Source organism: Neltuma alba, unplaced genomic scaffold (assembly GCF_004799145.2).
Source record: "Neltuma alba isolate B1F8T4 unplaced genomic scaffold, ASM479914v2 tig00011497_pilon, whole genome shotgun sequence".
NCBI lineage: Eukaryota > Viridiplantae > Streptophyta > Magnoliopsida > Fabales > Fabaceae > Neltuma > Neltuma alba.
Window position 1 is genome coordinate 419,516 of NW_021636165.1, and position 72,089 is coordinate 491,604.

At 33.8% G+C, this 72,089-nt stretch overlaps 6 protein-coding genes, 1 long non-coding RNA gene and 1 pseudogene across 8 annotated transcripts; all 8 read left to right on the forward strand.

Moving 5' to 3' along the window:
• Positions 1-1,397: 1,397 nt before the first annotated feature.
• Positions 1,398-2,362, forward strand: LOC114714271 (mitogen-activated protein kinase kinase kinase 3; the record flags this gene model as incomplete). The annotated part of the gene is made up of 4 exons (XM_028899000.1): positions 1,398-1,426; positions 1,566-1,641; positions 2,129-2,191; positions 2,270-2,362. Coding segments are annotated over 4 exons (261 nt in total), but the record flags the coding sequence as incomplete, so codon positions are not given.
• Positions 2,363-2,382: 20 nt separating this feature from the next.
• On the forward strand, positions 2,383-4,554 carry LOC114714291 (uncharacterized). Its single transcript, XR_003737431.1, has 4 exons — positions 2,383-2,430; positions 3,181-3,256; positions 3,588-3,707; positions 4,126-4,554. It is a non-coding gene; the product is annotated as an uncharacterized LOC114714291 (long non-coding RNA).
• A 22,783-nt stretch (positions 4,555-27,337) lies between these two features.
• On the forward strand, positions 27,338-29,292 carry LOC114714272 (mitogen-activated protein kinase kinase kinase 5-like). The gene is made up of 5 exons (XM_028899001.1): positions 27,338-27,474; positions 28,201-28,276; positions 28,477-28,536; positions 28,643-28,762; positions 29,122-29,292. The coding sequence occupies exons 1-5, from the start codon at positions 27,338-27,340 to the stop codon at positions 29,290-29,292; spliced, it is 564 nt and encodes a 187-aa protein (XP_028754834.1).
• Positions 29,293-33,853: 4,561 nt separating this feature from the next.
• On the forward strand, positions 33,854-34,597 carry LOC114714274 (probable purine permease 10; annotated as a pseudogene).
• Positions 34,598-47,999: 13,402 nt separating this feature from the next.
• LOC114714275 (purine permease 21-like) lies at positions 48,000-49,022 on the forward strand. The gene has a single exon (XM_028899003.1). The coding sequence runs from the start codon at positions 48,000-48,002 to the stop codon at positions 49,020-49,022; it is 1,023 nt and encodes a 340-aa protein (XP_028754836.1).
• A 3,418-nt stretch (positions 49,023-52,440) lies between these two features.
• Positions 52,441-53,851, forward strand: LOC114714276 (probable purine permease 10). Its single transcript, XM_028899004.1, has 2 exons — positions 52,441-52,474; positions 52,656-53,851. The coding sequence occupies exons 1-2, from the start codon at positions 52,441-52,443 to the stop codon at positions 53,849-53,851; spliced, it is 1,230 nt and encodes a 409-aa protein (XP_028754837.1).
• Positions 53,852-56,999: 3,148 nt separating this feature from the next.
• LOC114714239 (probable purine permease 10) lies at positions 57,000-59,193 on the forward strand. Of its 2 annotated transcripts, none has more exons than XM_028898969.1 (2): positions 57,000-57,167; positions 57,611-59,193. In XM_028898969.1, exons 1-2 carry the CDS (start codon positions 57,131-57,133, stop codon positions 58,816-58,818), a joined length of 1,245 nt encoding a protein of 414 aa, XP_028754802.1. In that variant the 5' UTR covers positions 57,000-57,130; the 3' UTR covers positions 58,819-59,193. The 2 variants fall into 2 exon arrangements, with proteins under 2 accessions (XP_028754802.1, XP_028754803.1); XM_028898970.1 differs by lacking the exon at positions 57,000-57,167 and adding an exon at positions 57,236-57,522.
• Positions 59,194-62,315: 3,122 nt separating this feature from the next.
• LOC114714237 (probable purine permease 10) lies at positions 62,316-64,466 on the forward strand. Its single transcript, XM_028898968.1, has 2 exons — positions 62,316-62,416; positions 62,976-64,466. Exons 1-2 carry the CDS (start codon positions 62,371-62,373, stop codon positions 64,196-64,198), a joined length of 1,269 nt encoding a protein of 422 aa, XP_028754801.1. The 5' UTR covers positions 62,316-62,370; the 3' UTR covers positions 64,199-64,466.
• The last annotated feature ends 7,623 nt before the right edge of the window (positions 64,467-72,089 follow it).

Consider the following 72,089-nt stretch of genomic DNA (forward strand, 5'->3'; position numbering starts at 1 on the left):
ACACATATCTCAGAGATGATCCAATCTCATTCATGGCTGCACAACTGGGGGACCGGCCTCTTCGTGAACGCGAGTTGAGATTATCAATGCCTGCTACTGCGAAGCTGGTTTCAAGTTTGGGCATTGTGATATCTTTTGCTCCAATGCTCCTGGTTGAAGGACCAGAGGGAATATGTAAGTCCCTGGAACTGTATCCCGAGCTCACAGGTTTTGCGGTAGTGCAACTTTCAAAATGTATGCACATAAGATGGGCGAAAGACACGAGACCTCACGGCTATTGCTCCAGAGAAGTTGAAGGACTTTATGGCATGACATACACTGTTGTTATTGTTTTGTCCATCGCCTTACGTTTGCATTCGAAATCCTTATTCGTTGCATACGGTCTGGTTTTGCATCTTCTGAATCTCATCGTTAACTCTCTCTACTTATATGTGTTCCCAAGAGAGGCAGTCCACGAAATCCAGGTGGGTCATTCCTTCCCTTTTCTTAACAAGTATCGTAGAGCCATGTCAATTATATGCGTTAGCTGCCTATATATTTCTTAATTATAACCAAAACATGAAATGTGTAAAGTGTAGAAACTCTGTTATTTCATCTCATTCCATCGACACAGTACATTGTAGAGTATTTACAGAACTTCTCAGGATACAGTAGCAGGACAAGCATTCTAATAACCGAATATTTTTGTCCTACATGGTTTTGCTGAGCTGTGCTTTGGTGAAGAGGAATTGTACTCTGGTTAATATATATTAATCCTTACGCTTTGACTTCATTGAGCTACACAATACTTAGAGTTGATTCATAAACATACTTTACTGACGAACATGCATGCATTTATGAACTTGTTCTGAAATATAATGGTTGCTTCAATGATCAAGCAGGCCGCGGAACTGGAACAAAATATCAGCCCTGCCCAAGCCCCTTCTTTGAACACTGGGTTGTTTGATCAACAGAATTATGATGGTGCTCGTTCAATCTCTTCGACCACCTACTTTAGCCAGTGTGAAACAGAGGATCCTGCTGGGGCTGCAGAAGTTGGATCTGTTTCTTTAACCATTGATGAGTTGGTCGATCAACACAATACGATGACCCTCAATCATTCTCTTCTCCCTCAAATTTTAGCCAAAGGCCGAAATGGGATCCTCCTACTGGGAATGGTGGATTCGTATCGGTTCATGTTGATCCTTCCAGGTATTTTTATCTTTTTTTTCTTAATCTCATCATTTCTTAGTCAATAATTAATGCATTATGTGGACAATTGCGCAGCCATCAATGTGTTTTCTTTTCCGTTCTTGACAGAGTCTCAAGTGCAGTAGAGGAAGAAGACGACGACGACGATGATGCCAATTCAACCTCTGATGCCGCCAATTTTAGTACATGGGTAAAAGGAGAAATTATATGGGACTGTTTATGTTGCCTATAACAGGTATGAGTAAACTAAAATTTGGATCTTATCGTCTTACTTTAAATTTCTTAATGAGAAATATATGTTGGAAGCCTAGTCAATCAGCAGTAAACACTTGCTCGAAGTATAAAAGCCATGTCGTCTTCTTCATTTCTGACAGGGAAATCAAAAAATTATGTGCAGTCAAGGAACTTAAAGATGTTTTCAAACTTGAAAATGGAGAATCTATAAGAAAGGTATGGCTTATACATATTACTAAAATTTCTTTGTCACACATAAGATCCTTTACAAGTGACGATTTTGTCATTGAAGAATCAGAAAGTCGAGCCAAAGCTTTAATTTCTAGTGTGTGAAAATATAATATAAAAAATTAAGAATAAATTATGGAGTAGAGTTATAAATTAAACATTTATTGTAATTAAACTCCGTATTCCTCTCATTATTTTTTCTCTTAAAAAACTTGATATCTTAAAAAGAATCCAAATTCTCTTCCTACTACTTTTTCTATTAATTAATAAACATTATAATACCAAAGGATCCGAATTATGCTATACATAATTTCTAAATTCAACCAGACTGCAGGGATTATGATGTCATTGCAAGTCAATAAACCCTTTAGCTAATTTAAAAGATGGAGAAAGAAAATTATTTGCCTATTATTGCAATAGATTTATTATACATTTCACTGCATCAAACATTGCTAAAATATATTTGTGTTTTCAGGAAATCAAAATTCTCAGCCAACTGGAACATCCCAATATTGTGAAATATTTTGGCAATGAAATAGTAAGTACTTTCCCGATTTATTAGCAGAGGAGGAAAGATATACACAATTAATTCATGACTTGGTTCATGCATAATTAGGCTGGACACCACATTTCTTTATACATGGAGTACATCAAACCAGGTTCACTAAAGAAATATATATCAGAACGAGGTATTTTATGTGAACCTTTAATTCAAAATTTCACTGCACAAATTCTCTCCGGGTTGGTTTACCTGCATAGCAAAAGAATAATTCACAGGTAATTTTTATACTTGTATGGAATATTGTGTGATTTCTGGACATTATAACACATATACCCTGTAAGATAATTAATTTTTAACTCATGTTTCAAAATCACACTAAAAATAGGGTTGTCAAAATGATAAGTATATGTTGGGATGGTCTTGAGTAATTTATTTCCCCCAGGACAAAAACACTGACACACATTTCTTCTAATACAAATAGAGGAGGAAGTTGGGCGAGGTTCATAAAAACATAAGAGGAAGAGATAGGAAAAACAGAACAGTGATGATGGGGGATAGGAGAGACTAAACTAAAGAGGGGGATTCGACAGAGAAATGAAGGGAGCTAGAGATAAGATAAGAAGGAGGAGGAATAAGAAGAACTTAAGGAGGATAGAGAATAGCTAAACTATAGCAAAATCAATTTTCATTACCATCCAAGTCTATCCTAATAGGTACACACATATTTATAGGTTGAGGTTTCCAATTCTCTTGAAGAAACCAGCCGCTTGCTCCCCCCTTCCTTTCTATGAACTAATCACCCACTTGCTCTGCCATCATTACAAAAAGAAACCTACCTGTTAGCAATTTTAATACACCTAATGATTAAACAACCCACTTACTAAAGAAAGGAAAAATGGAAAGTAATAAAATATAAAAAAAAGATAGATTTTCTTCTGCAGAACGTTTCTTCAAAATATATATCATTCTTATATTCTATAACCCTCCCTCATTCTCTCCTTGTTTTCATGTGTATTATTATATAGGGACATAAAGCCAGACAATCTGCTTGTCGATTCTAACAACATCTTAAAGCTCGTTGACTTTGGTTTGGCTAAGCATGTAAGTTCTTGGATATCATGTTCGACATGCACTCACATGACAAAATCGGGGCCACTGGTTTTTGAACATGTTTAGGATCGAGTATGTGTGACCTATAGTATTGGTGGTTATTTGTGGCCTTTCAAATACCCTTGGAATTGATATGATAGTCCCAACAGCCAACAATAACTCAATTGGCTTTTCTGTGTTGAATAGTTAGCAGAATCTGCGGGCACGCACTCCGTATTAGGAACTCCATATTATGCAGCCCCAGAGGTGTACACTTACGTACTCTACATTATGCGTCACAAAGTATTTCTTAATAGACTTGTTTAATTGTTCATGCATACAGGTTCTTAAAAAAATAGAATACAAGAGCTCGCTTGAAGCTTATGCTGCTGATATATGGAGTTTGGGCTGCGTAATGATTGAAATGTTCTCAGGGAAGCATCCTTGGTCTGGTTTTGAACCGGTAAACACTTTTGTACTTCATTATATATAGAGATAACATTGCATTAGATTATATGACTTCTTAATGTGCATATAAAAATCAAAGAATTTAAGGCTTTGTTATTTTATGCTATAAATATTTCTTAAACAAATGAAGCAATAAAATATTCTAATCAAAGAAAGTCTATCTGTTTTCGCTTTACCCAACACAAAAATAACACATCTAATCTTAGAGCAGTGTGACTATAAATAAAGCATATAATAATGTACTCAAAGAACTAGCTAATCTTTAGATCTGGCGTTAATGCAAGTGAGAAACTAGGGTATACTTTTGAAACAAAATAATTGTGGAATTATATGAGACATCGTATCACATATATGGGGCTTGCATTTATTAGTTAATTAAGTATTTCACTAAAACAAATTCATTAACTAAGCAGCAACAGGTGTTCTTTAGAGTTTGTCTTAAAGAGGAAAATCCGGACATACCAGAAGGATTATGCCAAGATGGTAAGGATTTTCTGGAACTCTGCTTCGCAAGAAATCCGGCCCAGCGGCCATCTGCTGCAGCATTACTAGAACATCCCTTTGTAAAAGCGCAAACAACCTAGCCAGCCGATGGAAGAAAGTTTCAATGATTGATGATGTCCGCTTAAGTCTCGTTTGATACGAAGTATTGAAAATATGGGATTGAAATTGAGATTGAGAAAATATATTAGAAGAATGCTTAGCATGGAAGATTGCTTGTTACTTGTAATTAGACAAATCTATATAGGTGAGATTGAGTAGATTTTCTCAATCCCAATCATAATTCTTATATTGCATTGTCAATGCTTCATACCAAATGAGATCTAAGGGTTATCTCTTCATTTGTTTTGTGCATAGGAGCATTGCTGGCAAAGAGGGATAAATGATATTGCATGTCTAACACTGTAGATATAGAAAAGAGGAATCTAGATTTTTTTTTTTTAAAAAAAAAAGAATATTGGGCATTCCATTGTTTGGAAAATAATAGTTAAGTTTCAAAATTTAAATCTGATAACGGTCCGGTCTCAAGAAATTTTGATGAAAATTAAAGTACTATTGGTTTAAATAACTACCAAGTATGAAAGTCCAATTAAGTGGTAAATCAGAAATTATTAAGTATTATAGTTTGCAAGTTCAACTCTCACATTTAGAAGTTTTTGAATTATTATTTATAACTTATTTTTGAAAAAATTGTTTGGACACCTAAACCTTTGGAGTTCTGCTACATAGTTATCATCCTTCCAAAATATTAGCCACAGGGAACAGAGACAAAAGACGGCGAGTCCAGATCGGGAGTCCAAAGAGTTGGCGATTGTGAACCTGACAATTTCAAGAAGACGATTTTGGCAATTATTAGTTTTTTGTGGTTATTATATAAAACAGATATTGCTAAAGAATTATTCTTCTCAAAATAGCTTATCATTGCTCTGTTTTTACTGAATCCCAATTTCTTATCTTTAGAAATAGATGACGTGCCTTAACTGCTAATGTGTTCAGCACAATTAGTTATATTTCACAATATTTTTATATCCTATTTAATCAAATTACTTTACTAGTTTATAATACATTTTAAACAAACCACACATCGCATAGGGCTATAAATTAGTTAATTATATAGTACTACCTCTGGTTCTTAATGTAAGAGCTAGTTAACTAATTTGATTAAATTAAGAAAGTTCGTTAAGTTAGTTATTTGTAATAAATAGATGTTATCTTTTCTAAAATATCATTGCTAATCAAGTGTATTGACTAGAACTACCATTATTATAAAGACTGCCTTAGAAAAAAATAGATAAATATGAGAAACAAAGCTGATTGAGGTCTTATATTTATGATCAAAATAAAAGTCAAACGAGTTTTTATATTGAGGACTAGAGGTAGTAAGAAGTTAAGAACAACATGCACACACTATCGACTCTCCTAATACTTTGAGGGCATACTAATATTTATATATTTTTTTATTTATTAATCTTAAAAAAATTTCTCGTTGTGAAAATGATTTTTTCATTATATGTTGTCTGCGTGCCAAATAAGGCCACAGTTTAGTAACATATATAGTACTCTACGTCCAAATTCTCTTCATTTAGCTTTATTGGTGGTTCAATTAGATTTTTTATGTAAAAAGAGTTACATGTAATTATAATTTGATATAGTATGATATGAGATGACAATAATATTAAATAATCATCTTGATAACAAAATAAATTAGAAAAAAATTAATCTTTTGGTCCTTAGAGTTTTAAGTCATTTGTAGCTCAATCCTTAGACTTTAACTCGATACAGCTTAATCTTTATAGTTTTGACTTAGTTGTACTCAATTCCTAAAGTTTGATTCTATGCAATTCAATCCCGATAGTTTAGCCATTTATAAATTAGTCCCTACAATTTAGAACATAAAATTAGGAAAAATTAATATTTTAATCCCCAGAATATCATTCAATTTATAATCAGGTCCCATAATTTATATCCTTTCAATTAACTGCCTGCCTTTCAATCTGAGAATGGTGTTCCTTCTCACTATTTATAACTCTTTAAAATCCGTTAATTTTTTATGAGATGGCAAGTCAAAATCTGATTTGGCAAGACCCGCCACCCCTTCATCACTCTTAAACGAGGTGGTTCGTAAGTCCAGTGCTAATAAATATGAGGATGGACTTATCGAAGAAAATTGCAGGTTAGCTTTGTGTGATTTATGTTTTACTCCAGTTGTTATGGTTTAGATGGAAGAAAATCGGTGTAATCTGTTCGATACCTTTTATTTTGGGGTAAAAATACTTCTGTTATATAAAAGGTATGAATCAAGTACGCTCATGAAATTGGCAGTACTTTTGCCAAAATAATTATTGTCACTTCCATGTTCATTGTCGTTAAACCAAATATGATTAATCAGCTTAATGTCGGTTCCATGATTTTCCTTCAGAATGATAGCTTCGCATTTCAACTATGAGCGGTGATGAAGTGTAGAGGAGAGAAGCATCAAAATATGGTCGCCTTCTATTATTAATTTTGGCATAGTGTTCTAGAGCGAATTGAAAGATTATTTAAGTGAAAGACATTTTTTTTTTTTTGGGTTACTGTGATGTGGTTTTTTTCCATTATTATTTTTTTCTGTCGAATATTTTAATGTTTTAATCAGCTGTAAACATGCACATACTGATAAGTAGACAAAAAAAGAAAAAATGATAGATATCATCATCATGTTATCTATGGAAAACAATAGTCCAAACTGGGGATTGCTATTACCATATTATTAATATTTTCATTGCCTTTGTTTTTGGGGCCGAAGGCAGAGGCGAACAGAGGATCCTTTAGCTTTTGCTTGTTTCCATCATGCATGAAAAAATATTGCCTTGTTGAAGTTGTGTTGTTAAAATACAAGCTAAATACTTTGTGAATATGATTTCAGTAAGAAAGAATAAAAAAAGACAGGGTAAAGAGAGACCATGAAGCCAGCGTAGATGACAAAAATAAAACAGAAGAGCAAGGAACTCATTATCAATGTCAAGCCTTGACGATTATCGGCCTTGAAATTTTGCTATTCAAGCCCTAGCACTTTCAATAGAGCTAACATGGCAGAAAATTAGCGATTATGGTAGACTATAGCAAGTAACGCCATTCATAAACTGAATGTGCAGGGAGTTGATGAAAAGGATATGAACTGTGGGACCTAATTATAAATTGAATGATATTATGAAGATTAAAATATTAATTTTCCATAATTTTATTTTCTAAACTATAGGGACTAATTTTAAAGTGACTAACTGAGTTGCATGGAATCAAACTTTAAGAATTGAGTTACAACCGGATCAAAACTATAGGAACTGAGTTGCACCAAGTTAAAGTTTAAGGACTGAGTTACAAATAACTTAAAACCCTTAAGGACTAAAAGATTAATTTTCCCAATAAATTAAATATACAACTGACTTCTCCTCACCTTCCATTATATATATATATATATTCAACTAATTTATTTAGTATTCTTTCTTTGACTCCAAGAAGCGGTAAACAAAGCAAAATTATTCACAAATAGGTTGGCCTTATAAAGTAAATAAACATTAAAAAATGGATGTTAATATATTCTCGCTATTTAATGACCTGTCCTTGATCCCACCAAAGAGGCAAATCAATTACGCAAAACTAGATTCAAGATGATTGTCATGAGATGTATCGCTAGCATATATATACTAATAGTGATGGCACTCAATGTATCATATAAGAACATTTTAATTTTTTAAACGATAAAATGGCTTTTTGGCTTCATCGTCAGGAACTCCTTTTCGTCTTAATTACTGGTCAAATAATATAACTTAAATGAAAACCGTTTGAACTTCTCAGGAATTTCAAGTATAAAAAATGACAAAGTGTAGTATTACCGCAAGAGCCATTAATTTCTACGCCTTCTCTCTTCTGAACCTTGTTCAAATTTGCCATGGGAGAAGCTCAAGATCAAGTGAAGCTTCCCAAAATAGGAATAGGTCTGTTAATAGTGTCCATAAATTTGCTCTCTCTTCCTATTCAGAAATAAGAATCACCCGGCAAAAAACTTGCTCCATATTCACACGTCTACTTTTCTTTTGTTTTTTGGGTCTGACACACGTCTTCTTATTCCGTTGTTTTGACACTTTCAGATGAACTTGTATTCTCATGAATTAATATTTTCATTCCTTTTCTTTTCAAGTATCAGAAGGAGCAATCGAAACAATTCCTAATTGGGGTAATGGTAATTTGTGGAGCCAATCAAACAGTAGTGATAAGCAACCTTCTGCTTTGACTTTCCTGTTTCCACATATTCTCTGATTTGCACATCAAAACTAGCCTTCAATGGCTTCTCCTTCTTCCTCGTTCTTCAGACTGATTCTTCTGCAGAATCCAACGGTGAAGTTCATCAGAAAATAAGAAGTATGTGATTGGGTTCACAGGCACAGTTGCCGCTGTGCAGCTGTGTGTGGATTGATGTTTTCTCTGACACAGCTTGCATTCAGCAAAGTCGTGAAATGCAAAAGTTTCAAGGGCCTTTTGGACATGATGGTGTATCCATCAGTTGTGGCATGTTTGGTAACAGTGATAGGGCTGCTTGGGAGTGGGGAGCTTAGAAGATTGAAAGGAGAAGGGAAGTTATGTGTTGACATACATTGAGCTTCATTGCTATAAAATGGCAAGTTCATCGAGTGGGTTGTTTGAGCTTGATTCTAGAAGTGTCTTCCTTTTCCTCTAATGCCTTAAACCTTTACATCAGTACTATTTCTTCTAGTTTTTAATATAAGAGCTAGTTGACTAATTTAAATAGATTAAAAAAGTTAGTTAAATTAGTTATTTATAATAAATGGGTGTTGTCTTTCCTAAAATGCCTTTGCTAATCATATACCATTTGATGAAATTTTTAATATGTGCAATTATTACAATGACTACTTCAGGAAAAAAAAGATAAATATGAGATACAAAATAAACTGAAATGGACCAAATTAAAAGTTAAACTAGTTCTTATATTAAGTACCAGTGGTTTTGTTTGACAAATGAATCAATACATTAAATAGAAGAAACTTGGAGTTGTGTCAATCCAAACTCCAAGGACTATGTTGTATGAAAAAAAATTAAATAAATTGATATTATTCAGATGCCAAAACGGGGTTCAAAGCTGTTCTCCAGTGGGATGCTGAGCTCCGCCGATATTCAACGTGGGGGCCAAGTCAATGGAAAATTATTTTTGAACAGTGCTGGAATAAGAATTTCCTAGAGAGTTGAGATTGATGGGTTTTTCCTTCATCACCCGCATTATTTTAAGCGTCGTGGAGCTCAAGATCTTTGAAATACTTTCTATTAAAATTAATGCCTGTTAATAATAATACGTTACTTTCTTCCTTCTAGAAAAGATTATTAACATTTTTTTTTACTTCTAGAAAAGATGATTAACATTAGTTGTCTCAATTTTATTCATATGAATTGTTCTCAACATATTATGCGCTCACACACAAAAGAAACCTCAATTTATCACCTTCAAAGCATGAAGAAGAGCAGCTCCACGCAGGATGAAAGATTCTTTAATGACAAATTTCACCAAAAATTACATTGGCTTGATTAATCCGACAGCGCATGAAATGATGAAACAGTTCACTCAAAAATGGCTTTTTAAGGGCAGTCGCACGTAGAAAATTGCTTGTAGATGTATTAAAAAAACAGAAAGAAAGAAAATTGCTGGTAGACATTTGCATTAATGAATTTGTCGTATCATTTTCTTCATTATTGGTAAATGATCTGATTCATTCCAATTAGTGTTAATATACACACTTTTTTCCCCCTTCAAAGTTTGAAGTTGTCATTGTCATTGACATTGCGCGCACACGTGTATATTTAATAGTTCGCAAAGAAAGATCAATGATATTGTGTGTTTAACACGGTTAGAGAGGAATCTAGTTTTAAAAAAAAAAAATTAAAGGGACAAATTTAGTCATTATAATATCTAAAAATAATACCATGTACTATAATAAAATATTGTGTATAAAGATACACATGAATATTTCAAAAGGGAAAAAATATGTTATCTTCGTTAATTCTCCCAGAGGTTCGTTACCTTTTCTTTATGGGTCCCATCTAGCATACGCTTGTCCAAATGCTCTTCACATATCATCTCTCTCACCCTTCTTCTCTCTCTCTCTGTTCAGCCATTTTCACATATCATTCAACTTCAATCCTCTGCTTCAATTAATCTTTAATCCTCTCCCCCCCCCCCCTCCTGAGCCATTTTCACAGCCATAATTTCATCAACCTATCCGAGTTTGCCAACTTATGTCACTCCAACTCTGTCGTCAGCATCTCCGTGGAGCTTCATGACGCCTTTGACCTCCACGATCAGGACAAGAATGGCCTCATCTCTGCTTCCGAGCTCCACCAAGTGTTGAATCGCTATTCCATGACCCTATTCTAACCATCCCCGACCTAGGTCATTTGAACTTTTCAAGATGACAGAAATTTATCCGAACCCATTTCTTGATCCCATCCAGGCTTCATTCCTGGCATTAAGGAGTTCTGATTAATGAATGATTGGGGGACCACATTGTGGCGTCTTGAAGGAGGAGAATTCCTTGATTCTGTAGTTGAGAGAAGTCTCTAAAGGAGCAAAAACTCAAGTGAAGGAGAAAAAGGAGGTATAAGCTGGGTTTGTCATAGTTTTTAGTAGAGAGATGAGGCATGAAGTGAAGCGTGAGTTGTGAATATGAATGCCCCGTTTGGTAGCAGGGAACTGGAGGGAAGGAAGTGGAACCCATTATTTTAAGCATTTGGTATGCGTGAAGTGGGTTCCTGGTGGAAGTCAGTTCCATCAAATTTGATGGAACTCGGTTCCTTAGCTAGACCGGGGAACTGAGATGGGTTCCATGGAAGTGAGATTTTCTGACCACTGTACCACCCTTCAGTTGTTTTATCAATTGACCAATTTGCCCATCCCTTTTCCGTCAAACCTGACGCCATCCTCCTCCGGCGTCCATCTCCATCATTGACGATGTCCCCCCTCCGGCATCCCCTTCGATCTCATCTTCTCCCTTCTCGCTTGCTCCTCCACCTTTGACAACGCTGACCTCGCGAGGACGATGAAGACGAGGCAAGGTTGGCGTGGCGACGATGATGATGTATGATTGCGGCGGTTTCAACCTTCGATTTTCATTTTGGCTGCTCACAATGTTTCATCCTCTTCATCTATTTCTTCCATCAACGACAACAGAGAGAGATCAACATTCGGGTCTCTCCAAAGAGTATGGTTTCTACCATCGAGAGGGAGAGATTTCTCCAGATCTGCGAGTCTTCTTCTCCAGAGACGATAGTACTTTGTATTTTTTTTTTAAGCTGAAATCTCTGTTACAATCCGCAGCCCATTTTCATTTCTAACAGAGGTGGTTCTTTGATTCGATGCTGCCACAATGGAAGTATTTTCTTGTCAGATTTTTGCTATTATTTTTTCCCTATGATTTTCGTTCTTGACTTTGATAGCTGCAACCATCTTCTTTGCAATATTTTTTTTTTTGGTTCTTATGCTAATTTTCTGGAAGATTTCTTGTTTAAATCCTGTGTTAATGGCCGCCATTGATAGCAGCGTAGCTGGATTGTAGGAAGCGGTATGTGGAGTATGAGAAGAAGCAAAGCTAACTTCTTCAAGATATGGGTGTTTTGAGTGGATTAATTGCTATAGGAAAGTGGTTTGATCAGATTTGCAATTGAAAGAATCCTATCACAACAGTTCTAATTCCTGAATAGTTTCCTCCGACGGCGTGCTTCTTTTCAAACATGGATTTCTTTTCCTTGCGAGGAAGAGAGTGATTTTTTTCAGCAAAGACATTTTAGTATTTTCATATTATTAATATTATTTTAATTAAAATTTAAATTCTACTTCTATGGTCACACCAAACACATTTTTAATCTCACTTCCACTTCTATTTTCATTTCTATTTCCATTTCCACTTCCACTTCCATAAAAAACGCTTCCATTGTACCAAACGAGGCAGAAGTGTTGAGTAAGGAGAGAGGCGAAGTGGGTGTCTACAAGTCGGGGGATAAGAGATTGACTGGGATGAGAGCATTTGACACGTGGTTGTTAGGTGGGTTTGCCAGCTCGGTTAGACCTGTTTTCAATTTGGGAGAAAAATTACAAGCCCAGCCTTGACATTTTTAGTGCCTAAATAGCTCGTCCTGGCGGGCTTGGCTGTTTTTCCAGTTCTGAAAGTATGATTTTCTATAACTGCATCAAATATCAACTTTGGTGTTTATTTACATTGAGGAGATGTGTGGAGAGAAGAGGTAAGGTTGTATCCAAAAACGTCTGAATCAATTCCTATAAAAATATTTTTAAAAAAAATGTATATGATCAGCATTTTTGTGAATGATTAAGAATTATTGTACAACTAATTTATTGGGAAAATTAGAGGGAAGCACCTAGACAAATGATACTCATTGGAGAGGATCTCAAAAAATATAATTATTTAGAAAGACCAAAATCTAAAAATATGAATATGTAAATATAAATTTGTCCCTGGTTAGATTACATCCCTTATTCTGTTTCATGATATCTCAACTATTTGACAGTTACGAGGAGAAATGATTTTTTTTTGGTAATTTTTAATGGAAAAATAAGGGGAAAAACATAAAACCACACTCTCCCCTATTCTCCTTCCATCTTCCCATCGGCGGCAATGTAAACTCTACTGACAATGATAGGAGAGATCAATATCTCACGATAAATAGCTCAGGCAGCTATGTTCTCTCTCTCACACACCATCTAGCACAACTTCCATTTCACCAATTCAACGAGCCATTTCAAATCCTCACCAAATTAGAACCGTGAAAACGGGTGAGCCGTCGGGCCGATCCTTTTAAACCTGTTTAAGTTGAGGGTCGGGTTTGTAATTTAGGATCTTTAAAGAAAATTTGGACTTAAAAGAACCAGTCCTGTAAAACTCAAAAATAAAAAGGCCAGCCCGTTTAACCCGACCAATAATAATTTTTTTCTGAATTTATATTTTTTTCTTAACTCTAACCTAAATCCCTAATACTTTACACACTCATCCTCTTTAAATTTTACTTTTAATCTTTCACTCACTCTTAGCTCATACCTCAATCTCTAATGATATTAAAATAAATAAAAATATATTCTCCATATCATAAATCAGATTTTAAATTTATATTTATTCGAACCAACAGTTATATATTAAAATAAACAAAATATATTTTCCATATTAAAACAAAAATCTTAATGATTAAACCAACAAATACGTATCAATTTGTATATATGTTATAAAATTTTAATAAATAAGTTAACATTTTTTCTATAGCGACTATATCATAATTTTTATTTTATATTTAAAAAGAGTTAGACAAGCTAGACAAAATCAAAGAAGCCTGAACAAAAGCAAAAAAAGGGATGACATAGTTAGCTCATTAAAAGCATACTACAAATCAATACAAAGTGCTAAGATATTTCAGACTTCCCATGAGACTGTGTAGTAAGTGATTTTCACAATTAAAACTTGAGAAAAAATACTACCAAATTGCCATTTTTTTTAAAGTTTGCATTGACAACTAAAACAGCAATCGTTCACAACTTAAGATATAAGGATTAACAACCATCGTGGTAGTTATTAACAACTTATGCATTACATTTTGTAATATGCTGAGAAAATGTGTTGTCCATACTTGTCACGATAGTTGTTAATCTTATACTTTAAATTGTCAACGACTACTCTTTCATTTATCAATGCAAACTATAAAAAAAAAAAATAAAGGCAATTTGATAATTAAACAAATAAAATTTATTACAATGAGGTCTCTTGAAAGTTGAGAATAATTTGATATTTTAAAGAACTTTTTTGTATTTAATTCCTTTAAGTGGAACCTTATTGTAATTTTTCCTTAATCCTAAACAATTTGATGGAAGGTGGGGTATGGTGGCGTGGGTTTTGTGACATGACAATTTTTTGGTAGAAGGGCATATGGATCATTGTGCAGATGTTACTGTTGTCTACTTTAGTAATTTCCCATTTTGATCATCCATGGGAGTCAATACCCAGTGTTTGCCGGGGGACATGGAAGGGTTTGGGTTCTCTTTTTTCCTTTTTCCAAAATCATAAGCCTTAAAAAATAAATAATTTAGATTTAATATTAATATTTTGTAGATTTCTTCTTATGCGCTATGGGTCTATCTAGCCTTCCTGTTTCTACATATTCTCTTACCTGCTCATCAAAATTAGCCTTGAATGCCTTCTTCTCCTTCTTCCTCAACTCACAGAAATTCACGCCCTATATCATAAACTCTATTTTACTCTTAACAATCTCCTCCATCCTCCTCGTTCTTCAAACTGATTCTTCTGCAAAATCCGACAGTGAAGTGTCATCAGAAAAGAAGAAATATGTGATCGGGTTCATAAGCACAGTTGCCGCTGTGCAGCTGTGTTTGGGTTGGTGCTTTCTGTGACACAGGCATTCATTAAAGTTGTCAAAAGCAAAAGTTTCGAGGGGACTTTGGACATGATGGTGCATCCATCACTTGTGGCATGTTTAGTAACAGTGATAGGGTTGTTTGGTAGTGGAGGGTATAGAGGTTTAGGCCCTGTTTGGATGACAAAGCAAACCATGGTTTGGAAGCTGAAACCATGGTTTGCACATGAAATCATCCAAACAGGCAGGCATATAATCCGAAACGTGGTCCAGGCTAAAACCATGGTTTCCATCGGTGAAACCATGGTTTCACCAGAAGCAAGAAATTTTCGCTTCTGGCTCTAATAATTGAAGGCAACGGCTGACCTAAAAATACCCTCTGCAGTGCTGGCCGACACTTTGGACTGGGGTTCTTCTCGCTTTGCTCGCGCCTTCATCAGAGGAAGCTCGCCTCTTTCTCTGCTCGCCGGTTCGCTCTTCTTGTGTAGCTGCTCTGAATTTCACCGTCGGTCTTCACTTCGCCGTTGCTGCTCGCCTCTCTTCACCCAGCTTGCCTGCTCGCCTCTTCGCTCTTGACTTCGACGTCGCTACTCTGCATTTCACCGTCGATCTTCACTCAGCTCGTCTCTTAGCTTCATCAGCTCACCTCTTCCCCCTTCTTTCGCCGTCGCTGCTCCGATATTTGTACACTTGGTTAGGTCGCTGTGTAGGGCTTGGTTGGTCAGGTTTTTGACTCAGGTAAGCTATCTCCGGTGACATAAAAATTTTTATGTTGGCTTCAGTATTTTCCCTGTGGTAAACCGAAAGATTTTGGAATGATTTGGCTGTAGTGTTCTACTATGCTCTTCGAATTGTAGCTCGGTTTCCTGGTTGTGGATCTAATTTGTTTTGCAAACTTCCTCCCACTTTTTTTTGAATTTGTTCATGACCGGCATGTTGATCGAAGGAATGAGATATTATTGCTTGCTTTCATAGTAGTCTGATTTTTTTTATGAAACGAAATGTGGTTCTGGAGGCAGGGGATATATTTGGTGATATTGTTTTGGAGACGAGAAAGCCTGCGAATTGAATTCCACTGGGTATATAAAATGCAAATTCTTTTTGCTCTGGTTGCTTGGCGTGGGATCCCTTTTTCCTGTCCAGATTCCCCCCAAGAAGAAGCCTGTGAAGTCGAACAATATATTGGGACTTTGTATTTTTTTAATAGTATTTTAGGTTTGTGATTAATTAAATTAATTAATATTATTTGTTAAGAGTTGATCTGATTTGGAATGTGTTGTCCTGTATTGTTGTATTAAGGACTTTGATAAATTTATGGCCAACTTTTGAGAGTGAGGACAAATAGAATCACAACTCAAATCCATGTATATATTGAAAGAAGTGATTTGTATTTTGGTTAGAGGTTTATATTGCTAGTGTTTTATATTTTCAGTTGACAAATCCGATAATTGCATTCATCATGAATATTTGTATTAATTACACACATGAACGAATTTTTTTGAAAATTATTCGTAATATACAGTTGTTTCAAAAGTTGAGTACAATATGATTTATGGTGCATGATGGTTCAAATATGATTTTTCTTATTATTTTGTCTTCCAATCGTCTTTGTACAATAGTTAAGAAAAGGAAAAAATATATATAATTATTTAGTTAGTTTTGACGTTTTAAAAGTTAGTATTTTCAAACAAAAATAGATAATGAAGTTTCGAATAGGAGGGGTGTATTTTTTCTGGCCATTTAAAATTAGAATTTTCTTGTGTTTGTTAATTTTCGTCGCGGTTGGTTTGGTAGGAAGGAATTGGGATTTAAAATGTGGTCAACTTTTTCACCTATTGCAGTAGACAATATGATTTTTGTTATTTCATATGATTTTGGGTTGATTAACTTATGATGACTGAAGAGCTGTAATTGTGCTATAGCATAATGGGTAAGGATACGGTGAAAGCTTCCTGGGATCTAAGAACCACTAAAGTGTTTCTTGACCTGTGCATTGAACTTGTGCAACAAGGGGAAAGAAAAGGTACTAGCTTAACAAAGAAAGCTTGGGATATTCTTGGTGATAAGTTTACTGCCAAAACTGGGAGAGTGTATGAAAAATCTCAATTTAAGAATAAATATGATTCCCTACGAAAGGAGTGGCAGACATGGGATAGGCTGCTTCGCGAGACAGGATTGGGATGGGATACTGAAAGGAATACTGTCAGTGCAACTGATGATTGGTGGGAGAGGAAAATAAGGGTAATTATTGAACCTTTTGATCTTACATTTTCTCTGCCTATTAATGTTTTGTGCATATTTACTGTTTTTTGAATATTTTATGATATTATTAGTGTCTAATGTGCAGGAAGTTCCAAACTACGAAAAATTTAGAGAAAGAGGACTTCAATTTAGGGATCAATTAACTCAACTGTTCGGGAGTGTGGCTGCAACTGGACCACAAGCATGGGCACCTTCTTCCATGACACTTCCAAGTGAAGAAACACCGAATGAAGATTTGGAAGAAGGGTCCGGAGATAGTGATGAAATTTTAGGCGCACCAACTGGTATAAGTGGGGAATTTAATACAGTGAACTTCAATGATAATAGTGGAGGTAGTGGAGGCAACACTGAATTGAGGCAGGATAACAGTGGTGGGGGTACAAGCAGAGGTAGGAGTCGACCTAGTAGCTTATTGGGGGTCAGAAAGAAGAGTGAAGTCAAGAAGAAACGCACATCTCCCTCTATGAAAATAGCGGATGCACTTAGCAAGATTGCTGAAACAAATATTTCTGAGGCCGAGCGTGGAAATGAGGTCATTTCATGAGTAGAAGCTAGAAGGTTGGAAGAAGAAGCGCGTGCTTATGAGATTTCAATTAGGAGAGTCCTGTCTCACTTGAAAATAGTTCCTGAAGTTGTCAGTGATCCTAATTTCTTTAGACAATGCACACAACTCCTTATGGAACGGCCGAAGGCACGGGAAATATATGCAGTTCTGAAGGATCAGAAGGAACAACTTCTACCTATTTTGGAGTTTTACACTAGGGATTTATGACTTGTTTATTATATTAGACAGTTCCATATGTGTATCGTTTTATGTGACTAGTGGGTTGTTATATGAATCAAACAACTCTGTAACTTTTATAAATGTTTCGTAATTTCTACGTAAGAATTCTAAACTTTATGTGTATGCACACAGGATAAAACGAATATGGATGCTGAAATTAAATGTGTGGAAGAGCATGCTAAGGGATGAAAAAAAAAGGGCTAACAAAGTTACAGCATTGGTCGGTGCATACGCTACTTTGAACTTGTGTAAAGAGCCTCGGCATACAAGTGCTTATACAAGCTGCTTACGGGTAAGGGATGTTTTAGATGGCAACTCCAGTCGTTGTTATAACATGTTTAGGATAGAACGGGGTGTGTTCTTAAGTCTGGTGGAACAATTGCAACAACATGGTCTAAAAGAAACTAAAAATATAGGGATACATGAATCAGTTGTAATGTTTTTACATACCGTTGGCCATGTACTTAGTAGCAGAATGCAACAAGAAAAATTTCAACATTCAGGGTAGACAATTAGCAGAAATTTTCATAATGTCCTAATGGCATGCTGTAGACTTGCCATGTCTAATATCAAACCAAAAGATCCAACATTCTGGCATGTTCATACAAAAATTCGATTTCGTAAATACTGGCCTTTGTTTAAACATGCTATTGGAGCAATTGATGGCACACACGTTTCCTGCGTTGTCAGTGCAACAAATCAAACTAAATTTATCTCTAGAAAAGGAACAGTGTCACAAAATGTCATGGCGGTTTGTGATTAGGACATGTGTTTTACTTTTGTCTTGCTGGATGGGAAGGTAGCGCACATGATGCTCGGATATTTGATCATGCCCTCAAAACTCCCTCAATGAACTTTCCCTATCCACCTGAAGGTATTTTTTTATTTCCTAAATTTTATTTATATTTAGCTTAACAATAGAAACATAATTTACAATAATTTTATTTTTTATATAGGAAAATATTATTTGGTGGATGCTGGATACCCAACACCAAATGGATATCTCGGCCCATACAGACGGGAGCGTTACCATCTGCCTGATTTTCGAAGGACATTTGGGTTTGAAAATGACAATGAGGTCTTTAATTATTTCCATTCAAGTTTAAAGAGTACAATTGAAAGAACTTTCAGAGTTTGAAAAAAAAAGTTCGCAATCTTACGAAACATGCCATCCTATGATTATGAAACACAAGTTAAAATCGTTTGTGCAACGATGGCTATACATAATTTTATTAGAATGACATCTATTACTGATCCTGGATTCGTTCAATTGGAAGAAGAAGGTACTTATGCAGAAGATGATGATGATAGGGTTGGATTTTCACGTATACATTCATCAATTCAATCTTCATCTTACATGGCTCAGGTTTGTGACGGCATAAGAGACGAACTTGTTAATTCAATACAAAGATAATAGTCATGTCTTATTTATTTCCTTTTATCATAGATTGTAATATGTAGTTAAAAACAAAACCTATTACAAATGCTTTGTATCGATGCATCATCTTAATTATTATGACACTTCTTTATTTATATTTCTTTTATTAATATTATACCTTATATTCTCAAGCTAATTGTTACTTACTTTAATAATTAATAATTAATAAATTGTTTTAAGATGTGTTTATTCTATTTTATCAAACAATATCATCCCATTTTATGTTTATAATCTTCATGAAAAATACATGATTTTTTGTTTGCAACAAAATAATTCATCTTCTCTAAAAATATTTTTACTCTTATATTTTTATGAATATATATATGTGGTGACAATTAATTAATTAATTGTATTAAACATCAGAGGTTATTATACATGTAGTATGTTATTACAAAAAGTAGTTGTGAAAAAATGTTATGGGATTTCACGTTTAAAATGTTTAAAGAAAATTAATATTTTTCTGTTAGCAAAAAAAATTCATTTTTCTATAAACATATTTAATATTATGTTTTATAAATATATATACACATATTAATTATGTATTAATTATATTATCTTATATATTATTAATTATGTTAGTAAAAAAATTTTCATTAACAATTTTATTTCTTCAAATCAAAATATATCATAAAATCTATCCCTTATATAATTATCATATTAACTTATACCATTTTTGGTAATTTTTACATGTAAAAAGTGCTTCTGGTAATAACTATCTAAACACTCTCACTTCTCAGAATCACTTTTTCTCAGAATCTATTCTCCAGAATCACTTTTCCAAACCACGGTTTGGTTTCATCCAAACACAACCTTGAAAGAAGAAATGGACGAGTATGAAATGGGGAAGACAAGTTATTTGTTGACATTGAGCTTCGCTGCTGTAATATGTCAAGTTCATGCAGTGAAACTATTAGCCTATACTCTTCTAATTTTATTTATAAATTATTATACTGTGAATTATTATTTTTTCAGATATCTTTTCTGCTTTATGAATAAAATCAGAATAATAATATGTATATATTAAATGGTAACGAACTGAATCATGTTGATGTTTTAATCAAAATCCATATTAAGGTGTGACATCAAAATCAAAATAAAATATAATTAATGTGGATTGGGATCTATATTATGGATTATGGATTTTAGTGAAAATTACTGGTTGACATGTGAATTTTAGTGAATTTTTCAGATCCTTTTTAATTTCTTCGAAGTTTGAAGTTGTCATTGTCAATGATACTGCGTGTTTAACGCGGTAGATCTAGAAGAAAGGAATCTAGATTTTTCTTATATTTAAAAGGGCTACTGGGGAGTTCCATAACACGTGTAAGGAATTAATTGTTGTAAAATATTAGGAAAAATAATAGTTCGAGTTTCAAAACTTAAATCTTATAACAGTGCGATCTCTAACAGATTTTGCTAGAAATTAAATTAGAATCAATTTATATAATTACAAGTATGAATGTCTAGGCAGAGGTTAATTAATACTACTCCTGAATGACTAATTTGTAAATTAATAAACTTATTAAAGTTAATTATCTATAACAAATGTATCTTGGTTTTCTTAAACCATTTAATCACGTGTAATAGAAATACTCCATGATTAGGAGCCCCCTTAATATATACAATCAATAATGATATTTTGGGCCAAAAAAATTATAAATTTAGGAAAGCAACGTGATTTGAGGTCATTTAAGTAAATTTATTTTGTCTAATTCCTATATTTAGAAGTAGGAGTTAGTAATTGTGAAGTATAATATATAGCTTGCAGCTTGAACTCTCATATTTAGAACTTTCTGAATTATTATTTATAACTTATTTTTTAACAAAACTTTTTAGTCGCCTTTGGAGTTTACATAATTATCATCTTTCAAAAAATATTAGTAAAAAAAAACAGAGAGAGAGATAAAATAGCCAATCCAAATTAAAGAGACGGCTATTGTGGACTTGACCATTTGGCTAAGACCATTTTGGCAGTATATATACGCGCTTATACTACTGCTACTAGTCTTCCACTGCTGCTACTGAAGTTTGTCTTTAACTCTTGCATCCTTAACCAAATTTCTTCAACTTAATGTCTTGGATTTAATATAGCAGAGGTTTTGATCGAAGGAGACCAGTAGAATGACGAGGGAATTATGTGCTTTTAGATGCAAAAGGAAGGTTTTTGGTGAAGAGGGCTTCAGGACTAATGTTCCCATGGTTTTGTTTCATGTGTTGGATGAAGTTGTGATCCCCTTTGATTTTGATTTACGGTTACGAAAATTTAAACAATTCATTATAATTTTTTTTATTGGATTCTCATTATAACATTCTCAATTAGAGTTATTGTTCCTATATTTATGATTTCTTAATTTGTAACAGAAATGACATTAGAAACTAATAATGCCTCTCTAATTAGCCTATATACTTGGATTATTTTTGCTACATGGATTTAAATAAAATCAAAATTATTAACTGCATTTCAGATTATATATAGACGTAAGGAGATGACCATGAGAATAATCATTTATTTTTATGTTAATAATTAGTAAATTTTATTTCATCATTCTGTTTTTAAAAAACCTAAATATTTTGTACTTTTTGATAAATTACATGTTGTTTAGTCAATCAATCCAGTTACTCCATAATTTGTGGCTTATGAGGTTAATTTGGAGAATATCTTACGAATACCTTTAGCTTCAACAGATACAATGGCCCACAGAAAATATAATTACTATTCCCAGTACATTTAAATGAGTGACAGTATATTCAGGGGAGGAAGCTTTTAAGATCTTTTACTTTAACATCAATGGAAAATTAAATTACTTAAGTAAAATTACGTGTAAGCTTGTTATTATGATACATCTAACTTAATTATATCATTTATGGAAACGATTTATCAGCTGCTTAGCCTTCTATACTTAATATGCTTTCATTTAATTAAATTAAAACATGTAAATGTTAAAGCTATCAACTGAACCTCTCTAACTTGTGAAAATTAACTAAAAGAGCTCATCATCAAAAGAATAGATTACTTTCGATTCTTAATATAAAAACCTATTGGAATTTTTTTTGAGACTAAATACGAGACTTCAATCTATTTTATCTCTCATATTTTTTTTTTCCTCAAAGTAGTTGTTATAGTGATTGTACATGTTAAAGTTTTCATGAAATTGTAGTTCCAATACACTTGGTTGAAGAGGATATTTTAGAAAGACCAATACATATTTGTGACAAATAATCAACTTAACTAATTTTTCTTTGTATATTTCCAAATTAGTTATCTAATTCTTATGTTGAAGACTAAAAGTGGTATATAAAATTTCAATTTCCTTGATTTAATTAAAAATTCAAACTAGTGATCCCGTTATTGATTGAACCTCTCTAACTTATGATTTGTGACTATCATATGGTTGTGTTGTTCTCAAATTAGAAATTTTTTTTTTTTTATTGAAGTAGAAAAATCTTTCTTTGCACTCTATCTTTTCCTTCGCTATATAGTCTAAAGTCCAAGAGTTGTTGAAGGAAACATAGAGTAAAAGCGAGAGAAGTCGTTGGTCATAAATGCAAAAATAATTGAAATTATGCGAATACGCAACTCAAAACTCAACTAACTTTAGAGGATACTAAATGCTTCTCACTTCTCTTCACGACTTTATGCGCTCTTCATATCTCTATTATTTTCGTCTATTCGTAGCCAACATAATCTGTTTTGCCTCTTTAGCCATTGATAAACAGGTGTAGAATCAGAGTCGAAGCAAAGTCAGAAGATTGGAGATGAGGTTGAAGCCGAGAGCTCCAGAAAAACAAACAGAAGATGAGACGGAAGAAAGAAAATAAGTAGGTATGATTTCATAATTTCAATTTAAGGCCTGGTCCTCCTGACAGTAATTTCTTTATTCAAGTATTTATTTCATAATTTCATCATTTTAAGGGTTTTTTTTACCATTTTCTTAAAAGAAAAAAAATTCAAAGAAAAGTTGGCCAGGGGGAGGGTAAATTTTAGCCAGCAAATTCCAAGTAAAGTGAGAATCACGAAAGTGAAATTTCCCTGTGCCGCGCTGCCCATTGTTGACTAGTAACGAAGAAGATGGTTGTTTTGGGTTTGAAAAAAGCAGAATCAGTGAATTGCTTATGAAACTTGCCCATATATCTCAGCCATCATCATATTGAACGCACATGCAATCTCATCCATGGCTACACTACTGATAGATCTGGATCCACTTGTTCGTGAACGCTGGTTGAGATTACCGCCTTCTTCTGAGACGCTGATTTTTAAACATTGCTTCATGATCTTTATTCTTTCTCAGGCATACCTATGTGTTTCTTTAGCGTCCAAGCTTGAAAGACTGGAGGCAACATATGAGCGGTTTCAGATGGTGAGAGTGCTTGCAGTAGCCTATATTTGGCGTTTGATGCAGTGTACACTATTGGGGCAAAACAAGGTCCCTCGCCTCTATTACCTACGCCGGGTTCTCCCATTCTATGACCTCCCCATGACTCTACTTATTGCTGCCTTTTACTGCGTCACTTCTGTAATTGCCAAATCCCTGACAGCTTACTTAGTTCCGGTTGCATATCTGCTTCTCTGGATCACTATGGTTGTGTACGAGGTGCGTCATCTCCTCCCTTCTCTTAACAAGCATTGCAGGGCCATGACAATCATATCCGTTAGCTGCTATTCACGCATACACTTGACTCCACAACAATGCATATGTTATACTTTACTAATAAACATGCTTTCATGAATTTGTTCTGAAATATCATGGTGGCTTCAATGATCATGCAGCTGCCGAAACTGAAACAATATAAAATGGTTCATCAACAGAATAATGATGCTGCTAATAATTCAGTTCCTTTTACCACCAACTATAGCCAATGGAAAACACTGTATCCTTTTGATATTCAAGTTACTGATCATTTCGCGGCCATCCTCCTGGCAGCGCTATGTGTTGATTTAGTTGTCCAGCTTGAAAGCCTGGTCGGAATATCAGCAGCAATGGGGTTGGGCCCGTTACTTAATGAAATAAATCCGCCCTCTATTAAGCGGTTGCATATGCGGAGGAAATCCAAGGGCTCTCCCGTCTATTGCTCGCGAAGAGTTGTCCTATGTTATAACCTCCCAATTATTGCAGCTATTACGGTCTTTTACAGCATCGTCCGTACATTCCCCAAAACCTTAGTCCTTGTACCATCTATGCAGTTAATTCATCTGGCCTCGATCCAATGCGAGACAGAAGATCCTACTGGGGCGGCAGAAGTTGGAGCTGTTTCTTCTTCAAACACTGACTTGGTTCATCAACAGAATTGTGATGCTCCTCATTCAGTCGCTTCTACCTCAAAATTCACATGTGATGACCCTATTGGGAGTAGCGGATTCGCATCTGTTTATGATGCCCGCAGCGGGTGTGTATACAATTCTTGGACTAAATTCATATTTTTCATCTTATTTTCCCAATTTCTAAGTCAATAATTAATGAACTATGTAGACACTTGTGTAGTCATAGAAAGCATGTACTGTGTTTTCCTCAGAAATTGGGTTCTGATCGTCTTCTCCAAATTCAGAGTAAAGCATCGGTTTTTTTTTTTTTTTAATTTGTAATTATCTCAGAGATGATCCAATCTCATTCGTGGCTGCACAACTGAGGGACTGGCCTCTTCGTGAACACGTGTTGAGATTATCAATGCCTTCTTTTGCGACGCTGGTTTCAAGTTTTGCTCCAGTTTTCCTGCTTCAAGGACCGAAGGGAACATACAAGTCCCTGGAACTGTGTCCCGAGCTCACAGGTTTTGCAGTGGTGCAACTTTCAAAACGTATGCACATAAGATGGGCGAAACACAAGAGACCTCACGGCTATTGCTCCGGAGAAGTTGAAGGACTTTATCGCATGACATTCACTGTAATTATTGTTTTGTCCATCGTCTTGCGTTTGCATTCCAAATCCTTGTTCGTTGCATACGGGCTGTCTTTGCATCTTCTGAATCTCATCGTTAACTCTCTCGACTTATATGTGTTCCCGAGAGAGGCAGTCCACGAAATCCAGGTGCGTCATTCCTTCTCTTCTCTTAACAAGCATCGTAGAGCCATGTCAATTGTATGCGTTAGCTGCCTATATATTTCTTAATTAACCAAAACATAAAATGCGTAAAGTGGAAAAACTCTGTTATTTCATCTCATTCCATCAGGACTGTGCATTGTATAGTATTTACAGAACTTCTCAGGGTACAGTAGCAGGACGCGCATTCTAATAACCGAATATTTTTGTCCTATATGGTTTTGCTGAGCTGTGCTTTGGTGAGCAGGAATTGTACTCTGGTTAATATATATTAATCCTTACACTTTGACTTCATTGAGCCGCACAATACTTATAGTTGATTCACAAACATACTTTACTGACGAACATGCATGCTTTGATGAACTTGTTCTGAAATATAATGGTTGCTTCAATGATCAAGCAGGGCGTGGAACCGGAACAAAATATCAGCCGTAACCAAGCCTCTTCTTTGAAAACTGTGTTGGTTGATCAACAGAATTATGATGTTGCTCATTCAATCTCTTCTACCACCAACTTTAGGCAGTGTGAAACAGTGGATCCTACCGGGGCTGCAAAAGTTGCATCTGTTTCTTCCAACATTGATGAGTTGGTTGATCAACGCAATTACGATTATCCTCAATCATTCTCTTCTCCCTTAAATTTCAGCCAAAGGCCTAAATGGGATCCTCCTCCTGGGGATGGAGGATTCGCATCCGTTCATGCTGCCTCTTCCAGGTATTTTGATCTTATTTTCTTATTCTCCTCATCTCTTAGTCAATAGTTAATGCATTACAGGGACACTTGTGTAGCCATCAATATGTTTTTCCTTCCATGCTTGACAGAGCCTTAAGTGCAGTAGAGGAAGATGATGATGATGATGTTAATTCAACCTCTGATGCCGCCAATTTTAGCAGATGGGAGAAGGGGGAAATTCTTGGGCATGGTGCATTTGGTACTGTTTGTGTTGCCTATAACAGGTATTTTTTTTTTTCCTGGACTGAGCCTATGACAGGTATGAGTAAACTGAAATTTTGATCTTATCGTCTTAATATTAATTTCTTGCTAAGAAATGTGTTGGAAGCCTTGCTAATAAGCCGTAAACACTTACTCAAAGCATATAAGCCATGTTGTGTTCTTCATTTCTGACAGGGAAATCAAAAAATTCTGTGCAGTTAAGGAACTTAAAGACATTTTCAAACTTGAACAGATAGAATCCATTAAAAAGGTACGTCTTATATACAGTATTAAAATTTCTCTGTCACACATATAATCCACCACAAGTGATGATTCTGTCATTGAAGAATCAGAAAGTCAAAGCCAGAGCCCTAATTTTTAGTGTGCGCAAATAGAATATAAGAAAGTAAGAATAAATTCTAGAGTAGAACTATAAATAAATTCTAGAGTAGAGTTATAAACTAAACACTCGTTGTAATTAAACTTGGTACTCTTCTCATCATTTTTACTCTTAAAAAACGTGATACATACTTAAAGGAATCAAATTAAATTCTCTTCCTATTACTTTTTCTATTAATTAATAAACATCATAATTCCAAAGAATCCGAATTATGCCATACATAGTTTCTAAATTCAACAGAACTGCAGTGATTATGATGTCGTTGCAAGTCAATAAATCCTTCATCTATTTTAAAAGGCTAAAGTATATATTCGGTCCGTAAACTTTATATAAGATTTCAAATTGATTTCTTAACTTTAAAAAAAGATACATTTGATCTTTTAATTCTAAAATTGTTAGACTTAAATGACGGTTTTTGTAACAATCATAGTTATTTTGAAAATTAAAATTATTATGTTGGCATATAAATATTTTATCAACATTTAATTTCTCAATATCATCGTTTTTTGTTAATAATTTTAGAGTCAAAGGATTAAATGTATACTTTTTAAAATTAAGAAACCAAATTAAAACCCTCTATAAAATTAAAGGATTAAATGTATACTTTAACAATTTTAAAAAGATGGAGAAAGAAAAATATTTGTCTATGATTGCAAATTGTATCAATCATGGCTAAACCATATTTGTGTTTTCAGGAAATCGAAATTCTCAGCCAACTGAAACATCCCAATATTGTGAAGTATTATGGCAATGAAATAGTAAGTACCCTCCTGATTTAAGCTGAGGATGAAGCTATACGCACAAATAATGACTTGGTTTCATGCATAATTAGGTTGGACACCACATTTATCTACACATGGAATACATCCCACCAGGTTCACTGAAGAAATATATATCGGAAAGGGGTGTTCTATGTGAATCTTTAATTCAAAATTTCACTGTACAAATTCTCTCTGGTTTGGTTTACCTGCATAGCAGAAGAGTTGTTCACAGGTATTTTTCAAATATGTATGAAACATTGCATGAGTTCTAGGCATTGCAACACACATATCTTGTAGGATAATTAATTTTTTTAACTCATGTTTCAAAATCACACTGAAAATAGGGTTGTCAAAATGACAAGTATATGTTGGGATTGTTGTCTTGAGTATTCATTTATTTCCCTGGGGACAAAAACGCTGACGCACATTTCTTCTAATGCAAACAGAGGAGAATTCGGGGAAGGTTCACAAAAAACATAGAGGAAGAGATAGGGAAAACAGAAGAGTGATGATGGGGAAAAGGATGGACAAAACTAAAGAGGGGGATTAGATAGAGAAATGAAGGGAGAGATAAGAACAGAAGGAGAGGAAATAAGAGGAACTTGAGGAGGATAGAGAATGGCTAAACTACAGCAAAATCTGTTTTCATTACCATCCAAGTCTATCCTAATACAGAAGGCGCACACATATTTATAGGTTGAGGTTTTCAATTCTCTTGAAGGAAACATCCGCTTGCTCTATCCTTTCCTTCCTATGAATTAATCACCCACTTGCCTTGCCATCATTACAAAAGAAACCTACTTGCAACCCAGTTACTAAATAAAGGAAAACCAGAAAGTAATAGCATACAAAAGTAAGACATATTTCCTTCTATAGGAGGTTTCTTCAAAATATGCATCATTCTTATATTCTCTAACCCTCTCTCATTCTTTCTTTATTGTCATGTATGATTATATAGGGACATAAAGCCAGACAATCTGCTTGTCGATTCTAACAACATAGTAAAGCTGGTTGACTTTGGTTTGGCTAAGCATGTAAGTTCTTGATTATCTTGTACAGCATGCATTCACATGACAAAATCGAGGCCATTGATTTTTGAACTCGAGACTTAATTTCTCAAGTGATTATTTAAGATGATGATTCATGTTTAGGATCGAGTACGTGTGTCCCATAGTATTGATATGATAGTCCCAAGAGTCAACAATAACTTAATTGGCTTTTCTGTATTGAATAGTTGGGAGAATCTGTGGGCAAGCACTCCCAGTTGGGAACTCCATATTATGCAAGCCCAGAGGTATATATTTATTTTTTTTCTTTTGGTAATAGAGGTATATATTTGCAAACTCTACCTTATGCGTCGCAAAGTATTTTTTAATTAAACCTGGTTCTCATACATACAGGTTCTTCAAAAATTAGAATATGAGAGCTCGCGTGAAGCTTCTGCTGCTGATATATGGAGTTTGGGTTGCGTAATCATTGAAATGTTCTCAGGGAAGCATCCTTGGCCTCGTTTGGAATGGGTAAACACTTTTACACTTCAGTATATGTAGAGCTAACATTGCATAGGTAATATGACTTCTTAATTTGCATATAAATATAAAAGAATTTTAAGTCTGTTATTTTCTGCTATAAGAATTTCTTTCAACAAGTGAAGCAACAAACATAACACATCTAATGCGTACTCAAAGAAATAGCTAATCTTTAGGTCTGGCGTTAAAGAAATAGTGCCTTGGTTAACTGCAAGGGCAAGTGAGAAATTATGGTGTACTTTTTGAACAAAACAATTGTGGAATTATATGAGACATTGTATCCCATATATGGAGCTTCCATTTATTAGTTAATTAAATATTTGACTAAAACCAATTCATTTACTAAGCAGCAACAGGCTTTCTATAGAGTTTGTCTTAAAGAGGAACATCCGGACATACCAAAAGAGTTATGCCAAGATGGCAAAGATTTTCTCCAACTCTGCTTCAGAAGAACTCCAGCCGAGCGGCCATCTGCTGTGGCATTACTAGACCATCCCTTTGTAAAAGCAAAAACAACTTAGAGTGCCGATGGAAGAAAGTACAATGATTAATGATGTACGTTGAGGGTATTGGGATTTTCATATGATAGATATTGCTAAGGTCTTAATTTATATAATAAGGGTCATCTTTGTTTTGTGCATAGGAGCTTTATTCGCAAAGAAAGATAAATGATATTGCGTGTTTAAAACTGTAAATATACTCCCTCGGATCTTAATATAAGACTTAATTGTTGAGTTGATATTGGTCCTAAATATAAGATCTATTTCTCATATTTATCAAATTTTTTCCAAATTATCCTTACGAATACTCTCTCAACCATAATCAAGTTAGTGAAGGAGGGAGGATATTAAGAAAGATGATTATAGTATTTTAGGAAAAACATATTTTTTATAATTAACTAACTTACCTAACTTTCTTAATCTAATCAAATTAGTTAAATGGGTTTTATGTTAAATATTGGAAGAGTAAAAGAGAGGAATCTAGATTTAAAAAAAAATATTGGGCAGTGAAAGTCTTTAAGTCGTAGATCAGAAAAGAAAATACTTACATCAAGGTCCTAATATTCATTAAGTCAAGTTCTCCAATAATACATTGCCATATGTCCTATTTTCTCATATGTGGTTTATAATTTAATAGTAATATTTTAAATACATAATCTATGTGATTGAAAAACTTGACATAATGGATATACAGAATTTGACCTAAGTATTGTCCGATCAGAAATTATTAATAGCTAAGTATTATAGTTTGCAACTTCAACTCTCATATTTACAACCTTTTGAATTACGAGTATTATTTATAACTTATTTTTTGACAAAATTTTTTAGACACCTAAACCTTTGGAGTTCTGCCACGTAATTGTCATCCTTCCAAAATATTAGTCACAAGGAACAGAGACAAAAGAAAGTGAGTCCAGATTGGGAGTCCAAAGAGTCGGCTATTGTGCACCTGGCAATTTTAAAAAGATCACAATTTTGGCATTATATTCGGTTATTATATGCTACCTCCAGTTCTTAATTTAATATAAGAGTTAGTTTGACTTTCAATTTGATTGTAAATATAAGACCCAAATCTACTTTGTCTTTCATGTTTACATATATTAAATTCCATCAAATAGTAGTTTTAGATAATACACATGATTAGTAAGGATATTTTAGAGAAGACAACATCTATTTAATACAAACAATTAACTTAATAAACTTTTTTAATCTAATCAAATTAGTTAATTAGCTTTTATATTAAGGACCGAAAGTAGTACTAAGAGCAACATACACACGCTCTTGACTCCTAATATTTTGAGGGCATACTAATATATATATTATTTTTATTTATGAATCTTTAAAAAGCTTCTCGTTTGAAAAATAATTTTTCATTATACCTCCTTCTTGTCTGCATAATGAATAAGGCCACAGTTCAGTAACATACTTCTTCGGTCCTTAATATAAGATCCATTTAACTAATTTGATTAGATTAAAGAAATTAGGTAAGTTAGTCAATTATAAGAAATATGACATATTCTTTCTAAAAACACTATAATCATCTTTCTTAATATCCCTCCTTCTTGTGATTCACTTACGGTGATCCATAGGTTGAGGTAAGTTTCAGGAATAAATTGATGATATGGGGTAATTTAGGAAAAATTGATAAATATGATAAATAGATCTTATATTTAGAACCAAAATTAACTTAACAATTGGGTCATATATTAAGAACAAGAGGAGTATATACTACTCTGCGTCCAAATTCTCTCCGTCTGGCTTGACGGATTAATGCAAAAATTTCCCAGTCAATTAATTGGCATTATTGGTGGTTCAATTAGATTTTCTATGCAGAAGAGTTCTATGTAATTCGATATAGTATGACATAAGATGACAATAAAATTAATTAAATAATCATCCTGGCAACAAAACAAATTAAATATATTAACTTATTTCCCGTCACCTTCCATTATATATACACACACATATTCAACTAATTTATTTACTTTCTTGTCTTTTAGGGTTGTGCATAGGACAGGATAGGACCTGGAAAAGTCTGTCCTGATTAGAGCCGGGAAAACGGGCCGAGCCCGTCAGGCCGGCCCTTTTAGGCCCTGAAATTATGAGGGCCGGGCTTGATATTTTTCTTTTAAAATGAAAAATAAGCCCTGGAGGGCTGGCCCTGGAGGGCCGAGGGCTTAAAAGGGCCGGCCCTGGAGGGCCGCGGGCCGGCCCTTTTAAACCCTTTATAATTTTTTTTATTTTTTAAATTTTTTTATATAATATTAATGTTATTAATTTTTTACATTGTTAATAATATTTCAAATATTTAGTTATTATTATCATTTTAAAATTAAATTTAGTTTTAGACAATAATTTATCCAATTAAATTTTTAAAAAATGGGTTAATTTGGACTTTAATAATGATTTGATTTATATTATATGTGTTGATATTTTTAAACTATATATATATATTTGATAATAGAATATTTTTATACTTATATAACTTGTGATTCTATAATTTGAATTAGAAATTCATGAGTTTCAACAACAATGTTTCTCACATTAAAGTAAAATAATAGTTAGATTGCAAAATTTAAAAATAAAATTCTTATAAAGAAGAAAAACTTGATATTTTTGTTACGAAAGAAAAGCATACTTATGAAGAAAAATAATTAATTATAGTGATGATGAAGTTTCAAAAGATTAATGATTGTTTATTTATTGCATAATTGCATTATAGATAAAACTTTTAGATGTTGTTATCTTGTTAATGAATGTTTTAGATGTTCTTAGATGTTGATGAATATTTATATATGATAATATTTTATATTTGTGACTTAATTTTATTCATATTTATGTCTTTTATTAATAATTTCATTGGTTTATTTTTATATTTTTATAAAAAATATGATAAATATAAAAAATAGTATTTTTTCTTAAACGGGCCAAAAGCCCGCGGGCCGGCCCTGGCCCTGTAGCTTAAGGGCCGGGCTTAGCAAATTGGAGTATTTTTAAAATTTCAGCCCTGGAGGGCCGGCCCTTTTAAGCCCGCCAGCCCTGAAGGGCCAGCCCTGGAGGGCCGGGCCGGCCCTGATTCCCGGCTCTAGTCCTGATCCCATCCCGGTGAATAGGGATGAGACAGGAAATCTGTATTGTGTCCTTGGGACCAGAACAAAACTGGGATGTTCCTTTTTTATAAAAATATTTTTTGCTTTATGGTTAGACCTATTGCAATAGATTTTGGTTATTTTTCTTCTTCTATATTTAGTTCTTTGGGCTGAGCACTTTTGAAAGTATCTTTTTTTTTTTTTTTTTTTTTTGAGCTTAAAAATAAATAATAATCAGTAATATAATAACTCCAAAATTCATTTTCACTATTTCAAAAATCATAAGCAACTATAAAAACTCTAAATAAATAATAACCATTCAACTACATACGTCTTGAAAGTTACAAATATAAACATTTTATATTACACATGCCTTAAACATTTTGCATTTTTAACATTTAATAATTATTATATGATAAGAAAATAAAAAATATTACTATTGGGACCCTCATCCCATGCACCGTCCTGGTCCCATTCTTTGTCCCATCCCAATATGGTCGGGACCGAGATAGGCTAAGCAGGATGGGCATATTTGAAACCCTTACTGTCTTTAACTCCATGAAGAGGTAAACAAATTAAAATTATTCACAAGCAGGTTGATCAAGTAAACTAAACAAGTTTTAAAACTGGATGTTAATGTATTCTACCTATTTAATGACCTGTCAATAATCCCAACCAAAGGGTAAATCAATTAGCAAAACTAGTTGCAAGATGATTGCCATGTGAGATGTATCGCTAGCTTATTATTTATAATAATAGTGATGGCACTGAACGTATTATGTAAGAAAACTTTTTAATTTTTCAAACGATAAAATAGCTTTTTGGCTTCATCAATAATTCCTTTTCGTTGTAGTTACTGGTCAAATAATATAACTTAAACGAAGACCGTTTAAACTTGTCAGGAACTTTAAACGTAAAAATAACGAAGTGTAGTATTACAGCAAGAGCCTTTAGTTTCTCCTTCTCCTCTCTTCTGAACTTTGTTCAAATTTGCCATGGTAGAAGCTCAAGAAGTGAAGCTTTCCAAAATAGGTATAGGTCAGTTAATACTGTCCATAAATTTGATCTCTCTTCCTCTTCAGAAATACAAATCACACAGCAAAAACTTGCTCCATATTCACACGTCTCCTTTCTTCTTTTTGGTCTGACACACGTTTCCTTATTCCTTTTTTTTTTTTTTTTTTCAAGTACCTGAAGGAGCAGTTGAAACAATTACTAATGTGGTTAATGGTAATCTGTGGAGACAATCAAGCAGTGTGATCAAAATGAAAAAGAAATATCAGCATTGGTTAAGAATAGGCTTGTTCGTTGTTCTTGTGCTGGTGGGCCAATCATGTGCGATACTTCTGGGAAGACTCTACTACCAAGAAGGTGGAAACAGAAAATGGACAGTAAAACTTGTCCAACTTGTGAGTTTCCCTATTCTCCCATTTTATGATATTCCTGCAGCCAAACGCCCCACTGAAGAAAAATACCATTCACAATAGTGATAAGCAACCTTCTGCTTTAACCTTCTTTTTTCTACATATTCTCTTATTTGCTCATCAAAATTAGCCTTCAATGCCTTCTTCTCCTCTTCCTCAACTCACAGAAATTCACACCTTACATCATAAACTTTGTTCCTGTTAACAATCTCCTCCATCCTCCTCGTTCTTCAAACTGATTCTTCTGTAGAATCCAACACTAAGTTTCGTCAGGAAAGAAGAAATATGTGATCGGGTTAATAAGCACAGTTGCTGCTGCAGCTGTGTAGGGATTGATGCCTTCTCTGACACAGCTTGCATTCAGTACAGTTGTAAAAAGCAAAAGCTTCAAGGGCATTTTCGACATGATAGTTTATCCGTCACTTGTGGCCTGTTTGGTAACAGTGATGGGGCTGTTTGGTAGTAGATAGTATAGAGGCTTGAAAAGAGAAACGGAGGAGCATGAGATGGGGAAGGGAAGTTATGTGTTGACATTGAGCTTCACTGCTATAACATGGCAACTTTATGCAGTACGGGTGTTTGAGTTTGATTCCGGAGGTGTCTTCTTTGTTCTCTGATGCCTTAAGTATTGTGCCAATGTTGGCTGTGTTGTTACGTTGTTCCATGACACAGTGAATGGGTTGAAGTGGATCTCTTTGGAGCTTTTTGTCATACGTCTATCAGCAGTATCTGGATAAAACTAATTCCAAGACTCAACAACAAACAAGGGATATTTTCAGAGATTCACAGTCTCTCCAAGTGATTAGTGAATAATTATATATATTTTTCTTTTTTCTTTTTTTTTTTGAAGGGTTGGTGAGTTATGAGTGAGGGGTAAAGAAATTAAGGCTCATATACACTATGTATGGGGTATGGATGGAAAATAATGACTATTAACATATTTGGTCCGAATAGAGTATATTGAAAGGTAGGGGAAAAAATAATGAAGAGACTTATAAGTTTCCCACAATGACAAATTCTTTATTATGTTAACTTTTAATTCATAAGTTGAATATATCATTATTGTCTAAAAATAATAAGCTATTTCAAAATAATCTGTTTTATAATTATTATTTAAAAATTCATGATATCATAATTATTATAATATTATACTTGAAATATTATAATATTATCATTTTCAAAGTATCATGTTAACTTTTTAATTCATAACCTTGGCATATTTGTAAATTATTAGGGGTATGGTTAGAATATTAAAAATTGCATGAGGACTTTCTTATCAAGAAAATTTTCTTTTTCTGAATTCTCCCTTCAGAAGCTTCATGATTGATATTCATGAAGTATAAAAGTTATAAAATTTCCAAGGGGAAGAGGGGCTTTTAATTATCTGCGCTCTCTAATAACATACGCTTTTAGTTAAAATATACTTGGCTACTAAATTTAGTAACCTAATATACACACACACAAACATACACACGCTACATGTTATGCCCTGTGCTTTATGTAATTTCTATTGAGTAGTGATATACTCATGCGCCCAATAAACCTCTAGTCTTTTTATAAGTGGGAGATCTTGTGTTTCATTTTATTTCCCAAGCCATTAGTAGTGTTGTGAATATCATGTGTGGGTGTCTTAAAGAAAGAATCTCTCATATATTAAAAAGAGTGTTTGTCAAAGAATAAAAAACCGCTCTTGAAGTCTTCAAGCGCTCTTTCCTCTTTTGACACATTCTTTCTGTTGCTGGGTTTTTCTTTCTTTCTTCCCCCCCCCCCCAACTTTTCGATGTTATGTTATCATGAAAGGGTCCATTTAACTTTTGAGGAGTTTCGCTTTTTGAAATATTAAGTGGTTACAGAATACCCTTTAAGAATATTATTCTTTGGCATGATTGGAAACATATGTGTTTGTCGATTTTATTACTGAAGTTGCCAACAATTACTACCTATTCCTCTAATGTACACCGCACATAATACAAAATGTTATCCAACTAATGGTCGTCCGAGGCCATACCAATGGGATTGGATTTAGCAGAAAGAGCTAATTCCTCACAATCTGACAAACTAAGATTCGAATCCCAGCAAAGAGAGATGCCCACATTTAGTGTCCAACAATGTCTCGAATAAGATTACCTCTAATAGGAAGATACCTATGCTTTAGCCCAAAAAAAAAAAGTCGTCTGAGGCCACCAACAGACAAACCTATTGACTAAAAAGCATACATTCAGAAATTGGATTTATTCTGATTTCCGACTTTCTCAACCTCTCCCGAAGAAAGAAACCCAACCAGAAACTACTGCATCGTCTCAAACCAAGTAACCAACTTCGCTTGCTGCTAGCACTGTGATTATGCTAATGTTTGAGGCCGAGCTCAATCAATTGACAGTAACTTTCGATAATTATTTAAGAGTCGGTTATTTATTAATCAAACAATTTGTCACTTACCATCATTCCAATCATCATCCTACTTTTATTCTTTTTAATGCTATCTCTGATACTTAATACTACCTCCAGTTCTATTTATAAGACTTTATTTATAAACTACAAACGAAATCTTATAATTAGGACCGAAGGAGGTAGTATAAAATTTACTTAACTGATCTGAGTAAGTTAACAAGATTAGTTAAATAAGTTATTTGTACTAAATATGAATTGATTTTTCTAAACTGTCCCTTTTTAATCATGATTACCGTTGGATGGAAGCCCCTTTACATGTGTGATCAATCAAAAGGGGTATTTTGTGGAATGAATTATAAACTTGGAGGACAAAGTGGATTAAGTGATTATATTTAGGACTAAATCCAACTCTCAACTAGTTTTTATATTAGGAACCTGAAGTAATATTTGTAAGGTAACCATTTGTCAAGCAATATTGTGTATTATATTATTTTTCTAAAATCACATCCTTTTAATTAATATCATTGGAGTATAATTAATATAACCTATACGTTATAAGAATAGTTTAAAAATAATAAATATAACTAATAACAGAGACTAAAATATTACTGTGAGAATTAATATAAATCCTCAATTTTCTACTTTAACACTTACTAGGATTGGAAGTGGTAGTATACGTGCGTATTCAGTTCCCATTTTAACTTGAAAGGCCACTGTAATGCAATAACCAGCAGATTTATTTGTCATCATCCGTTGATGGATATAAATATATATACATATATATACATATATATATATATATATATATAGATCGACACGAGTCCTTGAATTCGAATCAACCTAAGGCATGACTAGGCCAGTTCAAACCTACAGTGTTTGGGAAAATAAATTAGAAATGATTAAATCACATCAAACAGTTGTACAATAACCACACTAATAGGAAAAAATAATAATATACACAAATCGCATACAATTTAAGTGAAAGCTTCAATTTCTCACTTTCAAAGCATCGTGAAGTGCCGCTGCACAGGCATGCCGATCGAACTTTATTAAAATAAAATAAAAAAGTGAAGAAAGTGTTGAAGTTGGTTGCTGAAAAATTCGGAGTCCGAAAGTAACTCACCGACCAAATTCGGCCCCAGCACAAGCTCTTTTAATTTCAAGTCTATAGTTTGACAAATTACAGTAAAGCAGGAGGAGAAAAATGAAGATTTGTTGCTAAAAGTTCAACCCAAAACATAGTTTACGTTAGATTGTTTTGTCCAACATCATAACTTTAATCCGAGTCTCTCTTTTGAGACCATTGTTGAATTAATGGTGTGAAAGCGCTAAAAAATGGTCATCTTCATCAGTCACCTTCCTTGTTATTCTAATTTATGAATTAAATAAAAGCAAATGGCTGGAAATGAAAGGCCCAAAGCAGCTTTATTTAAAATGAAAGGCCATGCAGAAATGGAGGAGCACGAGATGGGAAACGCAAGTTATGATGTGTGAGAGCTTCACGGCTATAAAATGGGAGCTTTGGATGAACACAGATGAACTTGTGTTCTCGTTCCATTTTGTCATGTCTTCATATGCGTGTGTAGAGTTCATGGATTAATATTTTCAAAATAAAAAGCAAGTATCAGCATTTGTTAAGAACATAAGGATATATAGAACCACAATCTTCCGGTAAAAGCTGCATATTATGTACATGAATAGTGCTGGAATTCAAAACAACCGAAGGCATTTATTAAAACTGAGATGTTGTCAACCATGATAGGTTTATATATATATATATATATATATATAGATATATATTTTTAAACAAAGGGAATTCTGTTGCGGCGCTTTCGTTTGTTGACTACCTTTAGGGAGGGCTTGATGGAGAATTGAAGAGGATGTTTGGTTTTTTCTTTTTTATTGTTTTGTTTGAGAAAAAAAATCACTGAATTGCCCTTGAAACATTCATGGGCATGCATCTCCCACCGATCATCCAATGCCGTTTCTGGATACACTAGTGTCGAGATCAATGGGTTCTTTTGATGCTCAAGTTACTTACGATTCCATCTTCATCCTCCTGGCACGGTTTTGTGTTGATTTAGTGTTCCGGGTTGAAAGATTGACGGGACCATGTGGACTGGTTCTCATGCTCGCGCCCCTTGTTTTAACACTGAAGAAGAATTTGGTCAAAAAACAAAGACTGCTAGCGGAAAACGAGGTCCCTCGCTTCCCTATCTACGAAAGGTTTTCCTATTTTATGACCTCCCAGTTACTGCAGCTGCTGCTGCTTTCTACATCATCCTTCATACATCTTCCGACACCTTATCGGCATGTGTATCATAAGTGGAGTTCATTGTTCTTCCGGCTATATTCATATCCAAAAGAAAGAGATCCAAGAAAACCAAGGTGTGTCATTTCTTCCCTTCTCTTACCAAGCGTTGTAAGGCCATATGTGTAAAATATCTCTTAGCTGCCGTTAACCTATAACCTTGATGACTTCATTGTGCCACAAGAATGTGTATGCTATACTAATGAACATGCTTTTATGAAACTTGTTCTCTGAAATATAATGTTTGTTTCAGTGATCAATGATAAGTATATATTTTATAATTAAATAGGTTAGATATTGAAATATATTTAATCAAATTTGGAATATCTTATACCTATTTAATTAAATTTTGATATATTTCCTCCTCTTCAGTTAGTTATGGGGTAAAAATGAATCTTTATGTAAAATCTACTCAATTTATTGTTTATTTTGCAGAAAATATTTTAAGCATAAAAGGAGAGTTAGGAAAGAATATATATATATATATATATATATCTCATGAAGAGGCGTGAAGAGTGGAGATGAGAAGCAGCCGTGGGTCCCGTTGAAGAATCAAGGAATGAGTCAATTGCAATTGTAATAATGTAATATATTATATTATATTGGTTGAATATAAAGAGGGGATAAAAAGATAACCATGGCAACGGTAACGCAAGGCAAATGATATAATATATTACTCTTCTAGTCTTTAATATAAGACCCATTTAACTAATTTGATTAGATTAAAGAAGTTAAGTAAGTTAGTTAATTATAAGAAATGTGACACATTTTTCCTAAAACACCATAGTCATCTTTCTTAATACCTCCTCTCTCTCTTTTACTTGATTAAGGTTGAGGAAGTATTTATAGGGGTAATTTAGAGAAAATTAATAAATATTAGAAATGGGTCCTATATTTAGGACCAAAACTAACTCAACAATTGGATCCTATATTAAGGACCAGAGGAGTATATTGTATTAGAGATATATGGATAGATATGGATAAGAGGCGGTGATCCAAGGGAGAGAATGAAGAGTGACAAACCTATGTTTTTACATGCATTTTCATATATTTTTGTTGGGTTTTTGTCACTATTATTGGTCCTTAATTGCATCATTTGAGTATAATTCACATTAGAGTGCTTTAACTTGAATTAGTGCATAATAGGGGCAAAATTGTCATAATAATAATTAATTGATTTTTAAGGACAATTAATGCTGCCTATCTTTCAATTCTAATTGCAGGTTTCTTTTTGAAGAATTAAAAAAATAAAAGAAATTTTCTTCCAAAAGAAACCTGCAATCAAAATTGAAAGATAGGTAGTATTAATTGTCTTTAAAGATTAATTAATCACGGGGGTACAAAGATGGAGAAGCAGCAGCGAGTAGAGAGCAGCGTGGATCTCTTAACTTCTGAATCTTTATGCGACAGCAGTGAGATTCTTTCTCTTCGAGTTGTGACAGTGAGAAGCCAAGAAATCGGTTCCACAAATAGCAACGAGGAGTGTCGACAGGTTTGTTTTCTTGCTAGTTCTTTCCAGTTTGAAATTTTATTTTCACATTATGGATTTTATTTTGGCCATGTGTGGCTAGTTTTCTTCTTTAATCTAGAGTAGCTATGAATTTACTTATGGATTAGACTTTGTTTTCATTTAATTAATTATGCTTGATGTTAATTTTGGTCACTTAATCCTGGTTTAATATATCTATTTAATGTTTGGCCACCATTAAATATGACTTTGAGCATTAAGGTTAGCCTTGACGAAGAAAATCTTAATTAGGCTCTACGATTGGGTAATATGGGATTAGATTTTTATCTGATTTGCAAGTAGGATAAAAATATACCTAGGAGCCCTATATAATTGATGGAGTGAAACTAATGCATCCTCTTAAGTATTTGAGTTAGACATAACCTTATTACTTAGGAGAGGGTTATAAGTGGATCGAAAGACACTTTTAGCTATAAAAACTCTAGATTAACTAAATTAACATTGAGACTAATTAGTTAAATAAAAGCAAAAGTCTATGAAACTAGTAAGGGATTAATAACTGTAGGTTGCTTTTAATATTGAATTTTTTTTGTCTTTATTCATTTTATTTGATCAACCATAATTCAGCTTGCTTAGCTTAATTGAAAACAGGAACTTTAATGCCTAAACACTATTTTATCTGATTCTCTGTGGGAACGATACTCTATACTTACTCTTTATTACTTGATCAATACGTGCACTTGTGTTATTCACAAATTGTGTGCATCAATCAAGCAGCGCATGGAAGTGGAAGAACCTATCAGCCGCATCGGAGCCGCCTCTTTAAACACAAAGTTGGTTGGTCAACAGATTTTCTGATGCTTCTCATTCAATCTCTTCGCCATCAAATTTTAGCCAAGGGCAAATATGGGAACCACCTCTTGGGGAGGGTAGATTCGCATCTGTTCATATTGTTGCCTCTAACGGGTATTTATATAATTCTCGGACTAAATTTGTAAGTTGACCTTACTTTCTTAATCTCATCAAAAGCATGTGGTGTGTTTTCCATTCTTGTCAAAGTAACCAGACACTTGAGTGCAGTAGTAAAGAAAGAAGATGCTGATGCGGCTGCTAATTCAATCACTTCTATGACCAACTTTAACAAGTGGGAAACAAAGGATCTTTTTTATATTCAAGTTACCGAGCCTTTCCCCATCATCCACCTGGCAGTGCGGTGTGTTTATTTAGTGTTCGTGGTTGAAATGCTGAAGGGAACATATGAACTGGGTTGCATGGTCATTCTCCTTGTTTTAACAATGCTGGTGGATTTGGTCCCAAAAAACAATGTCCTTCGCCTCTATTTCTTACGAAAGGTTATCCTATTTCATGACCCCAATATTACTGCAGCCATTGCTGCTCTTTACGTCACCTTTCAATATGATAAATAGTATCCCATATAATATAGGAAAAATTGGGGATAAATTGCTATTTGAGAAGTTAATTGTAGAATGAGACATGAATTTTTGACGTCCTTTTGGAGAATTAAAAAGGGAAACAAAATTACCAAAATACCTGTAATGAAATATAACTAAGATCAAGCACATGCAGTTAGAGATTAAGAATATGCAATTAGAATCAGTAATATGCAATTAGATCAAACATATGCAATTGGAGATTAATTAAAGATATATAATTAGGATTATTGATATATAATTAGATCGTATACACAACTAGACATCCTAAGATCAAGAACATATAATTAGGATCAATGATATGCAATTAGGTCCTATATGCAACTAGACATATGTAATATGCAACTAGATATCAAGAACATGTAATTGGAATTACTGATATGCAATTAGGTTCTATATGCAACTAGGCATAGTAATATGCGATTAGAATCAAGCATATGCAACTTGGAATCAATGAGATGCAATTAGGACAAATGATGTGCATTTGAGCCCTATATGCAACAAGGCATCTCAATATGCAATTAGGATCAAGAATATGCAACTTGGGATCACATATATTGAATTAGGATCAATGATATCCAATTAGGTCCTATATACAACTAGGCATATGCAAAATACAATTAGGATGTAGCATATACAACTGATGATCAAAGATATCCAATTAGAATTAGTGAAATGCAATTAGATTTTATATGCAACTAGGCATATGTGATATTAGGATCAAGCATATGCAACTCGGCATCAACAATATGCAACTCAGGTTATTTGGTTTTTTTACCCCTGAAACTTATTGCATTTAAGGTTAGGTCCCATTCTATAGTTAACTTTTCAAATGGGGATTTTTTTACCAATTTTTCCTATAATATATAGTTAACACTAGAAGAGATTCATTTGTTGATAAGCAGGTGCAGGTCTTGTTTAATGTTCATTTTAAAGAGCAGCACCCGCCCACACTAGAAGAGTTAAGCAAGGAGGGTAAAGATTTTCTCCAACTCTGCTTTACAAGAACTCTTGCGAAGAGACCATCTCCTGCAGCATTACTAGACCATCCTTTTGTAAAGGCACAAACAACTTAACTTACTGATGGAAGAACGTACAAAATGATTGATCGTGTCATTATATGATGAGAGTATTGGAATTTAAGTATGATATACAGGCATACACACATATGTAGCTAAGGCCCTTGTCTATACAATAAGGGTTATATCTTCCTTTATTTTGTGTGCAAGCTGACAAATCTATGTTTTTACATCTATTTTTATATATTTTTGGTGGGTTTTTGTCATTATTATTGGTTCTTGATTGCATTATTTGAGTTTCATTCATATTAGAGTGCTTTAATTTGAATTAGTGCATAATAGGAGTAAAATTTGTCATAATTGTGATTAATTGATTTTGAAGGACAATTAATACTACCTTATTCTTAAATTTTGATTGCAGGTTTTTGGTAGATTTAAAAATAAAAATAAAAAAGAAAAGGAAAAAATATATATAAATAAAAGCGTTTTGCTCCCTCCCCAAAACCTACACTATTCATCATCATATTCAAGAGAACGGAGACCAAAGGCACGAGCAACATGGGCGAGAAGAGCTTGACGGCAACAGAGGGAGAGAGGAGACCAGGGGAGCTCGACAGAGATCACCATCGACTTCATTGCCTCCTTCTTCCCGACGCGACAGCAAACACAACGTGAGAAGCAGAGGATTGCGACAACGTGGAGGCCACAGGAGCTCGACAGAAGCAGAGCTTGAATGGCAAAATTGCACCTTCAGATTTCATATTCCATCGGTCCAATTCCATCCAGCATCATCATCGTTCTCCCGCTCCCGTTCAAGTCCCCCATTATCACCGTCTCCGGCACTTCTCTGAATTTTTCATTGGCTCCTTCACTGTTCTGCTATGGCTGTGATTATTGAAGCATTTAGTAGAGCTTTAGTGATGCAGAGGCTTAGCTAAATCCTTCAATTCTGTAGCATAGTATTTATAACTTGAACTTGGAGCTTCAAAAGGGAGTTTCAGCTCTTCTAATATTTACTTCTTTCATTTTAATTGTGATTTCTCAGTCTTAGAATGAATTTTATAATATTTGAATGTGCTGCGATGATTTATATTGTTGGAATCCTTGATTAGCATTTGACATTATGCTGTAATTAACTTTAATTTATTTACATTGTACTTGGTTAAACTGTGTTTTGAAATTATTGTAAATATTTAATAGTAATTCAAGGTAGCTTGGTTATTGGACTAAAAATGCTAATTGTTTTTCTATGATTCTCTTTAGCTAATTGTGTTGAAACAGTTTAATTGTGAGTAATTATTATGCAAGGTGGCTTGGTATTGATTATTCTAATTAAACTGAGTCTAAAAGGTGGCTTTTATTCCATGTTTGGTGGGAGAGATTGATTTTGATGGAAAGGGGATTGGGAATGGTAATGGTAGTGGGATTGGGAATGGGGTTTTTATTTTATATTTGGTGGGAGGTAATATGTGGAAGGAATACATGCATTTATTTTATTTATAACAAGATATATAAAATTAAAAGATTATAATACCCCTTGGTATTTTAGAGCTTGGGACTCCAACCTTATACACTCCTCTTCTAAGAAAAAAGAAACCGCATGATCATATATATTGTTTTAAAAGTAAATACATTAAATTTTAACTCATTTTACAATAGTAAATAAATAAATAATAGATTAAATATTTTAAAAATCAGAAATAGCTTTCTATCGTATCCCAACAAATTTATATACAAAAAAAAAGTAATAAAAAAGTCAATACTTCCTTAAAATTTATCCCAATGAATTATGAATAATTCCTTAAAATTATAAAATTTTTATCAAAAAAAGTTATCACTAGGTCTTTAAAATTATAATCTTCTTAAAATTTAGTAATACATTTTGAAATTAATAATATGTAAGATCAAAAGATAAGAAGCAAATGACAGTTCTTACTATAATTTTTTGTAATATAAGTTCAAGTAAGATAAACCATATCTCACTTCAAACAGTTATCAAAATATTCTTATCTGAAACAAAATATTTTAGTATGTAATGAAATATTCCTGTCTGAAATAAAATATTTCAAGCCTATAACAAAATATACATTTTGTCTTAACATTATTCTAATATGGGTATTTTTGTCTTTTATGCGTTTTAGTCCCAAGTGTGGTGAATTTTGGCAGAATTCCTTCATTCTAGGCAGTTTTTCAATTTTCTTTATTTTCTGGAATTTTTCCAGATTTTTCTCTGTTTGTGTGTTTTTGTATTAGTTTTCTGATTTTTCTAGCTTTTTAGAATTGTTTTGAGTTTCTTTAGGTTGGTTTTTGTTGGGAATTGATTGTATGACTCATGCATGACTTGGTTTAATAGCAATCATGATCTACCTTTGCATTCTCATTTTGTTGCAGGAAATAGTATGTGGAATGAAGCACCTTCTAATTCAACATGTTCTCAAGAGATTAAAGAGTTGTTACAATAGTTAAACTCCTTCCAAGCTCAGCTAGAGTCTGATACACCTTCTAATTCAACATGTACTTGTTTAGACTATGTTTTGAAATTATTATGAATATTCAGTGGTAATTCAAGGTAGCTTGGTTATTGAACTAAAAATGTTAATTTTTTTCTTTGATTCTCTTTAGCTAATTGTGCTGAAACAGCTTAATTGTGAGTAATTAATATGCAAGATGGTTTGATATTGATTATTCTAATTAAACCCTAGTCTAAGAGGTAGCTCTTAGAGTCTTTTGAATTTAGCTAACTCCCAAATTAATTGAAGTGATGATAGCCTTAGTCATTGTGCTAGAAGATTGCTTTTCCATTTGCTATCACTTGTTAATTTTCTTTGTTTATTTCATTCATATCCATTTTATAAACTAAAAAAAATCCCAAAAAAATAATTATTTACTCATTTTGCATTCTTTTAAATTTTGCCATTTAGTTAGTTAAAAAGAAAATCAATCCTTTTCCAAGTTTATTCTTTATCTTTTACATACTTAGTTACTTAGGATTTCTATTTAGAGACTCCCTAAAGAGAATATGACCCGGATCGTGCACTGTACTGTATTAATTTGGTTAATTTTTGAAGTGGACATAAATCGACTAACAGTTCGTTCTTCGTAGGCTCTGAAAGAATTTTATTTGCATCTGCATCATCATTATTCATGAAAACATGTCATTCTTTTCTCAAGAATTCTGTACAGCATAAACCTTCACCTTCAATTTCAACAGCTGGTAAATGGCGACTGCTTTGTCATCTTTTGTTCTCGTTACATCATGGGATATTTTGTTACTGTTATTTCTTCCAAATAACTTATTTAGAGTTCAAATAATTAACTCCCAATCTTTTAGTTTGCAGATAGAAAGTCACAAAACGAACCAACAATAACAAACAACTAATCAGATATTATTTATACGGATATATACTTGTTGGTCTCCACTGGTCTCTCGTACGTACCTTACGTACGTATATTTTGTTGGATGGCCACACGCAGACGTAGATCTAGATATTCATATGTATCAATTCCCTTCTGTATTCCTGTACAAGGCCTCGTAATACAATGACATAATCTTGACACCGAACAAATTAAATAGATAACTTATTCCCCCTCGATGGCCAAGGGAAAAGAGAAAAGAAAAGAAAACTTACTCTTCCCCCTTACCTTCCATTTCCTCTGTTCTTAATGTAAATCTAATTAACTAATTTGATTAGATTAAGAAAGTTAGTTAAGTTAGTTAATTATAAGAAATATAACATGTTTTTTTTTCTAAAATATCATGATCATCTTCGTTAATATCCTCCTTCCCTCTTCTAATTGATTACAATTGAGAGAATATCAATAGAGGGTTATTTAGAAAAAAATTAATAAATATGAGAAATAGATCTTACATTTAAGACCAAGAGTAATCCAACAATCAAATCTTATATTAAGAACCATAGGAGCATATTCAACTATTTATTTAGTATCCTATCTTTAACTCCATGAAGAGGTGAACTAAGTAAAATTATTCACAAGGAGGTTGATAGACATATACACTAAACTACTGTTTCGTATGAGGGAAATGGAGGGGAGGAAAGGAGAATGAAAATTTAATGAGTTCTATTTAAAAAATTAGAGAAGTGAGGTTTTGAAATTTTAATAAAGAGAAGAGATAGTATAAAATAATAATAATTAATTAAAAGCTTTTAACTCCACTTTTTTAGTTTTTTAAATCGAGCTTATTAAAATTTTCCTTTCACTTCCCTCTTCTCATTTTCCCTTATACTAAACGCACCCTAAATAAGTATTAAAACTGGAAATTAATATTCCTCTGGTTCTTAATATAGGACTCGATTGTTGAATTGATTTTGGTCTTAAATATAAGACCTATTTTTCATATTTATCAATTTTCTCTAAATTACCCTTATGGATACTCCCTCAACCATTACCAAGTAAAGAGGGAGATGGGGTATTAAGAAAGATGATTATAATATTTTAGGAAAAACATGTCATATTTCTTGTAATTAACTAACTTATCTAACTTCCTTAATGTAATCAAATTAGTTAAATAAATCTTATATTAAGGTCTAGAGGAGTACATAAACATCACATATTCTAGTATGACTTCTTTTTCACGCGACATCATCATATATGTGGATCCTAAATCTTCATCTCAGCTATTTCTTCTTCTTTTTCCCTTTTTTGGTTGCCCCATGACTTATTTGGCCTGAATTAATTTCAAAGGATTTGTTACATGTATTTATATAATGTTGAGTTACAAAAATTGAATGCATTTATAAAAAAATAAATTTACGTCGTTTAAAAAAAAACATTGATAATAAAACGCCCAAACAGAAACATGTACAGATGTATATAAATGCATTTGTTTGTGTATGTAGTTTTAAAAAATCTTGTGCCAACCCTTCATGATATATTCCGCCTATTTAGTATTGTGACACCTCCTTAACTCCAGCCAAGAGGTAACTAAACTAATTAAGCAAACTTAGATGCAAGCTGGTTGCCATACACACACACACCACACACACTAGTGACGGCATTAATGAATGTATTATATTAAAAAAATTGTTAATTTTTTAAACGATAAAATGGCCTTTTGGCTTCATCAATAATTCCTTTTCGTTGTAATTACTTGTCAAACAATATATCTTCCATGTAAAATGGAATTCGTTTGAACTTGTCCGGACTTACAAATATATAAACGACGAAGTGTAGTATTACAACAAGAGCCACTAATTCCTTTCTTCTTCTCTCTTCTGAAATTCGTTCAAATTTGCCATGGGAGAAGCTCAAGAAGTGAAGCTTACCAAAATAGGTATAGGTCAATTAATAATGTAAATAAGTTTGATCTCTCTTCCTCTGCTGAAATTACGAATACACAGCAAAAATTTGCTCCGTATTCACAATCTTGTCTCCTGATTCTACTGTTTTGACACTTTCAGATGAACTTGTGTTCTAATGTCATGTTCTTATATATAGTTCAGGGACTAATATTTTCATTTATTTATTTCTTTCAGTATCTGAAGGAGCAACCGAAACAATCCCTAATGGGGTTAATGGTAATTTGTGAAGCCAATCAAGCACACGAGTAATCAAAATGAAAAAGAGATATCAGCGTTGGTTAAGAATAGGCTTGTACGTTGTCCTTGTGTTGGTGGGCCAATCAAGTGCAATACTCCTGGGAAGACTCTACTACCAAGAAGGTGGAAACAGCATATGGATAGCAACACTCGTCCAACTTGTGGGTTTCCCTATTCTTCTCCCATTTTATACTATTCCTGCATCCAAACACTCCATTCACCATAATGATAAGCAACCTTCTGCTTCAATGCTGGCTTCTGTCTATGTCTCTCTTGGCCTTCTTCTTTCATTAGATTGCTTCTTATATGCTGTGGGTCTCTCTAACCTTCCTGTTTCTACATATTCTCTTATATGCTCATCAAAATTAGCCTTTAATGCCTTCTTCTCCTTCTTCCTCAACTCACAGAAATTCACACCTTACATCATAAACTCTGTATTCCTCTTAACAATCTCCTCCATCCTCCTCGTTCTTCAAACCGGTTCTTCTGCAGAATCCAACAGTGAAGTTTCAGACAAAAAGAAATATGCGATTGGGTTCATAAGCACACTTGCTGCTGCAGCTGTGTATGGATTGATGCTTTCTCTGACACAGCTTGCATTCAGTAAAGTTGTAGGGGGCAAAAGTTTCAAGGCGACTTTGGACATGATAGTGTATCCGTCACTTGTGGCGTGTTTGGTAACAGTGATAGGGCTGTTTGGAAGTGGCGAGTATAGTGTTTTGAATGCAGAAATGGAGGAGTATGAGATGGGGAAGACAAGTTATGTGTTGACATTGAGCTTCACTGCTATAACATGGCAAGTCTATGCAGTGGGGTGTTTGAGTTTGATTGTGGAGGTGTCTTCTTTGTTCTCTAATGCCTTAAGCATTGTGGGCTTGCCAATTGTGCCAATTTTGGGTGTTTTGTTGTTCCATGACACAATGAATGGATTGAAGGTGATATCTTTGGTGCTTGCTTTTTGGGGCTTTTTGTCATACGTTTATCAGCAGTATCTGGATGAGACTGATTCCAAAGACTCATCAACAACACACAAGCCATAGTGATATTTCAGAGATTCACAGTCTCACACGGTGAAAAGAATAATGAATTATACATGTTACTTATTTATTTCTCCAGTCCCACATATAAGACCCATTTTGTAATGTAAATTACACTACAAAGGTGATCTTATATTTAGGACCGAAAGAGTATTTTGTTTTTGGGGGGTTATGATTGAGGCGTAAATAAAATAATGATAGTGTATCGTATAAATGGAAAAGGAATGGGAAATAACAACTATTACATGTTTGGTATGAATATATATATATATATATATTGAAAGATATATGTAGGAAAAGGGAAAAATAATGAAGACACTTATAAATTAAATTGCCCACAATGATGCAAATTCTTTATTATGTAATAAATCAAGGGCTATAGTTGGAACGTTAAAAATTGGGTGAGGACATTTTTGTCAAGAATTATCCTTCCCTTGAATTCTCCACAAACTCTTTTCGTTTTTTAGGAAAGCATCCTCACATGTTAAGCTTCGTTAACACCACAGAAAGAAAAAGACCAACAAAACAATGTTTAAATATTTTATTGCCTTTCATTGACAGCTTAATTTTGCTCAAGTGCTAACCAATAATATATTGCAATAATTGAAGCTCTAGGGCCAAAGCTTGTATGTCTCCCTTATTATAAGTTAATTACTTTCTTGAAGGAAATATCATCATCATCGGTGGGGCAAGCTTACTCGTAACTAAAACTGTTGTTGTTGTTATTATTATTATTACTACTACTACAACTCCAAGACCCAACACACAAGGCACGGTGATATTTTCATATTCACAGTCTGACCCAGTTGTCTCGTTTTTATTTTATGAAGCCCCTGTTTGGAACCACAACTCAAACCACTTATAAATATATACATATATATATACATCTCGTATTTCATAAATTATGATTGACAAGCTGCTTATAGGCTATGCCAAACAGGCATGAAACTCGTCATATTTGGCAACAAGGAGGGCAAAGAAAGGCTCATATAATAATTTATTTTGTGATTCTTACTTAAAATGTCATGATATTGTAATTAGTTCAATATTTTCATTTTGAAAATATTATGTTAGTCTTTTAATTATAAGCTTGGTATATTTTTAAGATATTAGGCCAAGGGGTATGGTTGGAATATTAAAAATTGTATGAGGACATTTTATTTGTCAAAAAATTATATATGCTTTCCTTGGAGTCTCCACTTATTCCCCATAAAATTAACACAAGAGGGGAAAAAAAAAACATTGCTTTATGCCAAACTCCTCATTTAATTTCCAAACCTAACATTCTCCTTTTGCTAAACATGTTCTCTCCACACAATGAGATACATGTCCATGAAATAGCGTAATGGTTCTAAAATTTCCCAAGTAGAGGGCGGAATTGTTCTAATATTTGCGTCAGCATTTTTCTGATTTTATTTATAAGACATTTTTAACATGTTTTATCAGAATAAAATAATTTTTAAATATTATGATTTTTTTTTCAAAATTTAATAACTTTTCAATTTTACTTCCCATTTAATATATTTTTTTAAAAAAATAACAAAACAACAACAAATTAGGGGTAGAAGTGAAATAAATCTAATAAGATAACTTATATTGGGGGAAAAAAAAACTCTCTCTTTCTCGCAGGTAAATAACAATATAGCAGGTGTGTGCATTTAGTGAGTATCATCAACCTGAAAGTCTTCGATCTAGGCCAATAACTAACAGGCAAAGCCGTTGACTAGAAAAAGTAAAACATTGAGAAGTTGGTTCTGATTGTACTCTGCTTGAAGCCGTGTTGGGAGTGCTTTTAGGGACGTTGGACACCTCATTCTGAGTTAATTAATCATTACTATCCTTGGTTCTTAATATAAAAACTAGATAATTAATTTGGGAAGATTAAAAAATTAGTTAAATGGGTTAATTATAATATTGCCTTTCTTAAATTACTCTCATTCAATATGTACATTGGAACTATACTTCGGTGGAGATATCTTATAATCAATAATAATATTTTCAAGAAAACACTATAAATTTGAAAGACAAAATGAATTGATATCTTATATTTAGGATCCTGATTAACTCTTAGGTTTAGAAACAGAGGAGTTAGTGTCATAGTGGATGTCCATAAATATATCTCCAACTCTTTATTAGGATTAATGACTCTAATTGTGGTCTTCATGAACCCAACTCTTCCAAGAGACTTAGCTATGCACTTGCTTTTATCTTGCTTTCTTGAAGTGAAGACGTTAAGTTAAAGAACTTTCATCCAGTGTACGAGTTCTATGAGCCATTACATATATATATATGTATGTATGTATGTATGCATGTATATAATCTTTGAGTTATTTTTTAGTGATCAAGGGGCAAAGGATGAATACGGTCCTTGCTTGTGGCTTGTTCGCACGTCAAAATCAAAAGAATGATAATTATCCCCCATGTCTTATCAATGGATATCTCTGTTACTTCCCTCTTGCATGCTCTTATATTTCTCTTATGTCCCTTATATTTTCTTACTTTATACCTTTATCAACACGACCTGTTCATTAATTCGAATTAGTTAATCTTCTTTAATTTGACTAATCTTTTATGTCGACATCATAGTGATTCGTGATATAGATTATTCCTTGGCTTTGTGAAATATTGCCATAAACTTCTGCAACATCATCTAACTTACGATGGTTGGCAGATGATGGGGGTTGTTCTGCCAAGTTTTATAGAGGGTGGAAATAACTTCTTGTGATCACCTGTCCAAGCATTGCTACAAAACTAATAAAATACTACTAAAAAATAAATATTTTTTAAATGATTTGAATCTTGCGTCTCCTTTCTTTCCTTGTTTTTTATTTAATTTCATTTGAGTGAAACTTGTGTGTGAAAATTTCAAAAGGAAAAAGAAAAGGGGAAAATTTGAAAAGGGTGAATTAATAAAAGACCTTCTGAACAGTGGTGGCAAGGAAAATGTTCCAAAATTAAAACTGAGGTTGATAAAGATTTGTAAGATTGACCTGTCTTTTATGAAAGCCAAATCTCTTTTAATAAGCATAAAAATGGAAGCTATATACAAAGCATGGCAAGAATCCTAGTCATAATGGTGCAATATTGAGTGATCTCTAGTCATGATCTGCATATAAAAGGGGTTGGAGACATTAAAAGAAAAGAGAGGCCAACGCTAAAAGGTCCGAGGAATAAAAATCACCAAGGTAACACATCTTTCTTGGACTCCTGCTCCATTTTGTGTGTTGAGTTTTGAGTTGGGAATTCCTCAACTATGTTTTTAATTTGTCTCTTGTGATTTCTTGCACTTTGCTACTTTTGATTTTGCTCTAGTTTTTGAATCATAAAGCTGTCTCAAAATTCCACGCCTCCGGGTATCAAACTCGTTCTCAACCTCAAACTCATTATTCTCTCTCTTCTTCTCAATTTCTTCACATTAGCCATGGGAGAACCTCAAGTGCAGCTCCCCATAATAGGCACGTCACAATTCTCATCTTCTATATGATACCCAATTTTATATATCTTCCGTTTTCATAACAGAAATCACAAGCAAAAACTTGGTGCATTTTTGTGTTTGTACATATATAAATCTAATATTTGACATGCATGTTATTATACTCTATATAATTATTGGACTTTTTTTTTTTTTTTTTCAAGAGTCAGATGGAGCCAAAGAATTGACGGAATCTAACGCGGGCAGGGAAGAAAATCCCAACGGAGATGCTAATGATGTCCCTAATCAACCAGAGACTGAAGTCAAAAACCAAAGGAGACATCAACGTTGGTTAAGAATAGCCTTGTACGCTGTTCTTGTGTTGGTGGGCCAATCAGCTTCAACCCTATTGGGAAGGCAGTACTACCAACAAGGTGGAAAGAGCAGATGGATAGGAACACTCGTCCAGCTTGTGGGTTTCCCTATTCTGCTCCCATTTTATTGTATTCCTGCTTCCAAACACTCCATTACTGCGACAAACAACATTAATCACAATCAGAAGCAACCTTCTGTGTCAATGTTGGCATTTGTGTATGCCTCCCTTGGTTTACTTGCTGCATTAAACTGTTACTTATACTCTATAGGTCTCTCTTACCTTCCTGTCTCTACATATTCCATCATTTGCTCATTAGACTTAGCCTTCAACTCATTCTTCTCCTTCTTCCTTAACTCACAGAAATTCACACCTTACATCATAAACTCTCTGGTCCTTCTAACAATCTCCTCCATCCTACTTGTGTTTGAAACCGATGATTCTTCTTCTTCTTCTTCTTCTTCAGAATCATCCTCACAAATTTCAAAGAAGAAGTATGTAATAGGGTTCATAAGCACAGTTGGTGCTTCAGCTGGGTATGGACTGGAGTTTTCTCTGACACAATATGCATTCAGGAAAGTTCTGAGAAATGAAAACTTCAGGGTGGTGTTGGACATGTTAGTGTATCACTCACTGGTTGCAACTTTGGCAACAATGGTGGGAATGTTTGGTAGTGGGGATTTCAAAGGATTGAAGGCAGAAATGGAGGAGTACAAGATGGGGAAGGCAAGTTATGTGATAATTTTGAGCTTCAGTGCTATAACATGGCAGCTTTATACAGTGGGGTATCTGGGTTTGATTCTAGAGGTGTCTTCTTTGTTCTCTAATGCCATTAGTGTTGTGGGTTTTCCAATTGTGCCTATTCTGGCTGTGGTGATATTTCATGAAGCAATGCAAGGCTTGAAGGCCATACCATTGGTGCTTGCTCTCTGGGGCTTTTGCTCATATATCTATCAGCAATATCTGGATGAAATCCAACCCAATACTAAAGTCAGAAAAAGTGGAGATTCTCTTAGAGGTTCACCATCTCAAGATTTGAATGAATGAATGAATGAACGAACCAGGTAGTAGGATTAAATAGTCGATCCAAATCCTCTACACCCAAAGAAATGAAGAGAAAAGAGTAAGAATAATGTGTAATAACAAGATATGGACCATATATATATATATGTGTGATATTTTAGCAGCGTTTGATTCACAACTCTTTGTATACTACTCCTCTGGTCCTTAATATAAGACCCATTGAACTAATTTGATTAGATTAAGGAAGTTAGGTAAGTTAGTTAATTATAAGAAAAATGACACATTTTTCCTAAAACACCATAATCATCTTTCTTAATACCCCCTCTCCTTCTTCTACTTGATTATGGTTGAGAGAGTATCATAGGGGTAATTTAGAGAAAATTGATAAATATGAGAAATAGGTCTTATATTTAGGACCAAAACCAACTCAAGAATTGAGTCTTATATTAAGGATCGGAGGAGTATCTGGGTTTCTTATTATAAAACTAACTACTTTAATTAAAAAATTGAACTACAAAGTGGATCTTATATACAAATTTAATTGATAAGAGTCTGTTTTTCGCTCTATGTACATAACTTGAAGAATACTAGTTTCTGAGACCGGCAGAGGATGCCCACGCTCCTAACAAACAAAAACAAAAATACCATATCTCAGGCATAATTCTTATATGTCACTCTCTCTTCAAATTAATGCATGAATGGTAGGATTGCTGTTGAGGATTTGGTTCCTGAAGGATTCAATTAATTAATGGCCATATAATTAGTTGACACCCAAATTGTTACTCACGTGTTGACCATTTTTTTTTTTTGGGATCGAAACGTGTTCAGCATTTTACAATGAATGAATCATAATAGAACCCTTTAATTTGGGAGATGTGCTATGCTCTCTTTCACTATCTACTTCGTCTTATCCTACACAAAAGGTTTATTTGAAAATTTTTATTTCTTCTTAAATATAAAGTTAAATTTGGAGTATCCGATACTAATTATTTTTTCCGTATAATACCCCTATTATCAGAACATTTTTATCCCTGTTATGTCACCTTTTGTGTTCCTTGTATTATTTTTGTGATAGCTTTGCCTGTGTTATACCATGGATGATTGCAAAGAGAGCATTTTTGTCAATTTGATTATAAAAATGAATTTAATAATTATGAAGAACCTAGCCTAGCTTTTGTCTTTGCGAATAGCTAGTACAACTTCTTGTTTTTATTTTATGAAATAATTTTAAAAAATCAGTTTTTAATATTATTTGAGCGTCACACGTCAGGTTCTTTAAGTAAAAATCAAACATTTTTTTAGGAAACAAATTAATTACGTACCCCCAAAATTTTGCTGTTTTCTATATATATATTGGAAAATTAATCCTTTTTTGTAAAATTGAGCGCTAATATTTTAATTCTTATAATTTACTTGAATTTTTAAATTGATCCTTATATCTTTATTTTGTTTGTTCCAAGGAAAAAAAACACTCCTTATACTTTAAGAATTTGAGGTAATCGCTGCGTTAACTTTAATTTTGATGGAAATGAAGGAAATGGAGTGGACTGGAAGGGAAGGAAGAGATAGTAGAATGAAAAACTCCAACCGCATGAATGTTTGGTAAAGAAAAAGAAAATGATAAATAAAAAAAAATCAGAAAAATATAGAACACAAAATATCCAAAATACTCTCGTCTCATTCGAAAAAATTTGTTCCGTCATCTTCTTCATCGCTTAACGCCCCAACCTCCATTCATGTTTAGATGAGCGCAGCAATAAATTTTGTTTTGAAAAAAAAGGGACAGTGAAGAAGGCAGATATGAAGAGCTGCAGATAACCACGAACAAAGAAGCCGTCAAAGGAGGATGAAGAATCCGCCGGCGATAACAGAACCGCAATCGACGTGCTGGGTTTTCACACTGTACCACCTTTCCTCTTGCAGAGCAATTGGACCAAGATGGTCAAACTCGGGTCGGGTCGGTTCCGAGGGAGAATGAAGAAGAAGGCACTGTTGATGACGATTGACCCCAGAATGGTCCATCAATCAATAAGCCACAGCCGTGAACGCGGACACAAAGGAGTGAACGAGAATGATGAACGGTTGAGCGGGTGAAGGGACATTTGGGAATTTCTCATGCAGGAAAATTGGATCCTATCTATATAAAATCGAATGAACGGATTCTCCCATGTTTGAGGGAAAATCTGAAGGTGCTGGAAAATGGTCTTTGCGAAGTAGATGCTACCAAACAGTCATCTGCGATGGAAAATATGCAATTTTCCCTTTCTTTTGTTGGAGTAAATGCAATTTTCTTTTCCTCTGCAAATTTCCCTTTTCCATTGCTGAATTTTACAGTTACGAAACATTTTGCAAGTGAGTCGCGTGAGTGAGTGAGAATATGGACAGAGGGGTAGCTGTGGCCAAATGGGCAGAGAAGGCAAGGCCACGTGCGGATCACGTGCAACTACCGGCCGTGCACCAAACTAATGCTGGTTTTCTCAAAGGGTGAATATTGTCCGAAAACATTACTTTTAACCATCCTAAATATAAGAGATAAATAAGGAGTTTGTTTTAATTCTAAATATAAAATTTTGATTCATTTTATCTTTTAAATTTATAACTTTTTTCAGAGTATCTGATTGATTTTATATATATGAAGGGAATTTTCACCTTGAAACATATAGTTCTATTGCATATAATTAAATATGATAATTTGAAAGAATCCAACATATATTTATTATCAATAACTAACTTAATTAATTTTCTTAATATTTACAAATAAATTATTTCACTCTTACATTAAGAGCCAAAAATAATATATTTCAATGAAAGATAGTAAAAATAAGCACAACAATGTACGTGAAAATTCTCAATTAGAGAATCACGAGTGGAAGAACACAACATTGCATGAAAGATTACCTATTATCCATTTCAACTCAAGTTAAAGTCAACAATATAAGGACTCTTGTTCCTTAAACAATTATAAGTTCTTAGATCTTTTTATAAAACAAACCTAATTGGAAGGTATTTGTCTTTTATCATTATGAATCATGCAAAACACACCGTGTCAAATATTAGGCAAGATAAGATTGAAAAGATATTGTCCATTTGAAAGCTAAAATAACCAACCTAACAGTTGAGCATTGCTGAGTCGTATAAAGAATTGTTGCATGTCACTGGTGGTTGAGCATCATTGTTGAGTTTGAACCCTATATTGTCTGCCTCCTATTTTATTGTGTATGATTCATATCTCTCTCTTTATATAATATATCAATCCATTTCGTTTTTCTCTCACTCATTTTCTATAATTTCTTCGCAATTGACATGGGAGAACCTCAAGAATTGCAGCTTTCTACAATCGGTATGTCAAATTTCTCATCTTGTGCACACACATATACTATCATCTCTCTTCTGTTCATAGATCACATATCATCCTGCAGAAATTTGCTGCACATATATAAACATGATCTCACTTCAATGACATAGCTACTTAAAATTGATGTTCAAAGCTTTTTAACTTGGATTCATGAAAATTACCTGCCTGAGATTAAACAGCATGAGAAGGATGCAATAGAGGAATATAGCGTGGTTCTAATGTGAAGTTGGATGATATCTAAGAGAGCATATGAACTTGAAACATAGGCAGACTTTGATAAATCCAACCACCGGACATATCTATGTAATATAAATGCTTCATGATACCGTGGTCTCTACAGGTGTTTCAGTCAGCTACCCACTTTCTTGGGATAGAATATGATCACCTATGTATAGCTAATTGATCGGTCATTTGAATTGTTTTATCAGAATCTGGTGGAGCCAAGGACAAGAAGAATCCAAATGTTGATACAGAGTCTGATGCAGCCAAGCAAACAGATCACAATGGAGATGCCGGTGATATCCCTAATGAAGAAAGCTCTGCAATCAAAAACAAGAAGAGACATCAACGTTGGTTAAGAATAGCCGTCTATGTTGTCTCTGTCTTGGTGGCGCAATCAGCTGCAACACTCTTGGGAAGACAGTATTATCAAGAAGGTGGACACAGCAAATGGTTGGGAACACTTGTCCAGCTTGTGGGTTTCCCTATTCTCCTCCCGTTGTACTCTATCCCTGCATCCAAAAAAAAGTTTGCTACAAATACCGTTATTCACAACCAGGAACAGCCCCCGTTTTCAAAGCTAGCACTTGTTTATGTCACCCTTGGCCTTATTGTGGCATTAGACTGTTATTTATACTCTGTTGGCCTCTCTTACCTTCCTGTTTCTACTTTTTCTCTTATTTCCTCCTCCCAATTAGCCTTCAATGCCTTCTTCTCCTTCTTCCTTAATTCACTCAAATTCACACCGTACATCATAAACTCTTTAGTCGTTTTAACAATCTCCTCCGTCATCCTTGTCTTTCATATTGATTCTCCTTCAGCATCCACACAAGTTTCAAAACAGAAGTATGTGATTGGGTTCATATGCACAGTTGCTGGTTCAGCCGGGTATGGACTGGTGCTTTCTCTGACACAGCTTGCATTCGGGAAAGTCTTCAAAAGGGTAAATTTCAAGGTGATTCTAGACATGATAATATACCAATTCCTTGTGGCAACATTGGCAACACTGGTGGGGCTGTTCGCTAGTGGGGAATTTAGAGGTTTGCAGGCAGAAATGAAGGAGTATAGAACGGGGAAGGCAAGTTATGTGCTGAACTTGAGCTTTGCTGCTATAACATGGCAAGTTTTTAGCGTGGGAAGTGTGGGTTTGATTCTGGAGGTGTCGTCTGTGTTCTCAAACGTGATAACTGTTTTGGGTTTGCCAATTGTACCCATTTTGGCTGTAATATTCTTCCATGACAAGATGAATGGATTGAAGGTGATATCTCTGTTCCTTGCTCTTTGGGGCTTTCTCTCATACACCTACCAGCAGTACCTGGATGAGACCAATTCCCAGCCTCAGCACAGAAACAGTGATGCTTTATCAAGAGACTCGCTCAATGGAGTATCTGAGCAAGTAGAAAACAGGACAGTATGAAACTGGGAGTGCAAGAATTTCTCTCAACACACACACACACACAGATATATGGAAGCATGCATGTAGTTGAATTCTTTTCTTACAAGGCAATCTACAGATTCTCAATGTTGTGATGCTAAGACGTAGAATTCTTCAGTCTATCTCACAGAAGAGATCATTTTCATGGGTCTCTCATGCACGTGATACGCATGCAAATTCTTGGAAGGCTCAGTTAACAGATGGGACCACCAATTTATTATTTGTAATAAGTGGAAACAGTTGGGAAGTGAAAGCTTCTTTCATAAGTTGATAAATACAGAACCCCACCTTAATTTATTATAATAAATACTCGTACAATGCAATATTAGTGCCTGGGACATTTCTTTTAATGACTAATAAGTTATATTTTGAATAAATTTCAGGAAAAATATAGTATAATTATGATTGAGCTTGGAAAAGCCACCAATAACAAAAGAATATAAATTTTTGTCCGGTAGAAAATGGGGAAATTCCCCTTGGAATCAGGCCAAAAAAAAACCCTGGAAAATGTTTCGGTGCAAATTGTTCTTGCCAGCTCTTAATTAATCTTACTTTTTTTTTTTTAACTATGTAATGTATCACAGAGAGTTAGTCAAACCCAAAAACAGTTCAGCAGCAATTATTGTTGTAAGTCACAATCCACCATCCGGCAAAAAAATAAAAAGTCACAATCCGCCATCCGGCAAAAAAAAAAAAAAAGTCACATTCCACCATGATCGATGTCCTTAATTATTGAGCTCTAATAATTAAAGTATGACTTATAATAATTATCTGTTTAATAATTATATGATGCCAGCTTCTTGGCTGAGTGGTACCAAGGGTGCCCTTTGTGGCTTTAACACGCGGGTTTGATCCTTGTTACCCCCCCCGGGGGGCGGGGGGGGACGGGACACACATGGGGTTTGATCCCTCCTCAAATATTAGCGTGGACTCAAAACAAAAATAAAAATAAAAATCATATGATGAGTATATATATCTTACGTTCTTACCTTCTATTCTTAATATAAGAACTATATAGCTAGCCAAAAAAAAAAAACTAGATAAAATGTTTACTTTTTTTTTAAATATAATATTTCAATTTATTTTATCTTCTAAATTTATAACTTTTTCACCAAAATATTACTATTGATTACACATGTTTAGAGGCTTCATCAAGGGATAATTTCAATACATACGAGGCATTTTATGAAAGTCAACACTCATTTAATTTATTACAAATAGCCAACTTTATAATTTTTTTAATCTCCTCAAATTAATTATATAGCTCTTATATTAAGTGACATTCAATATATGTGTTGTGTACTTTGTTTAAGTAAATCACACGCCTGTGATTTTATTATGATAAACAATTATATTTCTTATATTATGTTTAAATAAAAGAATGTGATTATATGAATATAATGAATTGTAATTCAGTTCTGAATATCAATTTGAAAGTTCATGGATATCCTTTATTATTTCTTCATACAATGGCATTTTCATATTTTTAACATAAACATCCAACTTCATAATTCAGATCCTATTTGATATGTATAATCGTGGAATAGGAGAGAATATTTGACCAGTGAGACCTACCATTCCTGTATTCTCTGTCTTTTTTTAACCAAACAGACTTGCCTTTCTAATTATCTAGCAAAGGCAATGGATGAAGATGATCCTAATTATTAATTTTAGAAATTGACTATACATATTAATTTTTGGATCGAATTGGCCGATTAAAGAGGTATAAACAAGAATTAAGTTGGGAATTAGTTTTCGGATTTCCATCCTCATCATTCATGCATCAATATCACAATTTGATCTTCTAATTAGGCTATCTACATTTAACATTATTTTGGCATTTTTAATCTATTTTTATTTTAATAGATGTGCTATCTAGAATAGAGATAATTTTCAAAATTTTTCATAAAAATAAACTATCATTTGAAAATTAAAATTTAAAAGCTTTAAATCTAGATTGTCCAAAGCTAGATTTGGCAGACCCAAATTATATCCTATCACAATGATAAGCAATGAAGCAAGAACCCTACTCAACTTGGCAATTGTATGCTTCACTGGAAAACTATATACAGGTGAAATTAAAGCCCAAAAGAATGAGCATACAATAAAATACTCCCCCTATCCTCAATATAAGACCTAATTAGAGAGTTGATGTTCATACTATATATGAGACTTATTTTACATATTTATCAATTTTTTTCTAAATTAAACCTAGCGATATATTTCTAACAATAATCAAGTAGGAGAAAGGGAGAAAAGGGAAGTAAGGAATATGCTTAGGGTGTTTTAGGGGGGGAAAATCATATTAACTAATTTAACTAACATTTTTAATTTACTCAAATTATTTAAGTAAGTCTTACATTAAGGATTGGATGAAAAATATATGAAAGTTGTATTTAAAAACTAACAGATAGCCAACTTTTAAGAAAATATCAATTCAGGTCCCAAAATCAAAGCATTAAATATAATATGGACTATCTGTAGCGTTGGACTCTCATTTTTTTGGAATAAAACAAAATATATTAAGAAAACATGAGTTTAGAGTTTTACATACTACAATAATTTAGCATGAAAATAGAATTATTAAAAGACAGAGAAAAGAAGATAAGAACACAAATTTAACAAATCCATGTGAAAAAGACTCAAGCAAAAATAAAATTCGCTGTCAAATTATGGTAGATAAGTGAGAAGGATACGAAGGGATATGGAGGAAGGATAATACTACCTCTAATACTTAATATAAAAGCTAAATAACTAATTTAAAATATTAAAAAAAGTAATTAAGTTGGTTATTTTTACAAGTTTGTGTTAATCTCTCTAAACTATTCTCTTCAATCATATGTATTGAATGATTAGAATTATCTTTTAGTAGAAACCTCTTACAATCAATAGGGGTATTTTGCAAAAAGATGAAAGACAAAGTGAATTTCAGTATTATATTTATGACCAAATTCAATCTCTAAAAAATCAGTTTGGGTGCTCATCTTTAATATGAGTATCTAATCTGGACAGTCTAAATTTAGTGTTTTTTAATTAATTATTTTTAAAAAGTGATAGTTAAGATATTATCGTTATTTTATATTATATACCCATTAAAATAATTATTTAAAAAAAATCAAATATGAACTATCCAAATCTAATACGAACGGTTCAAATAGAATAAGTTTTGAATATTTATTTTTAAATTAACATCCAAGTCGGTTCTCCCCAACTAGTTCTTATTTTAGGAATTTGTGGTAGTAGCTTGGATCCTAAACTATTAGATTAGTACCGTGAACTAAAGAAATGAGGCTCACGTTGGACCATCATATCAATCATGCAAAACTTAAATGCACCAAATATCTTCAAAAATAACCAACCTAACATTCAACCAGTGAGGTGACACATATCAGCCTCTCTTCTATGATTCATCTATTTCTACGTATCATTATGCCTCTCATTTTGCACTCGAGCTCCACTCGAACTCGTTGCTGTCTGTCTCTCTCTCTCTCTCCTTTCTCTCAAGTCTCACCCCAAAAAAAAAAAAAATTGTTTATGTTTGCCATGGGAGAACCTCAAGAATTGCAGCTTTCCATAATAGGTAAGTGGCATTCTCATTTTTGTCATTTCTATCTCTTCTGTTCTTAGATCACAAATTGCTCAGCAGAAACTTGCTGCACAGATATAGATGATCACACACACACTACACACACACACAGAGCTTAGAGATGCTTCAATGACATATAGGTACTCATTAAACTACCTAAATATGCATTAGAAGGATGATTCAGAGGAACAGAATGGGTTCTAGTAAAGGTCGACGACTTCTAAGACCATATGAACCTGAAAAAAATGCATACTTTGATAAAACCAACCACCGGACACATCTCTCTCTCTCTATATATATATATATATGTATGTATGTATATCTATGCATGCAGTACAATTTATGTTTTATTGCATCTCATGGGTTCTGAAATTCTACAGGTATTTCAGTCACCTACTCATTTTCTTCCTCCAGATTAGCAACCTACAATACAAAATCCTTTAAATTTTAGAATATGGTATATGATCAACCATGAGTGATATAGGAGGTTCCTTTCTATTATCATACAACGTCTATACAGCTAACAGAGTGACCATTTCGATTGTTTCCTCAGAACCTGATGAAGCCAAAGAGAAGAATCTAAATAGGGATACAGAATCTCACTCAGACAAGAAAACAAGTCCCAATGGAGATACCGATGATTTCCCTAATAATGAAGCCACTGCCAGCACCACAATCAGAAACCAAAAGAGACATCAACGTTGGTTAAGAATAGGCTTGTATACTGTCTCTGTTTTACTGGGCCAATCAACTGCAACACTCTTGGGAAGATTGTACTACCAAGAAGGTGGACACAGCAAATGGTTGGAAACACTAGTCATTGTTGCGGGTTTCCCTGTGCTCCTGCCGTTTTATTGTATTGCTGCATTTGAACTCCCCTCCGCAACAAATACCATTCACAATCATGAACAACCCCCTGTTTCAAAGCTTGCATTTGTGTATGTCTCCCTTGGCCTTCTTGTTGCATTAGACAGCTACTTGTTCTCTGTTGGTCTCTCTTACCTTCCTGTTTCTACATTTGCTCTTATTTCCGCCTCGCAATTAGCCTTCAATGCTTTCTTCTCCTTCTTCCTTAATTCGCTCAAATTCACACCTTACATCATAAACTCCTTAGTCCTTTTAACAATGTCCTCCGTCCTCCTTGTCTTTCACAATGATTCTCCATCAGCATCCGCACAAGTTTCAAAAAAGAAGTATGCGATCGGGTTCATATGCACAGTTGCTGCTTCAGCTGGATATGGACTGGTGCTTTCTCTGACACAGTTGGCTTTCAGGAAGGTTTTGAAAAAGCAAAGTGTCAAGGTGATTTTGGACTTGTTAGTGTACGAATTCTTTGTGGCAACTTTGGCAATACTGGTGGGGCTGTTTGCTAGTGGGGAATTTAGAAATTTGCAGGCAGAAATGAAGGAGTATAGAACGGGGAAGGCAAGTTATGTGCTGAATCTGAGCTTCACTGCAATATCATATCAAGTTTTTAATGTGGGAACTATGGGTTTGATTCTGGAGGTGTCATCAGTGTTCTCAAATGTGATAAGTGTTGTGGGTTTGCCAATTGTACCTATTTTGGCGTTAGTGTTCTTCCATGACAAGATGAACGCGTTGAAGGTGATATCCTTGATACTTGCTCTTTGGGGCTTTTTATCATACACGTACCAGCAGTACTTGGATGACACCAGTTCTCCTACTGATGAGCACAGAAACAGCGATGAATTTCGCAGCAACCCAGTATCAGAAGGGATTAATGGAACATATGGGCAAGTAGGGGTAGTTCGTTGATGCACTTTAAGAGAAAAATAGTGGTTGGAAGAAGCATAGATCAATCAAATCTGGACCCAATAATTGATGGATTCCTGTATGGTTATTGCATTAATGCGAATAAATCGAGTCAGTTAAAACTTTCTCAACACAATGTTACAAATTCTCGATGTGATCTGACGCAGAGATGCAAGAATTTTTAAGCAAGCACGGTCATATGTGCATGTATGAACTAACCATATAGGTAAACTTTTAGAAATGCAGAAACAACTGACATGAAATTTTCTCAGCCCTTGTGAACCATTCGCTTGTTTCCAAATATGTGTAGGTAACATGACTCAATAGTAATAATATGAACAAAGGAAAACTAATATTCTAGCCCTTATAGTTTTACCAGTTTTTAAATTAAATTAGGTCCATGTTTTTTTTTTTTTGGTTTTATCTGATCCTTGTTGTTTGCTTTTAATTTTTTTTCCTTTTCCATGTATATTTTCTTTTCAATTTAATCTTTCGCATCCTTTTAATTTCCTCTCCGATCATTCATAGAATTTCTCTGATTATTTCTTGTCACTTTCATTTATTAATTTACTCTTTTGGCTCTTCTGTGAAAGGTTAAAAACTCTTTTGGATGGTAGGAAAAAAGCAAAACATTCAGACTAGTCAATGATATGGATGGACACAAATGGTTTGGGAGGGGGGGGAGGGATAGACGCAAATCGTAAAGATAATATTTCTTCAATTTAAATTTCCTAATAGTATTAAACAGTATCTATATTAATTAATTTATACAGGAAGGAGCATTTGAAGATATGATGAGTCCTCTTTCACACGTATTAGGACATTTAAATACAATTGGTTTGCCCCATTAAAAATGTTTTAAATTTAAAAAAAAAATTGCCCATTTGTTAAAAGTTTCTGTGATGATTTGGGCAGCCATATACGTCTAACAAATCTATATAGCTACATAACATTGCAGCTTATTCATCATATTTTATTTTTCCATGCCTTTGTCGTAAAAAATAGTGCACACAAAAAAAACCTTTTAATTTTTTATTTTTCCTCCTTAATAGTATCTATAAGTTATTTTATATAAAGCCACAACCATTATTTCTCATCACGTTCTTATTTCTTTTTCCTATCTTAAAATTTGTATGTTATAAAAAAAAAAAAAAAAAACTAACGCCACCTTCTGTTCTTTTTAGAATAATATTTATTCAAAAAACATGAACACAACAAACTACAACTTATATTGACATCTCTATCTAATAGTCTTTCAAGTTGACTCACGGACAAAACTGTCTGATTACCACGTAAAAACAAAAAAGCAAAAGGTTCGGAAAAATGAAATAACAATGAAATAGATTTGTCAAAGATACTGAAGCATTATATTGTTAGATCTGCGAACGAAATATAGCAATACTTTAAGACTAATAAATGATATTTCGGCTAATTAGATTCTACCTTGTTCTTTAAATGTAAAAGCTAGATAATTAATTTGAACGGATTAAAAAAAATTAGTTAAGTTAGTTATTTCTAATAAATATGTGTTAACTTCCTTAAATTATTATTATTCAATCATGTACATTGAAACTACACTTGAGTGAAAATATCTTACAATTATTAGGATATTTTTGAGAATATAATATAAATTTTTGAGACAAAATAAATTGAGTTATTATATTTAGAACTAGAAACTAGCTGTTCTATTTAAGGTCAGAGTTAGTATTTTTGATTTTATAATAACCAAATTATATCTAAATCAAAAGGTTAATTAACGTTGATTAAAAACATAATAAATATGTAAAATGTTTTTCAAAATACGCTCATTTATAGAAAAGCTTGGAGAGAGAAAATAAGTGAGAAAAAAAGAAGATAAAAAAATGAATAAAAGAAATAAAAGAGATACCAGTATATACTAGTAATTAACTAATAAGAAGGGATCAATGGATTATTTGGGCAAGTAGCTCAGAAAAAATATGTATGTGGTGATATTTTCACAAATAACTCGCAGTTCTTATGCGGATAATTTGACTAATCCTCTATGGTTGTTACAGGAGTTTTCTACAATGTTCGAGCCGCTAACGCCGCCGGAGCATATTAATGAAGTGTGCATTAATTGTCTCAAAGTGGGTCATGGCCCCAATCAATGCTCTAAGACGGTGGGCTTTCAAGGAAATTACGAAGGCTATTTTAATGGGCCTAAATCTTCACACATAAATCAGCTTGGCCCAGATTACTTCTTTAAAATGGAGCTGGGTTTCCTTCTTTACAGGCCCAATAGCACTTCAGGCCCTTTGTCTCCTTTTAAATTGAACGTTGATACCAACGAGGGTTGAATCTAACAGAAAGAGCTAGTCCCTCACAATTTAACGAATCAAGGTTTGAATCCCTATTGAGAGAGATGCCCACCCGACAATGCTTCGAATAGGATTGTCTCTAATAGGAGGATATCTTCAGGTGCTGCTAACTTGTATCAGGAAGTGATCTTTAAGTCCGAATTTTGAGCTTCCTCTAGTTTTAAATTGCCACGAAGATCATTGCTCGACCTAGTTGCCTTGATACTTTTTCATCTTTCTATCAAACAGTTTCAGCTCTATATAAGAAGAAAAGGGCATTACTCTTGTTATCCAAGGCATTACATCTCGGTTTTAAGTGTCTAGGCAGGGGAGTTAGGCGTCGGAGAGCAATTCTTTTAGCAGGAACAACGGCTATGTCGGTGAAGATCTACAGTCTCTGAGTTTTCGCAAATCTTCAGACGAAAAGATTCACGTGCTCAACACATGACTCTCTCTGGGTTACTTGTAGGCCCAAAATGGACAGTGTCATGCCCACTATTATAGGCAGCAAGAGATTTAAGCTTTGAATTGTCTCTGATCTGCCGGCAACAATTGGGGTCCACAATTACCACCAAGTTTACTTTAGTGGTCGTAATGTTGCATGTTCTCTTATTGCTATTTTTCTTTTTTGTGGGGTTGTTTGTGTTGTTGGTTTGTTCTATTTTTTTATTTCAGTTATGTTGGCGCGCTGGCGTTCTCCTTTGCTTTTTGAGAAAATGACAAAAAAAAGTCTAACATTGTGAATTTTCAATTTAAGAAGCTAAGAGTTAAAAATAATAAGAACAGAAGTAAATTCAACTTAAAATTTTAAAATTCAACGAAGATAACAAAAATATCCTTTTGTTTTTTTTTTTTAAAAAAATTCAATCGCCATCGCCGGTAGCACCACCACAGCTACCAGGATGGTTGGTGCCAACAGAGATTTTTTTTTCCCTGACAGTATCTTTTTTTTCGGTCATTAGAAAGGAAAGTGATCGGAACGGGATTTGATCCCACCACTGATGATTATTTAGGCCAACCAAATCTCTGACTTGTTGTTTTGTGCCCTATTCCTACCTAAACTGGTGATCACATTACCATCGGATTGTTGTGTCCCGCGAAGGCCTTCCCATATTTATTAAATCTTAGTATTGCAACTTGTTTATATGGATGTGATTTCTCGTTAAACTCACGCCGAGAATCCTACGTCCGTTGGTATTGATGCCCTTCATATTTGTTGTAGAAATGAATCTGTTAAAAAGCTCTAACATTTTGGTTACCCTTATCATCTTGATGCCCTTTATATCGGCGGTCTATAACATATATAGAAATTCAGTATCAGATGTTTCAAACTTTGGGTTTACTGTCTTTACTGTCTCTTAAATGTGAAAACATGAAAATGGTTGTAATTGGAATAGCCTACGCAGGGCAATATTCGGAGGCCATGACCTTGTATTTTGAGAGAAATATTAACAGCTGTCACTGTTGTGAGTTATGATTCCATTAAGCGATTGCAGAGGATGAAGCATAATTAATTTACTTTTATTTATTCATTCTCACTAAAGTATAACAAGTTAAAAGTGCATCCAGCATCTCGAAATATTTTCTCAGGTGATCCTGAAGCATTTTTTAGGTGCGTTTAGTACCAAGATTTTTTTTTTTTTTTGCTTTAGTATGGGATACACTAAAAAATATTTTTAAGTATTGGACACACCTAAAAAAAATACTTTGAGGTGCTGGATGCATCAAAAAATACTGGACGGTGGTGGACGCAACTAAAAAAAAAAATTTCAGGATATGAGATAATCACAAAATATTTTAAAGTGCTGGATGTATCTGAAAACTCAAATATAATTATGCATTATAAAATACTTTGATATTAGATATAGGGATGCACTTTAACCCAAAAAAAAAAAAAAACTGGCTAGCAATATTTCATGGTGCTATTATATGGTAAAATGTGATGCCAAAAATAATTATAGTAAAACATATTTCACGCAATTATTTTGATTTTCAACTATTATATGCCAAAAATAATTATAGTATCAATTATTTGGTAAAATGTGATTTTAAACTGGCTAGCAATATTTCATTGATACTGGGGACGGGGGCAAGGTTTTTCCGGGGTACGATACTGGATTAGATTATTTGCTATTAAAATTTATTCAAATTAATTTTTCTTAAAATTGTATCACTTGCTTATAAAATATAAACTGTAAGGTAACATTATTACGTTTCGGATTTTTGTGACATTTGATCTATAATTCAATTTTTTTTTTTTGCCAAAATCTATAATTTAAAACGAGCAACCAATATTTTATGGTGCTATTATAGCAAAATCTGATGGAAAATATTATAGTAAAATATGTTTTACTATGGTATATAGTAAGTTTTTTACATTTATTTTGATTGTCCACCATCAAGAAGTTTCGAGCATACATATATTTGATATAGTAAAACATAAATAACATAATATCTTATTGGGTATGTTTTTAAAGGAGTAGGATTAGATGATTTGCTATTAAAATTTATTCAAATTAACTTGAAATTGTATCATTTCCTTAGAAAATATAAAGTGTAATATTAAACTGTTCTCATAAAAATTAAAAAAAATAAATTTGAACCGTTAAAATTTTCATAATTGCATTATAAAAGATTAATACGTCTCCAAAACAACTTTCGTCCTTAAAACATATTTTTCCCCGGAGTCCTTTTCAGGTGAGCACTCCATTTTTAGAACTTCTTAATATGATTATTCATATTGATTTTGAAAAATTCAAGGGAAAACTAATATGGAGGTCCTTATAATTTATCTTAATTTTTAATTAGGTCCTTAAAATTTTTTTCCTTTTCATTAGGTCCTTTAAGTTTTCACCGTTAAACTATTTAGTCCCTCTTCTTTAAAATTGTTAAATCAGAACTAACAGTCTAAAATTCCACTAGAAAGGGATGAGGTGGTAACAACTACACAGCTTTGACAGCTAGACTGTGACTAAGCATTCATTGAGTTCCATCGTCTTCTCTAGCCAAGCGAGATTCATTGTAGTTAGTTCTACGCTCTCTGCTAGTGCCTCTCTCTCTCTTGAATGCCTGTGTGCTCTCTCTCTTGAATGTTTGTGTGCTCTTTCTTTTTGTATTCAGTTCTGCTCTCTCTCTCTCTCTCTTCCTCTCTTCTGTGATTGCGTTCAATTCATGCTCTCTGCTTGTGTACTCTCCCGCCATAGTTTATCTTTTGGTGTGCTTCAGTCCCAATCTATTTTCTAGTCTCAAGGCGTATAGGTGAATTTGTATCTAGTTCTCGAAAAATGACGCGTAGAGAAGTTCTCTCGCCATTATTTTTTCATCTCGCTATTATTATTTATCTTATTGTGTGCTCTAGTTTCAAGTCTCCTCTGGTTGTGTTTCACTTCTGTATGTGTGTTGGAAAAGAAGGTTCATACATATATAGCAGCACATTCAGAAAGGATTCTGCAGTTTTTTCAATTTGGCCGCTTGTTTCATACTTGACTGACTTCAAGTTCAGAATTTTATGATATTTTTGTTTGACCAGACTTGTAATTCAAAAGTTGCCATAAAAAAAATCAAAAGGAAAAACTTCCCATACAATTATATTCGGTGCCTTGGGTTTGAAAGACGCCATTTCAGCAATGCATAATGACAAAATATGCATCAGGCCATCGATGAGTTTTTATAACCTTAGAATTTACGCAAAAGCCATCTTCAACCCATGTGGGATTTCCCCTTTAGCACCTTCGACAACTTGTGTCGTTCGTCAATCTTCTGTGCTCTTACTCTTTCGAAGTATCAAGTAGCAACTTTGCTTGCTTTTCTGAAGAAGAGTTCAATGACCTCCCTTCTGACTGCAAACCCCAGACCATTCCAACTTCCAAATGGCTTTTGCCTTTCGTTCTCTGTAACCCGACTTGGCTCCGCCCTTGTGTTTGCTCAATCCACGTTGCAATCTATGTCCATATGTGTGCTTAATCAGATCTTATTTAGCACCATATCATCTCTGTCAAGTTTAACTAACGGCATGTCAAAGACTTTTTAAACGGAAGGACTAACACAATCAACTGAGCAAACAATAAACCCTTGATAAAAAGAAAAAAAAACTCTAAGGACCTAATTAAAAACTAAGATAAACTGTAAGGATCTCCATATTAGTTTTCCCAAAATTCAAAATCAATTTATGTTTTTAATATTTTAAATAATTTTTATTTTAATAGATGGATAATTTAAAATAAAAATAATTTTATAATTAATATTTTTTAAAAAAATTATTTTCTTGGTCAGTTTATAAAGATAATCTTATTATCTGGCCTAGAAAAAAAAAGATTTATGAGCACATATTAAAAATTTTAAATTCAAACCCTTTAAATCCGAGATTCAGCTATGAGGTCTTTTGTCTTTTCAAAGAGGTAATGCATGAATATGCACAAACCTCTGAGTCCCGTTCCTTGGCTCGCCCATGATCGTCTCCTTCACTCCGATCCCTAACTCCCTCCGGCAAGCAGACACGGCGATCGGAGGCGGCAGTCTTTGTCTGCCCCTGGAGATCATCCAGAACATTCTCAAAAAGCTTCTTTCAGTTAAATCCGTGGAAAGGATTGGAGGCGACAATCCTTTTCTGCCCCTGGACATCATTTGAAACATTCTCAGAAGGTTTCCTGTTAAATCCCCCGCTCGATTTCGTGCTGTGTGTAAAGATTGGAAAAATCTCTTGGAAACCCCATATTTCCCCGCAGAGCACTACCGCCACTCTGCTCACAACAACCCTCTTCTTATCTACACTGATTTCAGGCGCAATCCTAGATATTCGCCCTTGTGTTTGGTTCCTTATAAGATGGAAACTGTGAAAGTTGAGAGAATACCCGCCATGGATTCCTTAAGGTATCTTACCAGCATCATTGTTGTATTTATAATCGCTCTCCTACTCCTTCGCTTTTGTTGTTGAACCCAGCGACTAGAGAGGTAAGGCAAGTACCCAGATCAACAAACGATGATCTCTACATGCTGTGGGATGGGGATTTGGGTTTAGTCCTGCGGTTAGGGATTATAAGATAGTGAGAATTTACAAGGCTAACCGTCCTTCAATCAATTTTGACGAGGATGGTATTCACGGAGTGAAAGTGTTTTCACTAAGAAGGGGGTCCTGGAAAGAAGTGGAATTGGGGCTATACGGCGGGGTCTAGCATTTCCTTGTGAACCTGTCACTTTTAATGGGGCTATATTTTGGTTGGGATGGGGTGAAGCTTTCGTTAAGATAGTTTCATTTGATCTAATAATGGAAGTTTTTACATTGATACCAACACCTTTTTCAATCCCTATTCGTACTGATCCTTTGTGCCAAATTGCGTTTGATGTGTATGAGAACAAAGTTGCTGTGCTTTATCAATACAGAGATGGGTATGAATCTTCTTTCATGGATTTATGGGTGTCGGAAGAGGGAAGTGGTGCGTATGGGAAGAGTTGGGGTTGGAGTAAGAAATACAGTTTGGGACCAACCTTGTGTTACTTAAGTCCAATATGTTTTTGTGACGAATGAAATAGTCTGCCGATGCGTAAAATTTGTGAGATATAGTGAATTGAAGAATTTC

What these genes read in the sequence shown, in the direction of transcription:
- LOC114714239 (XM_028898969.1), top strand. Translation starts at nt 57,131, where the DNA reads ATGGGAGAACCTCAAGAATTGCAGCTTTCTACAATCG. An exon ending in ATTGCAGCTTTCTACAATCG is followed by an intron (nt 57,168 to 57,610) that starts GTATGTCAAATT and finishes TTGTTTTATCAG; the next exon opens with AATCTGGTGGAGCCAAGGAC.
- LOC114714237 (XM_028898968.1), top strand. Translation starts at nt 62,371, where the DNA reads ATGTTTGCCATGGGAGAACCTCAAGAATTGCAGCTTTCCATAATAG. An exon ending in ATTGCAGCTTTCCATAATAG is followed by an intron (nt 62,417 to 62,975) that starts GTAAGTGGCATT and finishes TTGTTTCCTCAG; the next exon opens with AACCTGATGAAGCCAAAGAG.
- LOC114714275 (XM_028899003.1), top strand. Translation starts at nt 48,000, where the DNA reads ATGAAAAAGAGATATCAGCGTTGGTTAAGAATAGGCTTGTACGTTGTC.
- LOC114714276 (XM_028899004.1), top strand. Translation starts at nt 52,441, where the DNA reads ATGGGAGAACCTCAAGTGCAGCTCCCCATAATAG. An exon ending in AGTGCAGCTCCCCATAATAG is followed by an intron (nt 52,475 to 52,655) that starts GCACGTCACAAT and finishes TTTTTTTTCAAG; the next exon opens with AGTCAGATGGAGCCAAAGAA.
- LOC114714272 (XM_028899001.1), top strand. Translation starts at nt 27,338, where the DNA reads ATGGAATACATCCCACCAGGTTCACTGAAGAAATATATATCGGAAAGG. An exon ending in ACTTTGGTTTGGCTAAGCAT is followed by an intron (nt 28,277 to 28,476) that starts GTAAGTTCTTGA and finishes TGTATTGAATAG; the next exon opens with TTGGGAGAATCTGTGGGCAA. An exon ending in CATATTATGCAAGCCCAGAG is followed by an intron (nt 28,537 to 28,642) that starts GTATATATTTAT and finishes TCATACATACAG; the next exon opens with GTTCTTCAAAAATTAGAATA.